The sequence below is a fragment of the Nicotiana sylvestris genome, chromosome 2 (assembly GCF_000393655.2).
Source record: "Nicotiana sylvestris chromosome 2, ASM39365v2, whole genome shotgun sequence".
Taxonomy (NCBI): Eukaryota; Viridiplantae; Streptophyta; class Magnoliopsida; order Solanales; family Solanaceae; genus Nicotiana; species Nicotiana sylvestris.
This window is the reverse complement of record NC_091058.1, coordinates 44,622,272-44,694,360: the sequence shown is the minus strand read 5'-3', so window position 1 is coordinate 44,694,360 and position 72,089 is coordinate 44,622,272. Positions and strand designations below refer to the sequence as shown.

The 72,089-nt window shown below is 37.6% G+C and overlaps 4 protein-coding genes across 5 annotated transcripts; 1 reads left to right on the top strand and 3 right to left on the bottom strand.

The window, feature by feature from the left end:
* Positions 1-20,526: 20,526 nt before the first annotated feature.
* Positions 20,527-22,302, bottom strand: LOC104247399 (uncharacterized). Its single transcript, XM_070165723.1, has 3 exons — positions 22,185-22,302; positions 21,258-22,082; positions 20,527-21,020 (listed from the first exon to the last, which is right to left on the bottom strand). Exons 1-3 carry the CDS (start codon positions 22,300-22,302, stop codon positions 20,527-20,529), a joined length of 1,437 nt encoding a protein of 478 aa, XP_070021824.1.
* Positions 22,303-31,999: 9,697 nt separating this feature from the next.
* LOC104247391 (ras-related protein RABA1d) lies at positions 32,000-37,062 on the top strand. The gene is made up of 2 exons (XM_009803404.2): positions 32,000-32,407; positions 36,253-37,062. The coding sequence occupies exons 1-2, from the start codon at positions 32,187-32,189 to the stop codon at positions 36,683-36,685; spliced, it is 654 nt and encodes a 217-aa protein (XP_009801706.1). The 5' UTR covers positions 32,000-32,186; the 3' UTR covers positions 36,686-37,062.
* A 5,154-nt stretch (positions 37,063-42,216) lies between these two features.
* Positions 42,217-43,953, bottom strand: LOC104211178 (probable WRKY transcription factor 65). 2 transcript variants are annotated; one of them, XM_009760189.2, is made up of 3 exons: positions 43,653-43,953; positions 43,314-43,460; positions 42,217-43,190 (listed from the first exon to the last, which is right to left on the bottom strand). In XM_009760189.2, the coding sequence occupies exons 1-3, from the start codon at positions 43,793-43,795 to the stop codon at positions 42,569-42,571; spliced, it is 912 nt and encodes a 303-aa protein (XP_009758491.1). In that variant the 5' UTR covers positions 43,796-43,953; the 3' UTR covers positions 42,217-42,568. The 2 variants fall into 2 exon arrangements, with proteins under 2 accessions (XP_009758491.1, XP_009758490.1); XM_009760188.2 differs by having other exon boundaries at positions 43,314-43,463; positions 43,653-43,950.
* Positions 43,954-54,086: 10,133 nt separating this feature from the next.
* Positions 54,087-54,700, bottom strand: LOC138884864 (uncharacterized). Its single transcript, XM_070165721.1, has 2 exons — positions 54,451-54,700; positions 54,087-54,361 (listed from the first exon to the last, which is right to left on the bottom strand). The coding sequence occupies exons 1-2, from the start codon at positions 54,698-54,700 to the stop codon at positions 54,087-54,089; spliced, it is 525 nt and encodes a 174-aa protein (XP_070021822.1).
* Between the last annotated feature and the right edge of the window lie 17,389 nt (positions 54,701-72,089).

Sequence of the window (72,089 nt, the reverse complement as noted above, 5' to 3'; positions counted from 1 at the left end):
GGGAATCAGGTTAATGTAGTTCGGGAAGTGTTGGTAGCTGGGACTACCATGTGACTGCAATTTTGCTGTTACTGCTGCTGCATGTTGTTACCACTGCTTACCGATCTCCTTATTACACCGTGCTTAAAAGAAAAATCAAGAAGCTAGGCTAGACAACGGATTACAAGATCCCATCTATCTTCCATTTGTTCTTGATGCCTTGCTTTCTCGTCGGCTTGTATCTATTCCAGTGCTTCTTTTCTTTCGAGAACTGACGGGGATAATACTGGCCTTTTGCTTCTCTGAATACCAATTCTCACTGTCTGGCTCTGTCCGCTAGGGATATGGCTTCCTTCATTAAGCTTTTGCTATGCTGGGAATAATTTGATGTTCAAAAGCCGCTCTTCTCGAGATTTGTCTTATCTTCCTTTTGGCTCATGCACTTGAATTTGGCTGGGATCTCTTGTCGCAACCTTCTGTTTTCTGGTGAGTTGCAGGTTTCAAGACCTGAAAATGCGAAGACTGAAAAATATTCCTCTCGTTATACAGGTGGGCGCCTATTTATTTAAGACATAAAAGTATTCCTCTCATTATACAGGTGGACGCCTATTTAACTAAGACATAAAGGTATTCCTCTCATTATACAGGTGGGCACCTATTTAACTAAGACATGAAAATATTCCTCTCATTATACAGGTGGGCACCTATTTATCTAAAGCATAAAAATATTCCTCTCATTATATAGGTGGGCGCCTATTTAACTAAAGCATAAAAGTATTCCTCTCATTATACAGGTGAGCGCCTATCTATCTAAAGCATAAAAATATTCCTCTCATTATACAGGTGAGCGCCTATTTAACTAAACCATAAAAGTATTCCTCTCATTATACAGGTGGGTGCCTATCTATCTAAAGCATAAAAGTATTCCTCTCATTATACAGGTGGGCGCCTATTTAACTAAAGCATAAAAGTATTCCTCTCATTATACAGGTGGGCGCCTATTTAACTAAGACATGAAACTATTCCTCTCATTATACAGGTGGGCGCCTATTTATCTAAAGCATGAAAATATTCCTCTCATTATACAGGTGGGCGCCTATTTAACTAAGACATGAAAATATTCCTCTCATTATACAGGTGGGCACCTATCTATCTAAAGCATAAAAATATTCCTCTCATTATACAGGTGGACGCCTATTTATCTAAAGCATAAAAATATTCCTCTCATTATACAGGTGGGCGCCTATTTCTAAAGCATAAAAGTATTCCTCTCATTATACAGGTGGGCGCCTATTTAACTAAAGATAAAAGTATTCCTCTCATTATACAGGTGGGTGCCTATTTAACTAAGACATAAAGGTATTCCTCTCATTATACAGGTGGGCGCCTATTTAACTAAGACATGAAAATATTCCTCTCCTTATACAGGTGGGCGCCTATTTAACTAAGACATGAAAATATTCCTCTCATTATACAGGTGGGCGTCTATCTAACTAAGACATGAAAAGTATTCCTCTCGTTATACAGGTGGACGCCTATTTAACTAAGACATAAAGGTATTCCTCTCATTATACAGGTGGACGCCTATTTAACTAAGACATGAAAATATTTCTCTCATTATACAGGTGGGCGCCTATTTAACTAAGACATGAAAATATTCCTCTCATTATACAGGTGGACGCCTATTTAACTAAGACATGAAAATATTCCTCTCGTTATACAGGTGGGCGCCTATCTAACTAAGACATGAAAAGTATTCCTCTCGTTATACTGGTGGGCGTCTATTTATCTAAGACATAAAAATATTCCTCTCATTATACAGGTGGACGCCTATTTAACTAAGACATAAAGGTATTCCTCTCATTATACATGTGGGCACCTATTTAACTAAGATATGAAAATATGTGAATTCGTTTCCTCGTTCCTCCGAGGAAATTTTTGACAACGACAGAAAATTTCCTGCCCCGGTTTTGGTGACCTTCTTTGTGGCGTGTCTTTCTGCCATCATCAATCTTTATTTTCCTGTAGAAATCAAAGAAAATTTTGTTAGTTTTAACATGGTGAGTGATCGTGTCACTCCTGTTGGGGGATGATTTTTCCTTTCCCCTTCCCTTGCTCTGTGCTCCCAAAACTTGTTGGGGATAAAGTTTCTTGCTGGGGATGATATGTCTACTAGGGACGGTGTTTCTGCTGGGGATGGTTTTCCATTTATCCCTTCCCCGCTCTTTTGTTTCAAAACATGCTGTGGGAGTCCTCTTCAACTCCAAAACTACTCCCTTAAAAGTTTATTTTCTCCCAGCACTGCAGGGCATAAAATGTTATCACCCAGGGATAACGTTATTGAGGATAGGACGGTTGGGGTTATCTTGCTGCGGATTAATTCTCTCTTCCTCTTTCCTGTGGTGTCTGACCACCTTGGACCTTGGTCCGTGATCTATCGAAGTTCTGTTGGGGATCTTCTTGGAACTTGGTCCATAAGTCCCTCAACTGTCGTTTTCCGCTTTTCTTCATGTCCCCCTTAACTTTCTAGGCCAGTTTGTCATGTGGTTTTGCAACAAACGCCTTTTGTCTTATTGTCTTGGCTTTGGCCTGTCCCATTTGCATTTTGCTTTGCACCATTTTGGCCCCCGGTAGTAAACTCTGAAAAATCCTTCTCAAAACAAATTTCTGGAAAAAATCTTTTTGGACAAAGAAATGAAAAAGATAGAAAAAGAGAAAAATCTTTCTGAAAAAATGTCAGGGGAGAAGAAAAGGAAAGAACTTATCTGGACGGTATGACTGGTCCCAATGATCATGTCGTGCATTACGGATTAATCGACCCAGTCTATTTGTATCAATCAATCTTCCTGATGGCCTCACTTGCTGGGGATAAATAGGTGCCCACTTCTTCGCAAATGCGGATCCTTTTTGCCAATCTATCTTGTCACCATATAGTGCCCTTCGAGGGGTTTTCACTAATAAGACTCTCTCCTTTATCTCAGCTCCCGTCGCCTTATGGTGCATGTAAAGGTTTTCACCGATAAGACTCTCTCGTTTTATTTCTCTCATCTTTCGTCGCCTTATGGTTCCTGTGAAAGTTTTCACCGATAAGACTCTCTCATTTTATTTTTTCAGCGGGGGATTGGAGTGTTGCCGATATGACTCTCTCTTCTAGAGATTCTTTTCGACTATCAATTCATTTCCAGTTTATGATCCTCTTTTTGCTGGGGATCAGTGCATTATTCTCGGCTTTCATTTGCCTGACTTGGCACCTCTCGGATATTGATCGGGAGGTCCTTTTGGACATCGATGTTGGTTTTGGCGAGGGGATAAAAGAAAGGCTATCAAAAATTCAAAATAACTTTGATGGGTGAACCACTACAACCCTTGGAATCAAACCCTTTTTTGAAACTTTAAAACATAACTTCTGCCCCAGTTTTCTTGCTTGGGGGATTTTATTTTCGTTACACTATGTTGAACTATGCATACTATACACACTACGGTGCACTATGACTGAGCCGTGAGGCGCCTACGTATCCTCTTGGAGGAATCAGGTCAAACGTAGTTCCTACGGTTCCTTTGTGTTTCTTATGACCTTTATCTTGTTTTCATTTTTCCTTTCTTTTTTTTCATATATTTTTTCCATTAGTGATTCCAAAAGAGGGGTATGAAAGAATAAATAAGGCTCGAAGGGGAAGCGAAGGTTAAAAGTGTTTGGATAGAAGAAATAATTGCCTCCGTCATTTCATTATCCAATAAGTACTAAGTACAAACAAACGAACCAATAACTATCATAATCAAAGAAATTACGCATAGTATCTTTTGACTGCATCAGAATTGATAGCCATGTCGACGCATCTTCCTTCGATATTTGTTAGACATAAAGTGTTGTTGGACAACACTCTGGTCACGACATAAGGCCCTTGCCAATTTGGGGCGAACTTGCCTTTTGCTTCGATCTGATGCGGGAGGATCCGTTTCAATACTTGCTGCCCTACTTCAAATTTTCTGGGGCGCACCTTCTTATTGTATGCCCTTGCCATTCTCTTCTGATACAACTGGCCATGACACACTGCTGCCAATATTTTTTCATCTATTAAGTTCAACTGCTCCAGTTGAGTTTTGACCCATTCATCGTCATCAATCCCGGCTTCAGCGATAATTCGGAGGGACGGAATTTCGACCTCTGTCGGTATTACTGCTTCAGTTCCTTATACCAATAAATAAGGAGTTGCACCTACGGAAGTCCGGACTGTAGTGCGATAACCCAACAAAGCAAAGGGTAATTTCTCATGCCATTGTCTAGATCCTTCTACCATCTTCCTCAGTATCTTCTTGATGTTCTTATTGGCTGCTTCAACTTCTCCATTCGCCTTGGGACGATATGGGGTGGAATTGCGGTGTGTAATCTTAAACTGTTGGCATACCTCACTCATCAAATTGTTGTTAAGATTTGCACCATTATCCGTGATGATCACTTTTGGGACCCCAAATCTGTAGATGATATGGGAGTGAACAAAATCCACCACTGCCTTCTTGGTTACCGACTTGAAAGTTTTAGCTTCCACCCACTTGGTGAAGTAATCGATGGTCACCAGGATGAACCTATAGCCGTTGGTCGCTGCCGGCTCAATATGCCCAATGACATCCATGACCCATGCGACAAATGGCCATGGCACTGACATTGTATGCAATTCTGTCGGCGGAGAATGAATCAGATCTCCGTGTATCTAACATTGATGGCATTTCCTCACGAAATTGATACAATCATACTCCATAGTGAGCCAATAGTACCCTGCTCGAAGAATCTTCTTTGCCAATACGTATCCGCTCATATGTGGCCCATAAACTCCAGCTTGCACCTCTGCCATAACTGTCGTGGCTTGACCGGCGTCTATACATCTTAGCAATCACAAGTCTGGGGTTCTGCTGTACAACACTCCTCCACTGAGGAAGAAACCATTTGACAAACGCCGAATGGCTCTTTTTTGGTCTCCGGTGGCCGACTCCGGATATATCCCCATCTTGAGGTACTCCTTTATGTCATAAAACCATGGCTCGCCATCCACTTCCTCCTCTACCACGTTGCAATAAGCATGCTGATCACGAACCTGAATGTGCAATGAGTCAACATACATTTTTGTCGGGGTGGTGTAACATTGATGCTAAGGTGGCCAATGCATCGGCAACCTCATTATGAACTCTTGGGATGTGTCTGAATTCCACTTATCGAAATTGCTTGCTCAGATCGTGCAAACATTGTCGATATGGTATGAGTTTCAAATCCCGTGTTTCCCACTCACCCTGAATCTGATGCACCAGGAGGTCCGAGTCTCCCAAGACCAGAACGTCCTAGACATCCATGTCTGCAGCTAGTCGCAGACCCAAAATGCATGCTTCATACTCGGCCATGTTGTTGGTACAATAGAAACGTAGCTGAGTTGTAACAGGATAGTGACGTCCTGTTTCAGAAATGAGTACCGCTCCTATCCCAACCCCTTTAGCGTTTGCGGCTCCATCAAAGAAAAGCTTCCAGCTTGGTTCCTCGGGTAATTCCAGCTCACCTGTATGCATTACTTCCTCGTCTGGAAAATACGTCCTCAAAGGCTCGTATTCTTCATCAACGGGATTCTCATCCAAGTGGTCGGCCAGCGCTTGGGCTTTCATGGTCGTCCTCGTCACATAGACGATGTCAAACTCTGTGAGCAAAATTTGCCATTTTGCTAACCTCCCTGTAGGCATAGGTTTCTGAAAATGCACTTTAATGGATCCAAACGGGAAATGAGATAAGTAGTATATGAGGACAAATAGTGCTTCAACTTCTGAGCCACCCAAGTTAGGGCGCGACATGTCCTCTCGAGTTGAGTGTACATGACCTCATATACTGTAAACTTCTTGCTAAGATAATAAATGGCCTGCTCCTTCCTTCCTGTAATGCCGTGTTGGCCCAACACGCAACCAAATGAATTCTACAGGACTATCAGATAAAGAATTAATGGTCTCCCCGGCTCAGGTGGGACCAACACAGGTGGATTTGACAAATACCCTTTGATCTGGTCGAAGGCTTCTTGACACTCCGTCGTCCAGTCTACCGCAGCATCTTTCTTCAGCAGCCGAAATATGGGTTCACAAGTCGCCATGAGTTGAGTGATGAACCTGCTGATATAATTTAGTCTTCCCAACAGACTCATTACCTCCGTTTTATTCTTTGGAGGTGGCAAATCTTGGATGGATTTGATCTTGGATGGGTTCAATACCCCGTCGACTGACGATGAATCCTAACAGCTTTCCTGATGGAACCCCGAAGGCGCATTTGGCCGGGTTGAGCTTAATATCATACCTTTGCAGTCTTTGAAAGAACTTCCTTAGGTCTGCTACATGGTCTTCCTAACGCCAAGACTTTATGATCACATCATTTACGTACACTTCAATTTCTTTGTGTATCATGTCATGAAACACAATAGTCATTGTTCGCATGTACGTTGCCCCAACATTCTTCAATCCAAATGGCATTACCCGGAAGCAGTAAGTTCCCCATGGCGTAATGAAAGCCGTCTTTTCCGCATCTTCTTCGTCCATTAAGATCTGATGATATCCTGCATAGCAGTCCACAAAGAATCCGATCTCGCTCCCAATACAATTATCGATCAAGATATGGATGTTGGGCAATGGAAAATTATCCTTAGGACTTGCCTTGTTGAGATTGCGGTAGTCGACACATACCCTGATTTTCCCATCCTTCTTCGGCACTGGTACCATATTGGCCAACCAATCGGGATATCGAGTGACCCGAATAAATTTTGCCTGCAGCTGCTTGGTCACTTCTTCTTTGATCTTCACACTCATGTCCGTTTTAAACTTCCTCAGTTTTTGCTTGACCGGAGGGTATGCCGGGTCAGTGGGCAATTTGTGAACCACTAGATCAGTGCTTAATCCCGGCATATCATCATATGACCACGCAAAAACATCTTTGAACTCAATGAGGGCTTTGATTAATTCTTCCCTGATGTTTGGCTCAATGTGGATACTGATTTTGGTTTCTCTGACGTTATCTGCATCCCCTAGATTTACAGCTTCGGTGTCATTCAGATTAGGCTTGGGTTTCTCTTCGAATTGGCACAATTCTCGGTTTATTTCTTCGAAGGCTTCATCCTCATCATATTCGGACTCATCATCATAACCGATCTCTTGTATAATTAAGTCGGAGTCAGATTGATTTATTAGACTAGGTCGAAGATCTGTTGTGCATGTCATGTCATTAGAACCAGTAAAAAGAGAACTGTTCAGAAAGAGAAAAGAACAAAACAAAATTAAAATGAGACAAGAAAAGAGAATTTTATTAAAAATGCAGGATAACAGGGTTCACACTTTACAAAATAAAATGAGATTTGGATTACACCCTGGAATAATCCGAAAAACAAGAAAGAAAAATCAAAGCCTACTACCAGGACTCCCCCCGGGTAGGAAGAGGAGTAACCGTCCAATTGTTGGTATTGGCCTTAGGCCCCACAAACTGTATTTCTGCTCTGCTGGAACCCTCTCCAACTTCTATTACATGGACATCAACGAACAGCCTTTCGAAGCTCCGATTCAAATCCCCGTCCATCCCAATCAATGGCCCGAGAATTTTCGGGACCGGTGATCCCTTGGCACCTGCTCTAATAAAGGATCTGGAGAGACGCGGAATTGGTTTGGGAAGAACCCGAACTCTCTTCTTCATTTTCCGCGCTCGCTTTACATCTGCCGTTGTAGGTTTGAACCCCAATCCAAAGGTCTTTAAATTCTTGGGTAAGGAGACAAGTTGAACAATCCCCTAAAGCTCAGCCCCTAAACATTTTCCTGGCACAAACCCATTACCCAGCATCTCTGAAACCATCATGAAGGTTGCGGAAGCTACCCTGGGGTGTGGAATGCTTTCACCCTCGGGAATCTTGTTTACTGACACTGCATCGAAAATCTGGTAAACCCAGGGACCTTTGTCATCATTGGTTTCTATGAAGGGAACAATGGCGCCTCCTATGGTGCACGCAGTGTCTTTCTCATGCAGCACGACGTCTTGTCTGTCCCATTCAAACTTGACCATTTGATGCAAGGTGGATGGCACCTCTTTGGCCGCGTGGATCCACGGTCGTCCCAACAACAGGTTATAAGATATCGCAGCATCCAATACCTGGAACTCCATAGTAAACTGGACCGGGCCGATGGTCAACTCGAGTATAATATCCCCCACGGTGTCTGTTCCACTTCCATCAAATCCTCGGACGCAAATATTGTTCTTGTGGATTCTACCATGGTCAACATTCAACTGGTTCAGGGTGGATAATGGACAAATATTGGCACTTGAGCCGTTATCCACCAATGCCCGAGTAACTGCCGAATCTTCACATTTGACAGTCAAGTAGAGAGCTTTATTATGTTCCATGCCCTCCACTGGCAGATCATCATCAGAGAACGTTACCCTGTTTACCTCAAAAATTTTGTTGGCAATCGTTTCAAGGTGGTTTACTGAAATTTCATTGGGCATATAAGCTTCATTCAGTATCTTCATCAGGGCCCGGCGATGTTCATCCGAATGGATCAATAGTGATAACAACGAGATCTGGGCCGGTGTTTTCTTCAATTGTTCGACAATGTAATAATCCTGCACTTTCATCTTTTTCAAGAATTCCTCCGCCTCTTCTTCTGACACGGGTTTCTTTGTTACGGCTGGGTTGGACCTTCTCAACTCCACTGGAGCAAAACACCGTCCCGATCGAGTCAGTCCCTGCGCCTCACAGCTATCCTCCTCCGCTTGCTTTCCCTTGTACATTACCACCGCCTTTTCATACTTCCAAGGCACGGCCTTGCTATCAATCACTGGCAATTGGACTACCGGCTTTATGATGGCCGGTTCCCTACAGACCCCTTTCACAACAACTACGGGTGTGGATGAATTTCCCGATACCACCAATTTGGCTGGCTTTGGTTCCTTTGTTGCGGTGGACGGATTCTTCCCTAATATCACCACTGACTTGACATCTTCCCCCTTCAATTGTACCCCTGCTTCCCCACCGATCGATTCTTCTTTCGGAGCGGCATGGATCATCATCACCGTCGGTGAGGGTTTCCTCGGCTCTTCTCCCTTGTACACCAACTCGATCATGTGAGCTTCGTGGTGTATTGGCAATGGGTTCTGGTTGATGTTGGGTGCCTCCGGCGTCTGGACCTCGATCTTGTTGGCGTCGATAAGATCTTGTATTGCATGCCTCAACCTCCAACATTTTTCGGTATTATGCCCTAGCATTCCTGAGCAGTACTCACAGCTTATCGATCGGTCCAAATCTTGGGGTGGGGGGTTTGGCCCCTAGGCTCGACAGGACTCACCAAACCTAGCTGCCTCAATTTGTGGAACAAGGCGGTATAGGTCTCTCCCAACTCAATAAAGGCTCTCTGTCTCTATAGCCTGTCATTTCTAGTAACTTGACTTCCTCGAAAACCTGCCCCTGGAGGGTTCCTGTATGCCCTTGGTGGAGGATAGGCATTTTGGGGTGGAGGGTATGTGTTCTGTAGAGGTGCATACGCGTTTTGAGGAGCCGGCGCGTGCCATTGCGGGCGAACCGGAGGCGGAGTATATGTTTGGGCTTGGTGCACGGAGAAGTGTGGTTCTTGAGGTGGATAGTAGTGTTGCGGCGGGCTGTACGGGTAATTTGGATTGCGGGGTCTGGGTTGGTTGTAGTATGGTTTGCCGGACCTGGACCAACTGCCTGCCTCAACCGTGGCGACTTCTTCTTTTTTCTTCCTTCCCAGCGCACCTCCCGTGCCGCTCTGAATAGCCTGGGTTGTTGCCTTGAGCGCTGAGTAATTCAGGATTTTATCGGACCTCAGTCCCTCCTCTATCATGACCCCTATCTTTACTACTTCATTGAAGGATTTTCCAACCGTCGTCACCAAGTGACCACAGTAAGTTGGATCCAGCGTTTACATGAAGTAGTCCACCATTTCTCCCTCTCTCATGGGAGGTTCAACCCTGGTTGCCTGTTCTCTCCAGCGGAAACCAAACTCGCGTAAGCTTTCCCCAGGCTTCTTTCCGGTCCTCAGTAATGTGAGACGGTCAGGGACTATCTCGAGATTGTATTGAAAGTGACCCGCTAAAGCCTGCGCTAGATCATCCCAAGTGTACCATCTGCTGGGATCTTGCCTGGTATACCATTCCAATGCCGATCCACTTAAGCTTTGACCAAAGTAAGCTATCAGTAGCTTATTTTTGCCGCCTGCTCCTCTCATTTTGCTACAAAAACCCCGCAAATGTGCCATTAGATCACTGTGCCCTTCGTATAAGTCAAACTTGGGCATCTTGAACCCTGCTGGGAGTTGGACGTCTGGGAAAGGGCATAGATCCTTGTAGGCCACGCTGACCTGGTTGCCCGATCCATGTATGCTCCTGAAGGATTGCTCCAGGCTTTTGAACTTCCTCATTACCTCATCCTGCTCTGGCACCTTAACCGGCTTTTCAATCTCCGCCGGGACCTCCAAGTGCGGATTATAGGTATGGGGTTCTGGTGCATTGAATGTGGGTTCAGGGGGATAGTACTGTGCATCGTGAGCCTGAAACAACGGCTCACTAGTTGATCTTTGCAGTGTGGCTGTTGTGGGTCCCATAAAAGTGGGAACCTTTGGTGGTGGGAAAGGTTGATGGGGTGGTGGAGCTTAGGAATCATAGGTGTTTCTCTCCTGATAATAGCGGTGATTCGAGAGGCTTGTTGAAGGGCCAGAGTGAGGGTATTCCGGCATATGCCCTAGTGGCTCAGGGCTCTTTTGTACTTTAGCCAAGGCTAACTGCATCGCATTCATCTACAATCCCATCCTCTCTATCTTCTCCATTGCCTCTTTCAGCAACTGGCTTACTGGCCTTTCTTCCTCGGCACTATTTTCTGAAGTAGTCATGATTATTGGTACAGGTCTCTTGGATCTGGTTTGATAAGGATGTGTTGCCAGAACGCTTTAACAACTAACTGTCTGGTATTTGGGAAAAACAACAAACTTGTTAGCGTTAGAGTTTAATAGATTTGGTAATAGCACGTTGGGGATGCAATGTTCCTAAGCAGTTAACCATTTCTAACATGTTTTTGCTTTAACCGCATGCGTCATCCCGGCTTGCTTTATTTGTGCCTTTAAAGTGTTTTGGGAAACCCCCGTTTTTCTCTCTATTATTCTTTTCTATCTTTCTTCCTTTTTCTCTCTTTTTCCTTTTCTTTCTTTCTTCTTTTTCTTTTTCTTTCTTTTTTAGTGGCGGTCGAATCTTATGTGGATTGCCTACGTATCACGTCCCCGCGTGAATCAGATCGGGCGTAGTTCTGCCACAAAGTAATGACACGAAATTCTGTTGGAATCATTCAATTCATCACCAAAATTTGCTCTTACAAACTACTTATTTTAAACAAAGAACAGAAATAGTACAGATTCCAAAATTCTTAACCTGACTCGATGAAAAGAAAAAAAACTACATATGGGAAGATAACGGACCCATAAAGTCAACAAACTAGACTCGAAATAGGGATACATTAAGGATTTCAACTTAGGTTCTCGCGAGGCATCGTTCGGCCTTTCCGCGGGCTTTGGTGTGAGACCCCTTTGTAAGCTTTTCAACTCATTCATGATCTGGTGAACGTAGCCCATGACGGAGGCTAGTAGGGTGTCATGAGGCATTTGCTCACATGCCAAGCATCTCATGTAAATGTAGTTTCCAATCTCGTCAATCCTACCTCGGATGTTGTCCTTTTCCCTGAATAATTGCTCTATTCGCCGGTTTTTCAGTCCAAGTGCTTGAGCATTGTCGGCGAGTCGATCCTGGAATCTCTCCATTTGTTTTTCCATTCTGTCCATCACATCATAACAGCACCTTCTGTCAGCTTGGGCATCTCGGGCTTTTTAAAGATCCGCTCCTGAAGAGTGGAGTTCGTTTTTCTTAATAGTCCGATACTTATTTCAGAATCCCTTATGACTTGTTGCAGATGCTTCCTCCGGGCCATTGTACCTTTTGCCCATCTGACCCGCATTCTCGCTATGCAAGCTTCAGATCTCTCCAAGTCCTCTCGGCTTTTGCTGACCTGACTCCTCAGCTCTGCTATCAACCTCTCATTGGACCGATTTTTCTGTTAGTCACCGACATTCTTTCTGTCTTGGCGGATTCGGGCTCTCAGGGCCTTTTTTCTTGAGTCAACTTACTTTTCTCCCCTGTATCAGCATCAATTTGCAAGATGCTTTGGTATTTAAGCCCCTCAATTTGTTGTTTTAGTTTGCCAATCTTGACCCGATATTCTTTCTCTTTGGCTAGCCAACCCCATTGTGCTTGCGACGATTCTACAAAGTCTTGGACATGAGCTCTCTTAGTTTTTATCTGGTGCTCAAGCTCTCTTCTGTACCATGTGAGGTATTTTTGCGACACTTCTCCCTTGGCCCGATCCTGTACACAAGTATCTACTTTCAGGGTTTGACATTCATTCCAGATTCTCCGAACGACTGCTTCAGGGAACTGCCCACCAGGCCCGATTTCGACCACCCGACTACTGAGATCCTCTTCCTTTGGGACTATTTGACATCGCCCCAACTGCCTCAATACTCTGTATAGCACATAGGGCTGGATACTTTGGAGACCCATCAACAACAAGTGAGATTCGACGGCTGACATGTGTATGATCTCATCTATGGGTAGCCACCCAAATGCCCATTCTATATGGTTTGCTGAGACGGAACGCAGTAGAGTGACCCATTCAGCGACCCCTTCTGGTAGGCTGAACCCGTCGACCCTTATGGAAAACTCTTTTATAGAAGTCTTTTGTGACGACCCATATTTCAGAAACTGAGGGCGATGACATAGGTGTTCTATCATCCACATTTGCAGTAGTATATTGCAACCCTCAAAGAAACCTCCTCCGGTTTTGCAAACAGTGAGAGCGCTGAAGATGTCTGCTATTATCATCGGTGCCAGAGTGCTGTTGTCTTGTTTGAGCAAAGTGATGACGACCCCAGTGATTTGTATGTTAATTTTCTCATCCTTTCTAGGGAATACCAGAAAATCCAGAAAGGCCACCATAAAAGCAATACACCTATGTCTTTCCCATTTCAGCCGGTTTTCCCCGCTGCAGATCTTACTTCGGGATTGTTGAACCCTCCTAGATGGCCGTACCTGGCGTATAGGAATGCCAAACTACAAAACCCTTCTGATAACTCTGGGTTGTGTACAGTTCTGCGGATCTTCACGGTGTCTAGGAATCTGTGTACGGTCACGGTCCTTGGTACAATAAGATACTGCTCTCTCATAGGGATTTTAGGACATCCGATGTACCCTGCCAGTTCCTCTAGCGTCGGTGTGAGCTCAAAGTCTGAGAAATGAAATACATTGTGTGCTGAGTCCCAGAATGAAATTAAAGCCCTTATAATGTCCCCTCGGGGATCGATGTCCAGTAATCCAACCAAGTTTCCTAAGTATATCTTGACTGTATCTCGCCCTGATTCTTCCAAGTCGTTCCACCACATGTGTAAGCCCAAAGGGACTCTGTTTATAATGGCCCCAGATGAACTCTTACTCGTGCTCATTCTGCACATTTATTAAGGTGATTTAGACAAAAGCAAAATCTTTATTTTGACTCAAAAACTATTTTTCCCATTTTCCTTAATTTTGAGAAAAGAAAGACTGATTTTCCAAATACGGCCTTTCAGCTCTTCAGGGATGAAGATTTTAAGGCTGTGGGGATTTAACCGGCCAAAAGGTAAGAAAAATGGCCAAAGGCGGTTGTTTGTGCAAAGACAGCCTTCCGGCGTCCCTTTTGGGAACATTCGGCTATTTTCGCAAAAAGTGGCATCATCTGACTCTTTTATGAAAATAGCAATATTTTGTCATTTTTCTTGATCGTTTTTTTTTTTTTTTTTGCAAAAATAGGAAGTTGGACCCGATAAGGGTTGCCTACGTATCTCACATCCGGTGAGAATCAAACCGACGTAGTTCGGCTAAGAAAAATTAATTAAATCACGAATCCAATTTTCTTTCTTCAAAAATCAAAATTTTGGCAATTTGGACATTGGTTTTTCTTAAATGAGCAACTCTCAATTTTTTTCAAAATTCCCGTTTTCACCCACCGGTCAACATGCAAATTCGAAGCAAATTAAATGCGCCAACAGACAAGATGCAGCAGGATGGTCTTTTTGTTCCCGGTTGCTTTTCCTAGACGGGCCCAACCCCTGTGTTGAGCCCCCCTAAGTCAAATGCAACATGATGCAAATAAACGTTTCCTACTAGGGATCCGGCATGAAGTCATGTTTTACTAAGTTTCAAAACTGGGTTTTGTTCTAGACCTGGCTTACCCGAGCGGACAACTCGAGTCGAGGAGGGGGTTACGTACCGGGGACACGCGGGATCGTCCGACTTTGTAACTTATCCGAGCCTCTTTCTACTTGGGTATGACACTAACAGAACAGGGAGTCTCAAACCAGTGAGCAGCATCCCCGAAGGTAAGAAGAGAAGGGTTCGGCACAGTTTATATATACAGTCAATAATATCAAAGCGGTAACACATATCATCGGCATATGAAGCACATACCTCATGATAATATCAAATAATAAACAAAGCCAAAAAAAATGACAATTATTCTAAGCTCGAATTTCTAACCCTGAACCAGTGGTTCAGGCTATTTATCCCCAGCAGAGTCGCCAGAGCTGTCACACCTCCTTTTTCCGTCCCCGTGAGGGGTGAAGGAGTTTTTCCAATTAAAGGACAATCGAAACGGAATTTGTTTATTTATTTCAGAGTCGCCACTTGGGAGATTCAGGGTGTCCCAAGTCACCAATTTAATCCCGAATCGAGGAAAAGAATGACTCTGTTTAACAGTTCGCGAACCAGAATTTCGGATAAGGAATTCTGTTAACCCGGGAGAAGGTATTAGCATTCCCGAGTTCCGTGGTTCTAGCACGGTCGCTCCACTGTCATATTCGGCTTGTTTATCTGATTTTATATAATTATGAGCTCATGTGCAAGTTTTAACTTTTAACCGCTTTTGTCATTATTATATATATATATTTTTTTTATGAAGAGTTGCAACATCATGAAAATACATCTCCAACCACGTCACATCAATGCACCCGTGGTTGTTGACATATTTCAACTCTGTTGAGATTTGGATTTGGGTCACATAAATGTGCACCCGAGTTTAAGAAAATTAAATTATTAAAGGCGCCCCTAAAGCGACTAGCGTATCATTTACTTTGGGTAGGGCCGTGAAATTTTGCTAAACGGCCCATCCCGAAGTCTAAGCAATTTCAAAGCAAATATTTACCAAGGGCCCCGCAATTTTATATTTTTATTCGGCGAGGCTCATCTCATCCTTATTTTTTAAAAGGAATTTGCAACGTTATGGACATGCATCTCGGACCACGTCACAATCAATGTACCCATGATTAGAGACACATTTCGACTCCGTTGAGATTTGGATTTGGGTTACATAAATGTGCACCCGAGTTTAAGAAGGTCAGATTTATTAAAATGCGCGCCTAAAGCGATTAGCGTATTATTATTTTGGGTAAAGCCGTGGAGTTCGCTGAATGGCCTATCCCGAGTTCTAAGTAATCAACACATACATTTTTGTGAGGGCCCCACAATCTGTGCATTTTATTTGGCGAGGCTCGTCTCATTTTTATTTAAAAGGTCGTCCTATAGTGGCTATGTTTTCTATTGAGTTTGTCTCTAATAATGAAAGAAGAAGAACGGTCCAACTTTATTTACATGCTTACAAGTTAGTTATAGTCGGGTTCCGAATATGATTTGCAAAATCCGAAACATGAACGCGTATATGGGCAGTCGCTTAGATATTACGGGCCCAGGCCCAGCGCACACTGTATGGACTGGACCTAGGCCATTCCTTTTCCGATAAGGGGCTGTTAGTTCACTACTCAGGCCCAACATTTATGAGGTTGAAATGGAAACTGGTGTTATTTTATTCTAACGGTATTGTTGCAAGCTATAGCGAGGAAGCCTACTAAATGGAGTGAGATTAACTAGCAATGGACAGTTTAACACTTAACATGCGTTAGAAGATATGCTAATCACAAACACAGCTAAAATTTCAGATATTGCTTACTACACTATCACTTCTTTTCTATCTACCAACATACATACATAAGGTGATACTAAGTTTCCATACGTGATGTCTAGTTATACATGATGACTACCCTCATTATCCTAATAGAAGATATGAACTATTATACATACAACTTTAATGTTCAATATACAGACTGAAACAGATTCGGAAAAAAAACTTCAGCTCTTCATTTTTTGCATTCATGTTTCAAATTTCAGCCTACATTGAACAGTGTATCAGTTGTGTACCTGGTATAGGAAATCAAAAGAAGAAGAGGAATGATCAGTGCAGCAGTAGCATACACAGCAACAGCAGCAACAAGAAAAACAGCAATCCGCAGCAACACAACCCAGCAGTCAGATTTTTTTAACACCAAGACAAAGAACCCAGTTTGCAGCCCAGCATTACCCCAAAACAAATACAGGCAAAGCAGAGAAGGAAATAGATGCAGAAAAGCAGTAGCCTCTGATTGTTATTTTCAAAATCCAGCACACTCTTAACTCTATATCACTCTGAAAACAGACTGTCCTCTAAAGGTTGAAAGACTAGCCTTGTTTTTGCTTTTCTTTTCTCTATTCAAACTTAAAAACTGTCCAGCCCCTCCCTAACTCTAAATCAGCCTATTTATAAGCCAGAAAATGGCAAGCCCCCAGGCTGCCTTGATCCCTTCAGCCTTTATTCTGCCCATACCCCTTAAACCCCCATGCCTAAATGTCTTTCTTGATGCCCACTATATTGTTCCCCATGCTTGTCTTATTTGTTTCAATCAAGAGTCATGGGTGTATTATAATATTCACTTAATTCCCATGCTTGTTGTTTTGTTCCCCATTGTCATTAAAATAAGTTTAACAAATGACCCCTAGGCAGACCCCAGCTTTAACAGCCTGTTAACATGCTACTAACTCCCAAAATTACCCCTTAACCCTTTGCATATTACTTGTTACCCTACCCCTTAATAGTTAGTATATAAACCCCTCTAAATTCAACTAATCATTGACTGCTAGCTAATCAGCTTAAGCCAAACACTGATTTCAGGTTGATTTGTTAAACTTCTACAGTTATGCCCAATTCTCAACCTAAGTTCAACCAATGACTCAAACTCAATCAAACAAAGGTGCCAATCAAACCCAAATGAGTTGGTCATATTGGGAGTCAATCCTGACCAACTCAGAGCCAACAAATGCAAAAGACAACAGCCAACAGGCTAAGCTCGAAGTAGTGATGAATAATGAACAGGCTTCTATGTAGATCATGAGGTTACTGAATGAATGAGTAGCCTAGTTCACAGACAAAACTGAACATATTCAACAGGTTCATTATAAGTTGGCATACAGATTTTGATGAGCTACTGTCCGGGCAAACATACTTGGAGGGTATTAATGAGCTACTGTCCTGTTTTTCCTCTAATTTCAAACAAAGTAATTGACGACACTTATTTAAACGACTATACAAGCTATAATATACAGCAGGAAATCATTAAAACACCAAAACAAACGAAACATTACCTCAGGATTCACAGAGTTCGACAGAAAATCAGAAACAGACCAAACTAAACATGAAAAACAAATAAAATTCATAGGAGAACAAAAGAAAAGGGAAAAATTACCTCAGGGATTTGAAATCAAAACTGACCCAGGCTCGAACTTGGAATCGGCCATTTTTGGGGTCGAATGGACTTTAATCGAAGTGTTCTCAACTGAGTATACCTCGGTTAAAGTCTATTAGACCCCGATCCTTTTGTTGATTTGGACAGACCCCTATAGATATGAGTTCTAGGGTTCTTGGGCTCGAATTATGGGTTCGAGCCTTTATGGTTAGATTCGAACAGAACCAAGGTCATTCAGGGGGTGAGGAAGGTCAGGAGGTGTTGTGGTATGAGTTTGGGGTCAGTGGGTGTAGATCTGATTTTTGCTCGAATCTTCGATTGAAGATTCGAGAAGCTGTAGGGTGATTCAAGGTAAATGGTTAACGGATTTGTGTTCAGGGTGGTTGGGTGCATCAGGGGTGTTATTTTGGTAGTCATCGGAGTCGTGGTTGCCGAGTTTACGGTAGGGGAATCCTAAGGCAGCTAGGGTTTGAGAGGGGGGTTTTGGGACGAAGATGAACAGTGGGCGAGGGGGGGTTTGGTTTGGGGCGTAGGGTGATGGATTGGGCCTTATATACGAGGTGAGTGGTTTAATCCTGGCCGCTGGATCAATCAAGATCGATGGCCAGGATTAGGGGAGTTAATTAACACGGCGTCGTTTGGTTAAGTAGGGGGTCGGTTCGAACCAGGCAACGGGTCGGGTTCAGGGAACGGGTAAGGGCGATGAGATCCTGGTCGTTGGATCAATTTAATCCAACGGCTCCAATTAAAAGGAACCGGTACGACGCCGTTTGAGGCGTCTCGAAGCTTGACCAAATTGGACCGGATGTGGGGTTGTTTTGGGCCTGGATTTGGGTCCACCTATGGTGGCCCAATCCCGATTTCCCTTATTTTTACCCATTTTCCTTCTTTCTTTTAATTATCAAACTTAAACCAAAATCCTAAACAAATTATAAAATCAAAAATAAAATTACACCCATATTATTTAACACCTATAATAATTAACACACAATATTAAAAAAAAATAACATCACACAATGACAAGAAATATACGTGCATATTTTTGTGATTTTCTTATAACCAAATTATGGTTAATTAATTCGTAAATGCACCACTAATTCCTAAATGCATGCAACATGTATTTTTGTATTTTTAACTATAGCAAGGCGAGCATTTACGGACAGAACAATTATCAAAACGTCACGCAAATTCTCAAAATTATACCCGAAGGTAACTTTTTTTATTTCTTTTTTCGATTTATTTTGGAGTAGTTTCCGTGAAGCAAAAATCACGTGCTCACAGCCAACAATACCTCTGAATTTCCGACACTAAATCTGATACCTGTATCTTCTAGTCTGTGAATATCTTTGGCCAAAAGTCTCTTTGCATGGGCTATATGTGCCAAACTCCCCATAGATTTTCTACTCAATGCATCAGCCACCACACTGGCTTTTCCAGGATGATATAAAATAGAACAATCATAGTCTTTAAGTAGTTCCATCCAACGATGCTGCCGAGGATTTAGATCTCTCTGCTGAAAGATATACTTCAGACCTTTATGGTCAGTATAAATCTCACAAGTTTCGCCGTATAGATAATGTCTCCAAATTTTTAGAGCAAATTACCACTACAGCCATCTCCAAATTATGTGTAGGATAGTTTTGCTCGTGCCTTTTCAATTGTCTCGAAGCATAAGCAATAACACGACCATTTTGCATGAGAACACATCCTAATCTCACCCTCGAGGCGTCACAGAATGCTGAAAATCCTCCAGAACCTGATGGTAAGGCTAATATTGGTGCAGTTGTTAGACACGTTTTGAGCTTCTGAAAGCTCTGCTCACATTCCTCCATCCACTGAAACTTGCATTTTTCTGTGTTAGCTTGGTCAACGGCGCTGCTATTCTGGAGAAATCCTGTACAAAATGCCTGTAATAGCCTGTTAAGCCTAAAAAGCTGCAAATCTCTGTAGGAGAAGTAGGTCTGGGCCATTTTTGCACAGTTTCGGTCTTCTTAGGATCTACCATAAGTCCATCTTTGAATACAACATGCCCCAAAATTGCTACCGAGTCTAGCCAAAATTCACACTTCGAGAACTTAACATAAAGTCGATGTTCTCGCAATGTCTACAACATAGTCCTGAGATGATTCTCGTGTTCTCTTTGGCTACGAGAATATATCAGTATGTCATCAATAAATACTATTACAAATCTATCCAGAAACGGCTTGAACACCCTATTTATTAAATCCATGAATGCAGCTAGAGCATTTGTTAGTCCGAAAGGCATCACAAGAAACTCATAGTGCCCATATCGAGTTCTGAAAGCAGTCTTAGAAATATCTTCATCTTTGATTCTAAGTTAACTATAACCAGAACGGAGGTCAATCTTTGAAAAGTGGGCAGCTCCTTGTAACTAAGCAAACATGTCATCTATACAAGGCAAGGGATATTTATTGCGTATTGTTATCTTGTTCAACTGCCTGTAGTCAATGCACAATCTCAGGGATCCGTCTTTCTTCTTTACGAACAGTACTAGTGCACCCCATGGTGATACACTAGGTCTAATAAAACCCTTATCTAACAAATCTTGTAACTGTTGCTTTAGCTCCCTCAACTCTGCTGGTGCCATTCGATATGGACTGTGTGTCAGGTAGCAAATCAATACCAAAATCTATTTCTCGTATTGGAGGCAATCCTGGTAAATCCTCAGGAAATACATCAAAAAATTCTCTCATTACTGTAAATTTTCTATACTAACTGCTTCCTTTCTTGTGTCATTTACAATAGCTAAGAGACCCAAGAAACCCTTCTTTAGAAGTCGTTGAGCCTTCATAAAAGATACAATTTTGCAAGTCTCTGGAACCTGACTCCCTCTTAGAATAAAACTGGGTTCATTTGGTATCTCAAACTTAATATCTTTGCATGACAATCGACTATAGCATAGCAAGAAGATAACCAATCCATTCCCATCAGTATGTCAAAGTCAATCATATCAAGTACAATAAGGTCAGCTAGAGTATCTCTACCCTCAACCCGAATCTGACAAGCACGATACACGTATTCAGCTAATAGAGACTCTCCAACAGGAGTAGCAACTAGAAAAGGATCATTCAATAGCTCGGGTTGTCTACTAAATCTCAAAGCAAAGTACGAGGACACATAAAAGTGAGTAAATCCCGGATCAATCAAAGCAAGTGCATCAAATGAACAGACAGAAAGAATACCTGTAACCACTACATTCGAGGCCTGATCATCCTGTCTAGTAAATGTAAAAACTCTCGCCTGACCTCTCCCAATATTTCCTTGTCCTTGATTCACAGTAGCACGGTTTCCAGTACCTCGACCTCTATTTCCTGCACCTTTAGCACCTGAAGTATTACGAGTAGTCTGAGTTGGTGCAGCTGACTAAATAAAAGCTTGGTTGAAATTTCTCAGAGGCTAAGGGCAATCCCTCAAGTGATGACCCAACTACCCACACCGAAAGCACTCTCCAGTTAGAACACGACATTGGCCCAAATGTGATCTACCACAAGTTTGGCAGACTGGAGTAGTGGCATATATCTGCCCAGAATTACGATGTCCAAAAGAAGATGGTCCCCTATTACCTTGTCTGTAATGTGGTCTGTATGTGGACTGTGAAGACATGTGTGTCCCTGTCTGAGAACCATGTTGTTGTTGTTGTTGTCCCTGATTTCCTGCTCTTCTATTTTCACTAAAACCACTACTGAAAGCCCCTCCTGTCTTAGCCTTCTTACGGAAATCACTAGCTGCACGCTCCTCACGTCCCTTGTTTTCAATCTTTCTAGCAAGATCGACTACATCAGAGTAGGATAAAGTCTTCATCTGCGGGGCTTCTACAATGTATAGACGACCAACCAATCCATCAACAAACCTCTGAACTCGAGCTTCTTCGGTAGGAACCAAGTGAGGAGCATATATAGCCAGCTTACAGAACTTAGTGTTATATGTTGACACATCCATATCTGGAGTCTGAACCAATCTCTTAAAGTCTCTAGCATATTGTTGCATCGGACTGTTTGGAAGAAAATGATTCTTGAACAACTTAGTGAACTCGTCCCATGTTAATGGTAGTGCTCCTGCTGGCCTTCCTAGCAATACCGTTTCATACCAGGCGTTGGCCATATCCTCTAGTTTGTATGATGCGAGCTCCACGACTCTCTCACTAGAACATCCAAGAGCACGTAATGCCTTAAGTGTCCCATCCAAGAAACTTTGAGGATCTGCTGAATTATCGGAACCTGTGAATTTTGGTGATTTCAATTTCAGAAACTCTTGTAGGGATACTTCCTTATTCCTGAAAGTCCGAGTCTGTGCAGGTGCTTTTGTCTGTAAAGTAGCCTGAGGAGCTGAACTCCCTCCCTTAGTAGGCACCAATGCCTCAAACACATTCAGTAACTTTGCCACTGCATCTGCAGGTAAGGCAACAATAGGTACAACAGTTGGCACTGGTGGTGGAGCATTCTAAACTCCTTGTTCTTGCACTTGATCTGGCATAACAGCTTGGGTTTGACCCATGTTCCCAACTTGAGGTTGAGGATCAGTCTGTCTTCTAGTTTGATGAACCCCAACTTGACTTCCACCCCAGGTAGCACCACGTCCAACAGATAAGGGTGTGCGTGTCCTAGCCATCTGCGAAAGAAATATTCCAAAGTCAATCTCAAGTTATCTCAACGCACGATCAAAGAATGAAAGAAAGAAAAACATTCCTAGATGTTTAGTAGCCTCAAGATCATAACTATGAGCGTCTACATACCCATGAACAAGACTCTACTAAACATTGCTCCATGCCTCGAGACTTAAAGCCTAAGCTCTAATACCAACTTTTTTCAGGACCCAATTTAGGATTGTGACCGGCGCTTAGGAGCAAGTGCTCCCAAGTAAGCCTCATCGGAAATTTTACAGAAAATCGGACAGAGTTTCCCCTATTTTTGGACCATCCCAAAAAATTTCCTGTCCTAAATCAACAACCAAACATCCTAATATCATACCAAACAATTGGCAACTTGTCAATTAACCAATACAAGTCTCCACCATAACTAAACCACCAACTAACCACTAGAAAATACTAATTTATCTCCAACTTTGATAAATGAGAACGATACTCAACATAAGACTATAATAACGAAAGAATACTCATGACACTAAAATAATGACCATGGAGCGACTCTATGAGTTCAATGAAAAGACCATAACAATAAATAAAATCTCTGCCCACGCGAATAAGTGCGAGGCTCACCGAAAAATATCAATTTGTGTGCTCTAACTAACGAAATCCTTGCCTGCGTCTACTGTTGTCTCAAAAAAAAAATTAGAATTCAATTACCTAACTTATTCTCCTCCTCCGTAAATTCGTTTGCTAGAAAAGAGCAAACCAACTTTGTGATTTTGCCTTCGATGCTTCTGTTTGTTTTTGCTTCTGCCGAGTTAAATAGCTTGCCCCCAATTCCTTTGTTTAATTAACGTAGGGCTTTGACCCTAATTTATCTCTTATTATATTATTTTTTGTTGCAAATTACTTAACTACCCTGTTTTTTTAATGAGGAGTATTACAAGTCCAGCTATACGCGCATGTATTCACATGTATTCACGCCATGTATTCATGAATATAGCAGCAAAAAGCACCTAAAATCAAGATAGTCTAGCTGTACGTGCATGTATTCACATGTATTCGCACTGTTGTATTCATGAATACGAATACAACAATAAAAAGTGCCCTAAAATCAGGGCAGTCCAGCTGTACGCGCATGTATTCACATGTATTCGCGCCATATATTCATGAATACAGTAAGGATAATCACCTTAAAAATAGTTATATCCAGCTCTCTAAGAGAGGGCAAAAACATAAATGGTGTATTTCATGCCTCAATGGTAGTATATACCATAAATACTTATTTTTACTATAAAATATAGAAGATAGCTATAGAAAATAATATTTAAAAATAATTTTTGTTTATAATAGATATGGTGTATATTTTTGCTATAGGAAGTAAAATTTCCTTTTATAATTTGACCTCGTTAAATTTCTTTTTGGAAAATGACCTTTAGTCAGAATTTTAAAGTACGCTTGTTAAATTTTTGAAACATCGAGAATCTTGATAATCATCATAACTTGCAAAATTATGGAAACCATCAGAATTTTGTGATGGTTACCATAACTTGCAAAGTTATAGCAACCTTTAGGATTCTAATGAATTACCATAACACTTGCCCAATAATTTCTAACCAACATGTTTCAAAATTCGAATTAAAAACTATTTTCGTACCAGAGCCAAAATTTAGGTCATTTATGTCATTTGCACTAGTCTCCAAGGAATTTTAATTGACAAAAAGAGCTTTATCCCTAGTTTTCTTGCAGAGACAAATCATTGTATGAAATCCCTTGCTCAACAACCAAGATATTAAAATCATTACAATCAATTATGAGGTGCCAGTGCGACAAGAATTGATGTGTGTAATAGTTAAGGAAGTGAAACCATATTTTCTCATATTAGTCATCTTTGGATTCCACAAAAATCTCGGCCATAAAGCTTTATCTTATATTCTTATTTGTATTTAGAGTTAAAAAATCATTATGTGCAATTATTAGGGATATATATATTTTTATTTGTCAGAGTCTTCCAATAACCTTAAGACATCATTGTCCAAAAGGTATCAATAAATTATATAAGTGATAAGGGTATTTTGAATAAATAAAAATTTTGTACCCTGTTAGCCTACATGTAGTAGACTAGCAAAATCCTTCTTTAAATTTTACCAAAATATATCACGGCATATTATACTAAATACAACGATGAATAAAAATACAAAATACAACGGTGAATAAAAATACAAAATACAACAGTGAAGGTCATGTAAAGTAAATCAATTGAAGTGAAAATAGCATGAGCAAACCAATATTTGGACTTGTAATTAAAAAATAGTCAGCGTTTGCAAAGTTATTGAAAAACAGTCATTATTTTACTGCAACACAAAAAGTTCCAGCATAATATACTGGAGATTGGTGCACCTGTATATAAACTTCCAGCATATTATGCTGGAACTCCAACACACGAAAAGTTCCAACATAATATACTGGAAGTTGGAGCACATGTGTATGAACTTCCAGCATATTATGTTGGACCAGTATATTATACTGGAACTCCACTATATTATGTTGGAAGTCCAGTATATTATACTGGAATAATATCTGGATTTTGAGCAGTGTTTTTAGTTCAGATTTATCTTTACATGAAAAATGACTAAATTTCGATTACTTTTGAAACTGTGACTATTTTTCAATTACCACTTGTAAATCTGGCTATTTTTGAATTTCTCCCGCAATGGAAAGGATAAAAGTCGGCCTACTCCTATTCGATTGGTCTCGATTAAATAAGAGAAACTTTCATAAACCACTATGTTTTAGTGGTTATTAGTTAGTTGTAGCTATCATTTACTATATTACTTCCTATAGCTATGTTTTCATATTTTTTTTAGAGTGTATTCGATGTATTTAAGCTACTGTATTCATGAATACAGTAGCATTTCTAGACGTGAAGCATGGGATTACAGCTAGATAAATTTTTGTATTCGACTGTATTCACGGCATGAAACAAGGGATTACAGCTAGACAGATTATTGTATTCGACTGTATTCACGATATGTATTTGTGAATACAGTAACGTAAAATAGCGCAATTCATAATCTATTCAGCTGTTTTTAAACGGAAAGTGAATCAATTAACATAATAGACTCCTAATATAACTCAACAAACTCAATTATAACACATAAAATTTGTATTTCCAGTTATAAAAAAAGATTCTCAATCGAAAATATGCTGAATATTTTTTCCAGCCGATAAATACAACAAAAATAGAGCAATTTGAATACATATATACATCTGAATACATAAATTATATTAATTAAAAAAATATATGAATACATTCATGGAATACAACGAGACAGTGAATACAATGAAATATATGGAATACAACGACATACATTGAAATACACTGGGGAAAAAAATAATGAATACAATGAAATATATGAAAATACAACGAGATACATTGAAATATATTAACAGACTCTTCAAGTTGCTCAGCCCCAAACTCCCTCGTCTTTTTTCAAGAACAACCCTAATGTCGTCTCGTCAAGAGGGATGCGATTCTGACTCGATACTCTCAAAATTTGGCGCAAAGATCAGTTGGAATGGAAACAATCTCAATCCCATTAACAAAAGCATAAGAGTTTGGTGAAGGAGAAAAAGTTATATTGAGTATTTGACTTTCATCAACATTGATGACATATTCTTTTGGAATTGCTTTACTAGACTCATCATCGTCATTAGCAGAGACAGTGAGGAAAGCGCTGAAGTTACTCAAGAGAGCATAATGATTAGCAGTCACTGAGAAAATAGATTCAGATTTGTTGAATTCAGAAGTCGGATAAAAATAGAGACGGAGGAATTTAGTGCCCGGGGAAACAATGAAATTGTAGGTGAATTAAGATTGGAAAATACGGGCACTCATATAATAAACTCTAGTGAACAACCCTAATGAGAGACAAAGGGTGGAGAAAAATCCGAAAGAATAACAGAGAAAAATAATACAAAGAGTATTTTATGGCTTAAGGGTAGGAGGTAACCATAAATAGATATTTGGCTATAAAAATCAAAAGGTAGCTATGGAATATAATTTTTTAAAAAGGTATTTATTTAAAATAAATAAGGTATCAACATTTATTATAGGAGGTGAAAATTCCATTAAATAAAGGAAAATTACACATTAGGCCGCTCGGTATTTTACAAATCAAGCCCTATTGATATTGGAATTGAGCATTCCTGCAATGAAGCCTGCCAAAATTGAACTTAAAGCCCATTCTGAGAGCCCAAATATGTCGATTTGGCAAGTTTGTAACGTAAAAATTGCACGGGCGTCCTATTTAGTCGCCCCCATTTAATCTATACCCATTTTTTATGTGCAAATAATTTTAAAATATAAACCTTTCAGATAAAAATTATATATAATCAGTAGATATTAATTAAGAAGCTGGACATAAAACCATTTCAAATCTCGTAGTGGATAGCCTTTTTAAAAAAAAATATTTGTAATAACCCAACCCCTTGATTTTACTACTTGTATTTTATTTTTCGGTCAATATTAAAAAATACTAAACATGTCATGTTGTGATCTGTCTTGTTTGAGTACATTAAATCTTATTATTTTAATAAAGTTCTTACTATCAATTTATTTTTCACCTCAGATTCACACAGATCTTCTTCTACACTTTTACACATTTTTTTCCTTTTGGTCGTTGTTTATAATTATTGTATAATTCCTTACTTAATATTGTTATACTGTCACGTGTTCTTTTATTAGCTTACCATCGACTTAACGTCTTGCTTATTACCCTTTTAATAATTATCGATAAATATTTTTATTTTTATTTTTGAAACTTAATGTATTTTTATGTTTTTATCCTCTTACTTGGAACTCTTTTGTCATTTCAATCAAGCAATAATATTTTAAAGTACTATTTAATTTATTTATTTTTAAATTAATTCAAATATGAGCTTCCTCGTACAATCTCTATTTTTGTCTTTATATATTCTCTTCCCTGCTATAAAATTCTAATTGGCTTTTTTCACATTTATATTTTACCTGCAATTGAAATAATATCATATTTTCTCTACGTAATGCTTCTAAAATATAAAATTATAAAATAGAAGAAAACAGATCATGTGGTTAGTAAATAATTATAGGAATTCTTATTTTTGAAAAGCTTTCATAATTTATTTATAATAAAAATAAAAATAAGAGGCAATCTTAACTGATATTTATCATAAATTAAATTTGATCAAATCTAATTTCTCTTAATTCTTATTAGATTTGTCTAAATCTATTTAGATTATGTCTGAAAAGTGCCAAGTGGCATTTTCTCAATACTCCACTTGGCTTACTATCATGCTCTAAATTCAAATTATTACAATTTATTAATAACATTTTTAAATATTCTATATATACTATATTTTATTTTTAAACTAATTTTTTATATAAATATTATTACATTATCTCTAACTTATTGTTAATATTTAATATTTAATATTTTTTAAATTTTAATTATTAGACTTGATGTGACCGTATCCACGCTATAACCTTTTTATCATAATAGATATAAAAAAACAAAGCTTTCTCAACTCAAATTTAAATAAGGTTTATCCTTATTTTTTCTCTGTGATGAAGTTTTTGATTTTCTCTATTTGTTTATTTTATTTTTGTTATTATATACTAAATACTTAATAGTATTAGTGTGGCTCTTTATTAGCTTGTTTGTATTTAATATCCACCTTTGCCATACGCATTTTAATATATACAGATAATAGTTAAAAATTATTTTAGTAGTAACTTTGACTCTATTGCTCATATTCTAAACTATGATTTTTCTTATCGTAATTTAATTTTTTTTTTAAATCTCAAATTCAAATAAGTCTATCCTTCTATTTATATTGGAACATATTTTCAAACAATTATCTTATGTTTTCAAACTTAAACTAACTGCATTGAATTCAAATATTAATTATAAAAAAATATTTTTGTATTTGTGTGAAAACATTATATCTAATTATTGTAACGTTATTTTCACTATCATTTCATTTCTCTGTGTAATGTTTCTAAAATATAAAAATTATAAAATATAAGAAAATGGATCATGTGATTAGTGAATAAATTGCAAGAATCCTTATTTTTGAAAAGCTTTCAGAATGTACTTACTGTAAATATAAGAGGCAATATTAATTGATATTGACCATAACTAAAGCAATATTATTAATTTTATTTTTTAAGCACTTAAGTTTAATTGGATGAAAATCCAATTAATTAATAAATGTACATGCAGACAAATTCCATAAAAATTCATCCAATGTACATGCAAACAGATTCCATAAAATAAGCTCCTTTCTTTTTATGGTCTAAAGTTACCATTTCGAAATTTCAATGAAAAGATTTAGATTATCAATTCAAAATCTTTATATAGATTCTCATTAATTTTTTCTCAATTTTTTATCCTAAAAGTGCCAAGTGGCATTTCATCAATACGCCACTTGGCTTAACCATATGCTTCACTACTCTCCTTTTAATATAATACTAGTATCAGTACCCGCGCGATGCGCGAACAAATCATTTCAAATTGCGGTGTACGTTGTTTAAATCATGTACAAATAACCTTAAAATATAAACCTCTCAGATAAAAATTATATAACATGAGAATTTAATTATGAAACATGATATGAAATTATTGTTCAAATCTCGTAGTGAACAACCAATCTTTTTAATATATAATTGTAGCAACCTAACCCCTTGATTTTGGTACTTGTATTTCATTCCGTTACCGATATTAAAGAATGCTAAACATGCCATATTGTGATCCATCTTGTTCGAGCACATTAGATCATATTATCTTATCAAAATTCTTATTATCACTTTATTCTTATTATACTATCATATAATTATTTATTAGCTTATAATTAAATTAATGTCTTGCTTTTTATCCTTCTAATAGTATTTAATAAAAATAAATATTTTATTCTTGAAATTTGGTATATTTTTATGCTTTTATCCTCTTATTCATAATATTTTAATCATTTAAATTTATCAGTAATATTTTTAAATATAATTTTATTATTTTATTTATCTATTTTTAAATTAATTTAAAGTATAAGTATCCTCACACTACCTCTATTTTGTTTTATGTACATTCTCTTCCCTACTACAAATATTAATTAGCTTTTTTATTAATGTTTTACCTAGAGCCAAAATAATGGCATATTTTGTTTTAAATTGTAACTTTTAATTAGTCTAAAATATTAATACATAAGTTATTTGATTTTAATTTTCCAAATGTATTGAGTTCTCTTATAATTAATTTTGTATTAGATGCAGTTAAGTTTTCTTTCTTTTTTAGCTATAAGATACAATTTAATTTTTAATTTTCATTAGTAAGATTACCAATAATAGACATTTATTTTGTATTTTTAAAATTTATTTAATCATAGAAAAAAATTTCTTAATTGTTTGAATACATTATTTTTAAATATTGTAGTAATATTTTTACTGTCATTTTAGTTCTTTACATAATATTTTAAAAAATAAAAAAATAATCTCATCTCAAATTCAAATAATTCTTATCATTCTATTTTCTAAAATGGACCGCATTTTTAAAAAATTATGCTATGCATTCAAACTCAAACTAATACACTCGATTCAGATATTAATCATAGAAAATATTTTCTTAATTATGTGAACATATTATATCTTTGTATAATATTTTCGCTGTCATTTTATTTCTTTACATAATTTTCTTTCTTTTTTAGTTTTAAGATGCAAATTTAATTTTTGTAAAATTACCTATATTAGAAATTTATTTTGTAATTGAATTTTTTTATTTTTTATTATTGTTTTATTTTTCATAATTAAGACTTCAATTTCGTGGTATTATCCATAATTTTAGCATTCGCGTCATAGTTTTTAGAACTTTCTAATCTCAAATTCAAATAGTCTTTTCTTTTAATTTCTAATAATTTTACATAATTTTGCTATTTTTTAATCTAATATATAGTCTTATTACATTTTATGTGACTTTTCATTAACTTGTAAATTTATTTAATATCATTATCAACTATTTTTCTTTAATAATATAAGATAAATATATATAATTTTTTTAATTATGAAATAAATATTTATTTTATTTTAAAAACATTGCTCGAAAAAATTAAATTATTTAAAATTGAATAATATTTTTAAGTATTGTATATTTATTTTATTTTATTTTCTAAACTTATGATTTATAAATGTCCTTACATTATCTCTAATTTATTTTTATTGTTCATTTTTTTTTAGTTATTGATTTTAACTGTTAGACTTGAGTTATGTGGACTTAATTATGACTTTTCTTAGTATAATATAAAAACCTTTCTCATCTCAAATTTAAATAAGTTTTACCCTTTTTTCTATGATAAAAAATCTGAATTTTTATTTTTTCCCTATTTATTCTTTATTTTTTTACTTTATATTATTCGATACCTAATATTATTACATTATCATGTGAATTTTTATTAGCCTGTTTGAATTTAATATCTATTTTTACGACACTCATTATAATATAATATAGATAAAAATTTAAAAACTTTCTCATCTCAAATTCAAATAATTTTTATCATTCTATTTTCTTAATTAAACCATATTTTCAAAAAATTATGTTATGCTTTCAAATTTAAACTAACTGAACTTAATTCAAATATAATCATAGAAAAATATTTTCTTATTTGTTCGAACATATTATATCTAAATGTTGTATTAATATTTACGTATAAAATATTCGTTTGCACGATTTATCAATATTAATATGAATTTATTATTCTTGTTATTAAAATATATTTTGTTGATTATTTAATTTTTCTCTTACCTTATAAATAATTTGTATATTTTATGTAAGATCTTATGTTGTTGCTTGAAATTATTTAATTTTTAAACTCAATAAATTCTTAATATCTTAAGTAAATTTTAGTTTTATTTTATATTTTAACTTACTCCAAAGTATAAATAGTTATAGGTTATCTCAATTTACGTCTTTATATATTTTTAGTTTTTTCTATTATAGTTTTTAATTATTTTTTCACCTCCATATTTCTAACTAATATAGAAAAAAATCTATGAGTAGATCAATATATAAATATAAATATAAATATAGATATAGATACAAATATACATATAAATTTAATTATAAATATATAGATTAGATTTGTCTAAGATCTATTTAGATTATGTATAAGATTCATTAAACTACTTCCATTAATTATGTTTCTATATATAATTTCTAATTATTAATATTGTCCTAAAATTGCCAAGTGGCTTCATTTTAGCTTACCACTTGGCTTAACCACAATGCATACTACTCTCCTTTTAATATAATATAGATAGATAAATATAATTTTTTTATTCTAAAAGTGCCAAGTGACATTTTATCAATATGCCACTTGACTTAATGTCATGCTTCACCACTCTCCTTTTAATATAAATATAGATATAGATTACTTGTATCAATTAAATGTTGAAAATTTTAAACGACAAAAATTCACCTTTTTTAGTTTCAATTTTCAAACATGTTTAATACACTACATAAGAAGTGGGAATCATAATCACACCAATCTAATCAAAAGACAAAACTACCTCCATATCTTAGCTAAATTACCTGAAATAGCCAACCACATGACCTACATCCCTACAGTCTAAAGGGGCTCTTCTGTCTTTTCAAAGTTCCCCCTTTCGAAAAAGTTCCCTTTTCCTATATTTGCTCTGTGGATTTGGAATCCAGAGCTTAATAGACATACGTCTCCCCAGTTTCCTTCTCCACCAAAAGGGTCAAAAATTTACACTGCTAATTGGAAAAAGAAAAGGGTAAGGAAAAAAAAAGGAGAAAAGATTTATTGTGCAGGATACTAAAGTTTACAGTGGTTTGAGGCATTCACATTTTGAGAGTAAGTAATGGGTGGGTACAGAACTGAAGATGACTATGACTACCTATTCAAGGTGGTATTGATAGGTGATTCAGGTGTGGGGAAGTCCAACTTGCTTTCAAGATTCACAAGGAATGAGTTTAGCCTTGAGTCCAAGTCTACCATTGGTGTTGAGTTTGCTACCAAAAGCTTAACTGTTGACACTAAAGTCATCAAGGCTCAAATTTGGGACACTGCTGGCCAAGAAAGGTACCATTGTGATTCTTTTATTCTTGATCTGAGTATCTTTTTTAATGTCTTGCATCGAATTCTTCTCTGATCTGGTGTATTTTGGGAATTTCTAGTGTGTGTGTATTTCGATTTGGGAAAGACATGTGTTTTATGTTCAAGAATTGTAAATCCCTGATCTGAATTTTACTTTATGTTCAAGAATTGCAAAGCCCTGATCTGAATTTTGTTGGAAGTTGTGTGACATTAGCTTTTAGTGATTGGTTTGGGCAATGTGAGTATGATATGCTATCTCTGTGTTGTACTTTACTGGTTTAAATGTAGGGATTTCAAATAGATCTGGTGTATATTGGATTTTTTGATCTGGAGTGGTGGGGTGTTTTGATATTTTGATGTTTGCTTTAGATTGGAGGTAGATTTTCCCTAGATGTATTGGATGTACTGCCACATCTTGCTTTCTTAGTTTTACACTCAATTGACTTCCTTTCTAAGGTAAAATTTCCGTGTGTGTACACACAATTGTTGGACCACCGTGACTATTGCCCAAAAAGGAAGCGTCAAATTCATCACCTTTATGATAAATTCTTCTATGCTATACTTTGCAAATGTTTCAGACTTTTTTGCTTTAAATTTTGTCTTCATTCTGTGAGCTCATTCATATATAGCTGGCGTCAAGTTAAATGCAGTGCAGTGCCCACTATTGCATTGCAATCATAGGATGTTTGTGACTGATGTCTTCATGGATCATGTCCAAGATACAACAACTTTTTTGAAAGGTAGTAATAGCTGATTAGTGCCTTTTTATTAGAAGAATTTTTAGTAACAATCTCACCAGGCATGTACCACGATTAATTAGCCATGTGCAGCTGCATTCTGATGCTTTGGTATAGGCATGGAAGATTGCGTCATGCTATTAGTTTTGGTATAAATGGTAGTTTCTGTATTGGTAATGGCAAAAAGGTTGAATTTAAGTAGACCAGTTTCCAAGCCATGTTCAACGGTAGTGTTCTATGGGAAGATGAAAGTGTTAGTCTCTCAGTCCCATTTTATATGACACCATTAATCTTGCACGATCAAACATTTTTGTTACTAAGACTTTCTCAAACTTTCCCTACAGTTTTAATTTTAAAAAGCTGTCCGTAATAGATGGCTGAATGAACATGTTTATTATCATGCTAAATGTATCCTTTGAATCAACTTCTCTAAAGTTTTCTTCATTAGATCCTTCTAAAAAGGTTTTTTTTTCCTTAGAAAAGAAAAAGCATAGAATCAAGACAATCAAATTAATCATTCTTTTATGCGGGTCTTTTGACCTCCGACAACTTTCCACTCTCTAACTCAACAACTCATTTAGAAATTTACTGATACCTCTGATTACAGATGGTGTGAAAAGGCACAGCGGGATAGCTTTACATGCTACTTTCATCTTGGTCGATCCTCCTCATCTACCGCCTTGCATAGTGCACGTATTTGTTGACTCCTACATCAACAAATACGTGCCCTATGATTCCAAATTTCCTTTTCGTCAACATAAAATATTCGCTAACAATAATCATTGACATAAAGAGGAATTAGAGGGCTAAAAACAATTATCACAAATGTTGTGACAGATGGATAACAAAAAAAGAATTAGAGGGCTGAAACAGATAAAAGGGCTGAAACAGAGTGATTGATTCAAAGGATTGTCTCCAAAAATTATTTCTTTCTGATATCAGTTTGACATAGAGTTTTCTACTTTAGCTGGGGGTGGGGTGGATGGGGTTACCTTGCTAGATATTGTGGTGGCATCACAGATTTGGTGGTTCAAGTGTCATATTCAGGATAAGGACATCGTGATGCTATTCTAATTTTTTTGCGTGTGTTTGGATGATGAGCCTATTGTCTGACTATCTTGTTTGTTTTCCCCTTTTCTTTCGTTTGGTAATGGATAACCTGATAGTTACAATCACAAATAATATGAAGGAGAAAGTGATATGTTTTTTTAAAATTTTATCTATTCTGATTTCCTCCTTGTGATAAGGGAGGGTGGGGGAATGGAGGGGGTGGTTGGAACGGAATGCTGATACAAATTAGATTACGCAGTGCGTTTAGTAAGATGAATCTCCGTTGTTTTAAGGACTTCTACTAATTCTAGTCTTAGATCTGTCCATTATTGTTGAAGATTTCTAGCTTATTAGAAAATGAAATAGATGTCTGGGTTAGTTATTTGTTTATTGCAGAACTCAACTAGTTGCAATTTACCTGGCATCAAGAGGGACATATTATTCCCTGTAATTATGCTTGAGGTTGAATGTGTCAGTTACTATCAGGATGAAGCTCATATGAAATCGAATATAGAAATGGTGATTTGATTGTTGGCCTAGATTTATATAATTGGGGTGGAGTTGATAGAAATAGAATATAGAAATGGTTATTTGATTATTTGCTCATAATTGATATTCTGTTAATCTCACTTTGCCAATTCCTGATTTCACACTTTTAATTGGACATTTCGGTTGCTACTCTAGCCTCTAATTTATTCACATATTATGTGTTTTCATTTTTCACTTCCCCAACATTGTTGTAAGCTTATCCAGTTCTTAGTTTACTAGAGGCATGGTTGGTTGACTGATTGTTAGTTATACTCTTCTACCAGTCAAGAAATAGCACATGTGGATGCCATGACCAGTAGTTTGACCTAACCTAAAATGAGAAAAGGGAGCTTTGTTAAGTATTTCCCGCTTTTTCCCCTCATCTTTCCATTGACAGCCTAGCGAGTCTCAATAGCTAAATCCCATGATACTGAGAACCACCTTCCAGCTTTAGCCGCTATCAGTATTGTAACCTAAGATGCAAGAACTATCTACTATCTAGTACCGACTTTTATGTATGTAAATGATCCAGGTAACATAAGTTGTTGGTCTCTTGTGCACTCTTAACAACTTTTAATTGTTTGAATTCTTTGAACCATTCAGATCTTAAATATATGTGATGCTTTCTCTATCAAACTAACCTTCCCATCACTAATGTGATAGCCTTCTTCCAGTATTGCTAGTTTAACGTATAAGATGACATCTTAAATTCCATGTTCAGTCTAGTCTAATAAAATCCTATACAATGGATGAAAGGAGTATTATGTTTAATTTTTTTTTCCATTCATTATTCGTGTTGCATGAGCTTAAACTTTCCTCTCTCTCTCTCTCTCTCTCTAATATAATAGGAAACGTTAAATTCTTTCACATCGAGCGATTCCTTTTTTCCCATCTAGTCATGAGATTTCAGCCTATTTTTGTTTGTCATATGGCTAAAAGTCGTCATTAGAGATGGACATGTACTCTGCTGAATAGTCAATAATACTCTGTTTTAGAGCCATTTTAGAATGTAAATCCATTGAATAAGCCACTAAAGCTTGCATCAGAGTTGGCTGCTTACATCACACCCCCTTTTGTGAGTACGGGATACTTCGTGCACCGGGTTGCCCTTTTTCTTTTAGATGTAAAGCAGTCCATCAGGTTCCAATTTTCTTTTCTTTTTTTCTTTTGGTAAGGAGGGTGGCGAGAAGGGGGAAGAGATGCAATTTTTTTGTCTATTACAGTGGATATATTAGAGGATTGGAAACTATATAAGATTGTGGTCAACTTATTTTCTGATGCCTCAAGAAAGGACTAGGAAATAAATATTGGCACTAGAATTATCATGTTGTCCCTACCTTTTCATTAAAAATAAAAAGTATCATTTCAGCTATAGCTGCATATTGTGATGCCCACACCAATTCGCATAATTACATCTTTACTGATAAGCTATTCCTTGTTAGTAAATCAGAATAAGTTAAATTGTCTTCTACACTTGTTTACTCTTCATAACGGCTGTATTACTTTGTTCTGTAGGTACCGTGCCATCACCAGTGCCTACTACAGAGGTGCTGTAGGTGCTTTGCTTGTGTATGATGTCACTCGACATTCCACATTTGAGAATGTTGAGAGGTGGCTTAAGGAGTTGAGAGATCATACAGATCCCAACATCGTTGTCATGCTCGTCGGAAACAAATCTGATCTGCGACATCTGGTAGCAGTGTCGACTGAGGACGGAAAGTCTTTTGCGGAAAAGGAGTCCCTCTACTTCATGGAAACTTCTGCCCTCGAATCTACCAATGTAGATAATGCATTTGCTGAAGTTCTCACTGAAATCTATCACGTTGTTAGCAGAAAGGCGATAGAGAATGGTGAGAATGGAAATGCAAACGTCCCTTCCCAAGGAGAAAAGATTGATATAGGTAAAGAAGTATCTGATGTCAAGAAAACTGGTTGCTGTTCAACCTAGAGGTAATCTGTGCTGCTGTGTCCGGTTCTAGGTAAACTGATAGTGTAAAATTTTCAAGACTACCTTCGGTGCGGTTATGTTTCGATCACAAGAGCTGCCTTTTTATTGGTTTCATTTGGTTGGTACTAAGGAATGTCAATGTTAGAGAACCTTGTCTAGTGGAACACTTGTGTAGACCTGTTATGGCTTTAACTTACTGAATCATTTTTTTCTGTCTTTTTCAATTACTTAAATTCTAGATATCTTGTATTTGCTATGCTCTTGGTACTCAGAGTACTTGTGATGAAGAGCAGTTTTAAAACTAGGGGTGGATTTTGTAGGAGATGGGCATATGGTAACTATCTTGACTATTTTAATAGTACTTATTTCATAACAAATTTACAGATACGTATTATACATGGATCTTGAGCTGAGGATCTATCGGAAACCTCTCTACCTCCTCGAAGTAGAGGTAAGGTCTGCGTACACACTACCCTCTTCAGACCCCACTTGTGGGATTTTACTGGGTCGTTGTCGTTGTTGTTGTTGTAGTATTATACACTGATCATTATTTTCTTAATTATGGGTATACTTTCAAAATTTAACTAACTTACATGCCAAATACTTCTATTATTTGGGGTAGAATTCACTTTACCCTTTGGATGAGTAACATCATAATCTTTCAACCTTGTAAAGGGAAACGTTCTTAACAAAATATCTTTCTTTGATTCATGGATTCCTTTTGGTGAGTCAAATGCAGGTATGCCAATTGATTTATAGCTTGTTTGGCCAAGCCGGAGAAATCAACTTATTTTGAGAAGTGCTTTTGAAAAAAGTACTTTTGGAGAGAATTAGTTTGTGTTTGACTAATCAGTCTGAAAAACACTTTTGAGAAATAATTTGTGTTTGACCAAGCTTTTTAGAAAGTGCTTTTAAGTGTCAAATTACGAATAAGAACATAAATAAATTTACTTAATAATTAATATTATAAGTAAATAAATAATATCAAAATTTTGTTATTACATGCAATAATTTAAAAAAATATTTTATTTAAGTAAAATATGAAAATAAAATTAAAAAGTACTTAATTCTTTTAATATAAGTTAAATATATTAAAATTCCTTCAACAAATATAAAAGCATTCACCCCTAAAGTCACTATATATTAGAAAGTTTCCTAAAAATAAGAAGAAATATTTATAAATTAATATCCTAAGTATTAGGTTTAAGGGTTATTTTGGTATATACTATATTTTGTTAAGGGTATTTTAGGTAAGAAGAAAAGTCAAAACTGCTTCTGCTTTTGAAAAGAAGCTATTTTTTTCTGCTTATCTGAAACTGCTTCTGCTTCTTTCCAAAAACACTTTTTTCCCAAATAAGCTTGGCCAAACACCTCAAATTAGGAAAAAAAGTGCTTTTGAAAAAAAAAAGCATTTTTTTTGTCTTGAGAAGCTTGGCCAAACATGCTATTAAGCTATTAATCTGACTCAAAAATTTTAAAATTATAAATTCTTTTTATTGCATCTAGCGATGGGTATCAATTGTTATTTGTTACATAAGCGAAATCCTCGCAGAAAGGGCCTTTGAAAAACAATTTATTAGTTTAGAAATTCGAAGGCAACTTATTGCTTGTCGCAATCAGATTAGACATAAGACCTTAATCAAACTTTGGGAGGAGGTCTCTATGAACAATCTGTGCATATAGTGTCAATGTCATTTTTAGCTGAATCCAACTCCAATTTCTTATAGCCTGTTTTGTCAAAAGTGCTTTTTGTTTTTGTTGCCAAAAGTGTTTTCTTTTTTGGGCAAAAAATAAGTTAATTTTAGAAGTTTGGTCAAATATGCTAGTATTATTTAGGAAAAAAGAAAAAGAAATGAAGAGAAGGATAAATTGGACAACAAAAATCAACTTCTACTTTTGAAGCATAGAAAGATGACAAGTTGCAGAATATACCTACTAGCTAGTACTAGACACTACCTATATTCTAATAGGAGAATAAATCAACATATAATTGTCGAGAGCTTATTTATATAGCAAACAATTTTTTTGATTAATAATTGGAGACTTATGGATTGGTATTTTGATCTTAGCATTCCAGGGCAACTTTAAATCTATACACTAATGATGTCAACACGTAATTTGGCCGACTTTTTAATGTTTTATCCTTCATTTGTCTTTAGTTACGATACAAATTTTTAACGTAGTGCATCCAAAAATAGCTGACAAATATATAATATATGTAAATAATCCATATACTTTTTGATTTTTTTTGTAGTGATTACTAAAAATAATTGGTCCAAAATACTTGTCACTTTAGAAAATCAAAATAAAATTAGTTATTTTTTCCTACCTTTATCCATACTCTAATAAATGTAGAGAAATTAAGAATAGAATTAAATTGAGATCAAAAAACAAATAAGGACAATTTAGTTAAATTATCGTTGTATTTAATATTTTCTTAAGGGACATGCAAAAGGAAAACATAACTAGTATTTCCTCCGGTCCACTTTAAATGATTTTTTGGCTTTTTTCACACATATTAAGGAATTCACCTTTTAGCATTAATTAACAATAAAATTGACCATATTAACCTTAATTTGCTCATTGGAAATATAAAAAACTACTCCTATGCTCTTTACTACAAGGACAACTTTGGAAAGAAAAAGTTAATTCTTTCTTGATATTTGAAAAAATTAATATTGTGGACCACAAAAAAAAAATACCAAAAAATCACTCAAAGTTGAATGGAGGGAGTAATATGGACCAGAGGGAGTATATAATATGTGTATACCATGCCGTATGTAATTACTAGTTTATACTAATCCATGTAAAGATCCTTTTTCAATTTTTTGAATATGGTTTTTGTGTTGACGGTTGATAAAGTTTAAAATCATTCAAATTATGGTAGGGCCTTTTACCAAATTTGATTCAACAAAAGCTTTATATGACTGCCAAAACAAAAGGAGATCAAGTGCAGATCGACTTTTAGCAAGCTTTCACTCAGGTCATACATTTAAATAAATTTATACTTGGCATTTTCGAGAAAGTTAATTTATCATAAACAAGAGATAAGATAGCAGAAGCAACAGATGAAGATTCTTAATCTCATCAATGACGTTAATACTACATATCTTCATGTGACGCCATGACTTGCACGTGCAGTATGTGGGGACACGTATCACTCAAAAAGTTCATTAAAAGCTTTTTTTTTTTTTTTGGTGAAAGTTCATTAAAAGCTCTAAGACAACTTGATAACATATTTAAAGAGAAAATATAAAACCCCTAATCGCTACCCAATGCCAATAAATTACCAATTTTAAAATCATAATTATTTACAAATAATGTAAGGGCAATTTGGGTCCCTCATTTAAGCCTCTTCACCTACTCAATATTTTATTTGTTTTAATCATGATTAACTAACCCTTAATTAATAACTCCTGTATTAGCTAAGCTAAGATACGACAATTTGATTCGAAATCATGTGCAACTACCATTAATATACAAGGAACTTGATGATCATAATCATATGTAACCAATCAAAATTATTGTGGGACAACCCCTATTCAGCCGTGTACAGCTATCATTGCTTAAAAGGTCAAAACTTTGGTTCATTTTGACTTTTGGAGCAGTCAGCTAGTAAAGTTTGTAATTATGAGTCACATCAAATTTATGAAAAAAATATTAATTCGTCCAAATTTGCAAGTTTACATATAAAATTAAATGCATATATGGACTTTGGATTTTTTTTTGATTTCTCACCCGGTATTCGATATCCACATTGGGACCCTACTAATCCGGATTCGCGCCGGGAAGCCCCACATTGGGGAGTAAAACACTCCCTAACAAAGGCAACTCCATACCCAGGGCTTGAACTCGAGACCTCTGGTTAAGGATGAAGACTTTGGGAATTGAGATGTGCTACACTTTGCTTGCATAAAAGGAACTAACAAAAGGGGCTTACTTTTTTTTTTTTTTTTTTTTTTAACATGCGCCAAAAATTATTTATATTTGATGACCGAAAAAGTGTATAAATTTTGTAACTTTTATATATGACATACAATATATATATACAAAAACTAGGACAAAAAATATATTCCCTCCGTTTTAAATTAGATGAGGTACTTTCCTTTTTAGTCTGTTCTAAAATAAATGATATATTTCTAAATTTGGAAATAATTCAACTTTAAACTCTTCATTTTACCAATTTTACCTTTAATGAAAAGATTTTATTACCACACATATGTCATGGCCCCACAAGCTTTTATCCCTTAAGCTTTTAAGACCATAAGTTCAAAAGTCTTTTTTTTTCTTAAACTATGTGTCAAGGGTAAAAACTTACCCGCACCGAGTGTTTACACCAAACCAATAAATATATGATATGTGTCTTGCATATTGACTTCAATCATTTAACCATAGTAAATTACATGCATTCTCATCTAATTAAATTAATTAACCATAGTGAATTAATATAGTTTGGTGTAAACACCCGATGTGGATAAGTATTTACCGTCAAACTATCTTATTTAAATTGAAATGGAGGGAGTATATATATTTTCGGACATTATTTTGCAAGCGGCTATACCGTGCCATCTTCCCAAAAAAGAAACTACTACTATAATAATAGGGTTATTCAATGTGTTTGTCTTTTTGTTCTTTTGCAACTAGTGTTTGGGCAAGCTCTACCCAAATTTTTTGCCAGCTTTCTCATTTAACTAGGATATATTAAACATACTTTGTTCACTATTATATAAATCACATGTTTACCTCTATTTTCTATTGCATAACCACAATTACATAACAAGTTAATGACTACCGGCTTGTAAGGCTTAAGCAAAGGTTTTGTCACATGATGCCATGTTGGTTTAATAGGATCTGACTAGAAGATATTCTTTTGACATTCACTTTAGTAGCAAACACTATAATAAATGTATTATCCGAAATTAACAGACTATAGTATGTTACTTCTTTAGATATAAGAACTTAGAATTTTGCCAATTACTCTATTATTCTATGATTATGAAAACATACAACGAACTATTAAAATCTAGGCTGTTTTCCAGTTTGACATAATACCACATCTAATGGTTGACATATATAAACTAACAACTGAGGAAAAATCTACCCTTAATTTTTGCTGGGAGCTAGGTTAAGATATTTATCACCAAAATTTACAGTTTAATGGAATTAGTGGAAGTATCTCCCACATAGCAGGTAGTATGAGTTTAATTATTCTTCGTTTCCTTTTGTTGATCTCTAATGTAATACTCCATCCGATCCACTTTAAATAATTTTGGGACGGTTTTTTTACATATTAAGAAGTTCATATTTTAGCATTGATTAATAATATAATTGACCATATTAACCTTAATTATTTATTGAAAATACAAAAAATACTCCTAGACTCTTTACTCCAAGAGCAACTTTGAAAAAAAGAATTTAATTCTTTCTTGATATTTGAAAAAATCAAATATTGTACATAAAAAAAAGGCCGGGAGGTAGTATAGTGAAAATATAAAAGAAAAGAAGAAATAAAAAGGGAAAAAGGTAGATCGTGATTGGCAAAATTCCCAAGACAAACAATAGCATATCTCTTCCTTCTCACTTAAAGTAAAGTAAAGAGGCATCGAAGAGGAATTTAGCCGTTGAAAATGAAACGGCCGGCAATGATGCTAATTACAATAAGATTGAGACAAAGCCCTCTCTATTGGAGAACTTTTATTTTACTATACTACAAAACCTACACTGAAATCTAAGAAAAAGTTAAAGAAATATTAAAAAGCAATAAAACCAAATTGCTTTGGTATCTTATGGCGCACGACGCGCAATTCCTAATGAATTAAAAGAGTTAAAAATATTTTCCTCAAGTAAAGACAAATGTAGAGAAGTGACACGTGTCGAACGATCTCAGCCCGTGGTCCCACACCAAGGTGTCAAGCTCAAGCTATGTCGCCGGCGTTCCTCGTCCCTTTCCATCATTCCACGGCCAAACACCCTTGAATATTCCGGCAACTCTCCGAGATCGGCGAAAAGTGAATCATCTTCTTCTCTCAATGTTGTTAAAGTTGATGACATGTCAATATCAGTAACGTCGACTTCGGTTAAAATAGGACTTTCTAGCATGGTAGTAGAAGAACACTCAAAATCCGAAAACCATCCAAATTCGTTGCAACTAATTAGTGAAGATTCACCGAGATTGGTAAATTTTTCATCCGAATTGGGCTCCGATTGACTTGCGAAATTGCTCGTGTCTTTTTCGCGCTCAATGTCTGAAACTACAATATTGGTAGTTGTTATTATTGTTGTTGCTGCTGCTAGTGATGCTAATGTTTTCGTCTTCGTCTTTGCATTATTGGTACATGATGTAGTGGTAGTTGTACGTTGATTGTGTTGATTATTCCTAGAAGCCGGCCAAGGGTGGTTATGTTCACAAGAATACGTCACAACTAACATGTTAGGGTCTGCACGGCTCCTTTCAACTTGTTTTCTTGCTGGACATCCCTTTGAACTACTGCATCTATAATATCCCCTGTAATTATCATAATCATTCAATCAATTTCAGATATTTCATACAATTCAGTCCTAAAAGTTTATCAAATTACGACAAATTCCCAAAAATAATTAAAAAGGAAAATTCAATTCACTAACTAACCTAGGATAGGGAGAGCCTTTGATGGGTTTTTGTCCATATTTCCTCCATGCCCAAGAATCAGATGGCGGCATGCTTATTTCACCCTTCATCTTTGATCCTTCAACTTCTTTAATTGGCACTGATACCACTCTCTTTTGTATGGATCTTCTGCTGCAATTCAAAGAAATTAAATATATATGTTGTGAGCACCATATATTTCTCATGCACGCACATGACTTAAATATCAAAACATTCCCTCAAATCTCTTAAGCTGAAGTAAAATTTTCCACCAAAAACAAATGAAGAACTTCTTTATTGAACATGTCGGAAAAGAAAAGTAAGAAGGTATATGAGACTGACCTTCTTTTAGGGGAGGAAGTAGAAGTCATCATCTTGTTATCGTTGAACATGTCGGAACGCGGCGAATCGAGGCTGTTTTCCGGCGAATTCTCGGAATCTTCTTGCTCATGAGATAAAAAAATGTTATTGAATCTTCCATCCATGGCTATATCGAATTGAAGTACTTTTTCTTTTTGTCTCTTTTGGTCCTAAGTTTTGTAATTTATATATATAGAAGCTGTTGATATTTATGGAAGATAAGAGAGAGATTTCATGGGAACAAGAAAATGGAGGAAGAGAAGCGAATAGTATAAAAAGGGAGAGATGGGGTAGAGGTAATTAATTGTTTATAGAGGACGTGCAAGCAAATGTGAAACTAATCCAAAGGCCAATTATAATATTACAATTTGAAAACGACCTTAACGTTTGTTTTATCGTTATTCTAATCCTATTTATTTATTTATGGGCGCCATCAATTTTGGACTATATGGCTAGCTAATGGCTAGATGTCTAAATTTTCATAACTTAGTCCTCATACCATGTGTTTATTTTTCATTTAAAATGACATGTAAACTTTGTTGATTAAGCATCGACACCAAACAACGAAAAAACCCTGTTGATATTAGCAGGGACACCAAGGAAAAGAAAAGGGGGACGAGAAAGTCTACTTAAGCTTAGAATTGCACCAATTATATGTACATTTTGATACCTTTATCAAAGCCTCATTGGGTTCACATGCATGTTCCGAAAAGCATAATGCGAAGTACTTTTAAAAAAATGGATTAAGCATCTGGTATGCGGTATCTATATTGGTCAGATTAATAGGTTTACGTCGTGTAAGATTCATTAAGAAGAAGTATTTTTTTAGCTATCGGTAGTTCATCTATTCTCCGAAATTATTGATTAAGAATAAATAAATCTTATCATTCCACCACATTCTTTAAATAAATCTCACATGCCATCTTGGATGGTGCAAAATCAGACAATTTTGAGGATCTTTTTTCTCTTGAAAATGAAACTAAGGAAATTAATCTATTAATTGGATAGTTTTTCTTGATTATCAGGAGTGCCCAAGCCTAGTTTCAGCTCAATTCTAGCATACAATGTCACAGTAATGATTTTGAGTTTAAAAGAGTGGTCCATATAGGATTAGTTCAACAACAAATTTCGATGCATTGAAGAAGAAAGCAAGATAAGATCAAATGCATTTCTTAATTAATCTAATTATTCATTCTTAATTATTACTTAAGATGGTTAGTACTATTTATATTGATTAGATTATTTAATTTGTCTGTATCCATGTCAACGTCATGTTTTTTGGATAGCATAAACTATTTGCAATAAACTAAAATATTCATAAACGCTATCCTTGATATTTGCAGCTATGAAAAAAATATTAAGTTATTGTTAGAACTCAGAGAATGCTTGAGATGAAGAACCCTAGTAATGGAGGAAGCATGAGCAGAGAATGAGCTGAGGAAGAAGAAGAAAAAAATGAGAAAAATTTGTTCTGTATTTCACAATATAACAGTATATTGTATTTTATACATGTATACATAATTAACTTCCACTAACAGATTAGTGGTCCCTACACTATTTCTACTAACTGAGTATGACAGCTGTACACTAACTATCTAACTAACAACTTCCTCCTTCTTGCTATGTTACTGCATCTGTTTCTACACTCCCTCTCAAGCTAGGTGGTGTAAAGATATTCAGCAATCCTAGCTTGGACACTAAGTACTCATGTTGAGCTCTAGGCAGTCCTTTAGTAAGCACATCTGCCAACTGTTCTTTGGTTCCCACATACTCTATCTAGATTAGTCCTTGCTGAATCTTTTGTCTTATGAAGTGGCGATCAATCTCTAAGTGTTTGGTCCTTTCATGAAAGACAGGATTAACAGCTATTTGTATGACTGCTTTACTATCAGTGAAGATAGTAGCTGACAATTCAAACACCACTCCAATGTCCTTGAGTAATCCAAATATCCACACTAGTTCAACCACTGTTGTTTCAATATTTCTGTACTCTGACCCTGCAGAGCTTCTAGAGATAGTGCTTTGCTTATTTGATTTCCATGACTCAGTGAGTCCCCGTACTTTATACAAAATCCAGACACATACTTCCAAGTCAATGGGCATGCTGCCCAATCAGCATCACAGAAGACTGATATAACACTTTTCTTCTGACTAGATAGAAGTACACCTTGCCCAGGGTGATTCTTAAAATACTTGACCACCCTGAGTGCTGCCTCTATATGAGATTTCTTAGGCTTTTGCATAAACTGGCTATGAGTTTGAACACTAAATGCAATGTCTGGTCTTGTTACTGTCAGATATAGGAGTTTGCCCAGTAGCCTTTGATAGCTAGTTATATCTGGTAATAGTGCATCATCCAAGGTGTTGGCTGTGCCTATGTGTTCATCATACTGTGGAGTAGTGAGTTTCACATTTGCTTCAAGGGGTGTAGCAGCAGGCTTTGCAGCACCTAAGCCAAGTTCAGACACAAGTTCTAATGCATATTTTCTTTGATGCATTAGAATGCCCTGTGATGATCTTGCAAACTCTAACCCAAGGAAGTATTTCAGCTCTCCTAGGTCCTTCACCTTAAAGATCTTTTGGAGTGTAGCCTTGGTTTCTTCTACTAGTCTCAAATTAGGTCCTGTGATGAGCATATCATCCACATAGACTAATATAACCACAATGCAGCTGCCAATGCCTTGTACAAACAAGGAGTGATCATGTTGACTCTGTATGAAACGAAAGCTAATAAGTGCCTCTAATAACTTTGTATTCCACTGCCTGGGTGCTTGTTTGAGACCATACAAGGATTTCAAGAGTCTGCAAGCTGGCCTACTCTCCCCCTGACTCTGAAAGCCCTGAGGAAGAGTCATATAGATTTCATCAAGCAAATCTCCTTGTAGGAAAGCATTGTACACATCCATTTGGTGGATATGCCAATGCTCAGAAGTTGCAACAGAAAGTATGGTCCTAACTGTGACTATCTTAACAACTAGACTGAAGGTCTTTTGATGATCAATACCTTCCTGCTGGCTGAACCCCTTGGCCACCAATCTGGCTTTAAACCTTTCAACCTCCCATGTAGCCTTGTATTACACATTAAAGATCCATTTTCAATCAATATTCACCTTGCCTGGAGGAAGTGAGACAACCTCCCAAGGCTGTATTTTTGATTTCATAGCCTTCACCCACCTTGGGTCTTGAACAACCTCATCATAAGAAGAGGTTCCACAGTGGATGAGAAGGCTGCAATATAGGACTGATAAGAAGGAGACAAAGAGTTATAAGAGACATATTTGGCTATGGAATATGGTGTAGTAGTGGTAGAAGGCTGAGTGACAAAGTCCTTAAGCCATAATGGAGGATGTTTGGTTCTAAGTGACCTTCTCAGTGTGGGGCAAGGCTCAGGATCAATAGACAAAGGTTCAGGACCACTAGAAGAAGAAGTAGATGGATTTATGTGAGAAAAGGAACATATATCTGTGTACACCTCTTCACAGGTAGGAGGTGAAGGAAGAGAATTGAATATAGGAGGAGAGACATGCAAAGAGTCTTTGAATGGAAAAACATTCTCCTAGAAGACAACATCTCTATTGACAAAGAATTATTGTGTAGAAATATCTAAAAGAATATAGCCTTTTTGAGTGTCTGAGAACCCCATGAGAACAACAGGCTTGGCCCTAGGCATAAGTTTGTCTGTCTCCTGAACTTGCTTAACAAAGCACAAACAGCGTAGAGTCCTAAGGTGTCCTAGCTGAGGCCTCCTCTTGTACAACTACTCATAAGGTGAACACCCATTCAACACTGAAGATGGTAGTTTGTTAATCAAGTATGCTGCAGTGATAACACAATGACCCCAAAACTTGATGGGAATGTAAGCTTGAAACCTCAGAGCTCTGGTGACTTCTAGGAGATGTCTGTGCTTTCTCTCAACTACCCCATTTTGCTGTAGAGTGTATGCACAGGTGGTTTGATGGAGAATACCAAGCTTATTAAAGACAGTTTTACACATTGAATTTAGGAACTCAGAGCCATTGTCAGATCTCACCATTTTTACTATTTTATTGAACTGTGTGTGAACAAAGGCAAGGAACTGTGGTAGTACAACAGACACATCAGATTTCAGTTTCAGTAAGAAAAACTCAAGTCATTCTAGTGAAGTTATTAACTACTGTGAGAAAGTATCTATAACCATCAAAGGTTGCAGTTTTATAAGGTCCCCAAAAATCTACATGAATTGGATCAAATACACTAGTACTATTGATACTACTGTGAGGAAATGGTGTCCTGGTTAGTTTAGCACAAGGACACACACAACAATTATTGATGGCATTAGTAATACTAGCTAGTTTAACAGGGAATAGTTTCTTCAGAATAATAATGGACACATGACCAAGTCTCCTATGCCATAAGACTATATCATTGGGATTGATTGAGAGATCAACCTTTGAGGTAACAGCTGCCAAGGACACAACAGTCAACCTCTTGTTTCCATGTTGTTGTAGAAAGCACAAACCATCTCTTTCTCTACCAATCTCCTTCACCCTGCCATTGAAGAGCTCCTGAAACACACAAAAATCAGGTTAGAAAGAGGCAAAACACCTTAGATCCCTTGTCATTTTTGACACTGACAGCAGGTTATACTTGAACTTTGGTACATAAAATACTTCTTTTAGTGTGTTGTTGTTTGATGTCTGACTATCTCCAACATGAGTTACTTGGGTGACATCCCCATTTGGCAAAAGAACCTTTCTAGGGATAGGGGGAGCAATTACAATGGCCTTATCTAACAGATTGACATTAGACACTATGTGATTAGTTTCCCCTATATCAATGATCCATTCTTGTGGACTATTGAAAGCTAGTAAAGCAATACTAGTACCTGCTGCATTAGCTTGAGAGGTAGGTGAAAGACTATTGTTGTTTGTTGAGGTAGGACTGACTGTATTACTGTTCAAAATTTGCATAATCTGGTCATATTGTTCCTTGGTGAAGGGAAAGGCACTACCTCCTCCATGTTGTAGTTGTTGTTCCACATTTGCAGTATGACTGCTGTGTTGCAAGGGTTGAACAGATCTTGGCTGCATAGTAGTAATCTGAAAGCCAGGGTTTTGCTGTCCAGAAGGCTGTGTGTAGGGACTTAGTTCAGGTGGTGCATTCTAGTTGCCAGATGTTAAACCATACTCAGCTACTGCATTATAAGCACCAGCTCCCCCTTTTTTCTTAAACTTGTAGTCAGCTGGATAACCAACTATTTAGTTCAGGTGGTGCATTTTAGTTTACAGAAGTCACAGTATAGATTGAAATTCTTTTTGTGTTTTGGTCTATTATCAGACTTAAAGCTGTATAGTGTTGTAGATTCATAGTGACCACCAGTGGCATTAGGTGCAACACCTAAGATACCTGCTGATCCTGTGACATTTCTTTGACTCTTCTCACTCATTAACATAGCATAAACTTGATTCACAGAGGGAACATGTTTCATAATAAGGATTTGACTACGAGCTTGTAAATATTAGTCATTTAATCCCATAAGAAATTGATATAGCTTCTGTTTGTGCAGGTGTTCAATAAATTTCTTAGTTTTAGGGCAGTCACAACCAGGATGAGGAACTAGATCTTCAGTTTCGTCCCATAGATCCTTGAGTTTAGAATAGTATACAGATATAGAGGAGATACCTTGAGTTAGGGTTGCAATTTCCTTTTGTAGGTTATAACATCTAGTGTCATTCACCTTGTCAAAACGCTCTTGCAGATCCATCCACACTGTTTGTTCATTGGTTGCATATGCAATTCCGCTGATCAAAGTCGGTGCGACAACATTCATCAGCCACGATAAGACAATTGCACTGCATCTCTCCCACTGGTACCAGTATTTTTCTCAAAATTTTTCCTTCATCCACATTCCGTCAACATTCCGAGCTTATTTTGACCTAGAAGAGCAATTTTCAAAGATCGATACCATAGAGAGAAATTGTCTGTCCTTGTTAGTTGAAAGGAAATCAGAGAAATTCCACTTGTATAAGTGAATGCCAGATACAGAGGATGAGTGATTGGAAGTGAGATTCTTTCTTCAAATTCATCCTCCGATGAGGTTTGAGAGGTCTCAGTTATAGTTGCAGGTGTTTCTTGCTCAGAATTGTCATTCGCCATTGTTGACGATGACTTAAAGCTTCAGATTTGAGATATGAAGAAGAGACTTAAGATAGGACGAGAATTACAGATTTGGATTGATTTGTGAGCTTCAATTCATAGCTCGTGCTATGATACCATGTTAGAACTTAGAGAATGCTTGAGATGAAGAACCCTAGTAATGGAGGAAGCATGAGCAGAGAATGAGCTGAGGAAGAAGAAGAAAAAAATGAGAGAATTTTTTTCTGTATTTCTCAATATAACAGTACATTGTATTTTATACATATATACATAATTAACTTCCACTAACAGATTAGTGGTCCCTACAATATTTCTACTAACTGAGTATGACAACTGTACACTAACTATCTAACTAACAACTTCCTCATTCTTGCTATGCTACTGCATCTGTTTCTACACTCCCTCTCAAGCTAGGTGGTGTAAAGATATTCAGCAATCCTAGCTTGGGCACTAAGTACTCATGTTGAGCTCTAGGCAGTCCATTAGTCAGCACATCTACCAACTGTTCTTTGGTTCTCACATACTCTATCTATATTAGTCCTTGCTGAATCTTTTGTCTTATGATGTGGCGATCAATCTCTAAATGTTTGGTCCTTTCATGAAAGACACAATTAGCAGCTATTTGTATGGCTGCTTTACTATCAGTGAAGATAGTAGCTGGCAATTCAAACACCACTCCAATGCCCTTGAGTAATCCAAATATCCACACTAGTTCAACCACTGTTGTTTCAATACTTCTGTACTCTGACTCTGCAGAGCTTCTAGAGATAGTGCTTTTCTTCTTTGATTTCCATGATTCAGTGAGTCCCCGTACTTTATAAAAAATCCAGACACAGACTTCCTAGTCAATGGGCATGCTGCCCAATCAGCATCACAGAAGACTGATATAACACTTCTCTTCTGACTAGATAGAAGTACACCTTGCCCAGGGTGATTCTTAAAATACTTGACCACCCTGAGTGCTGCCTCTATATGAGATTTCTTAGGCTTTTGCATAAACTGGCTAAGAGTTTGAACACTAAATGCAATGTCTGGTCTTGTTACTGTCAGATATGGGAGTTTGCCTAGTAGCCTTTGATAGCTAGTTATATCTGGTAATAGTGCATCATCCAAGGTGTTGGTTGTGCCTATGTGTTCATCATACTGTGGAGTAGTGAGTTTCACATTTGCTTCAAGGGGTGTAGCAGCAGGCTTTGCAACACCTAAGCCAAGTTCAGACACAAATTCTAATCCATATTTTCTTTGATGCATTAGAATACCATGTGATGATCTTGCAAACTCTATCCCAAGGAAGTATTTCAGCTCTCCTAGGTCCTTCACCTTAAAGATCTTCTGGAGTGTAGCCTTGGTTTTTTTTACTAGTCTCAAATCAGGTCATGTGATGAGCATATCATCCACATAGACTAATATAACCACAATGCAGCTGCCAATGCCTTGTACAAACAAGGAGTGATCATGTTGACTCTGTATGAAATGAAAGCTAATAAGTGCCTCTAATAACTTGGTATTCCACTGCCTGGGTGCTTGTTTGAGACCATACAAGGATTTCAAGAGTCTGCAAGCTGGCCTACTCTCCCCCTGACTCTAAAAGCCCTGAGGAAGAGTCATATAGATTTCATCAAGCAAATCTCCTTATAGGAAAGCATTGCACACATCCATTTGGTGGATATGCCAATGCTCAGAAGTTGCAACAGAAAGTATGGTCCTAAATGTGACTATCTTAACAACTAGACTAAAGGTCTTTTGATGATCAATACCTTCCTGCTGGCTGAACCCCTTGGCCACCAATCTAGCTTTAAACCTTTCAACCTCCCATGTAGCCTTGTATTTCACTTTAAAGATCCATTTTCAATCAATAGGCACCTTGCCTGGAGGAAGTGAGACAACCTCCCAAGGCTGTATTTTTGATTTCATAGCCTTCACCCACCTTGGGTCTTGAACAACCTCATCATAAGAAGAGGTTCCACAATGGATGAGAAGGCTGCAATATAGGACTGATAAGAAGGAGACAGAGAGTCATAAGAGACATAGTTGGTTATGGAATATGGTGTAGTAGTGGTAGAAGGCTGAGTGACAAAGTCCTTAAGCCATAATGGAGGATGTTTGGTTCTAAGTAATCTTCTCAGTGTGGGACAAGGCTCAGGAGCAATAGACAAAGGTTCAGAACCACTAGAAGAAGAAGTAGAGGGATTTATGTGAGGAGAGGGACATATATCTGTGTACACCTCTTCACAGCTAGGAGGTGAAGGAAGAGAATTGAATATAGGAGGAGAGATATGCAAAGAGTCTTTGAATGGAAAAACATTCTCCTAGAAGACAACATCTCTATTGACAAAGAATTATTGTGTAGAAATATCTAAAAGAATATAGCCTTTTTGAGTGTCTGAGAACCCCATGAGAACAACAGGCTTGGCCCTAGGCATAAGTTTGTCTGTCTCCTGAACTTGCTTAACAAAGCACAAACAACGTAGAGTCCTAAGGTGTCCTAGCTGAGGCCTCCTCTTGTACAACTACTCATAAGGTGAACACCCATTCAACACTGAAGATGGTAGTTTGTTAATCAAGTATGCTGCAGTGATAACACAATGACCCCAAAACTTGATGGGAATGTAAGCTTGAAACCTCAGAGCTCTGGTGACTTCTAGGAGATGTCTGTGCTTTCTCTCAGCTACCCCATTCTGCTGTAGAGTGTATGCACAGGTGGTTTGATGGAGAATACCAAGCTTATTAAAGAGTGTTTTACACATTGAATTTAGGAACTCAGAGCCATTGTCAGATCTCACCATTTTTACTATTTTATTGAACTGTGTGTGAACAAAGGCAAGGAATTGTAGTAGTACAACAGACACATCAGATTTCGGTTTCAGTAAGAAAAACTCAAGTCATTCTAGTGAAGTCATTAACTACTGTGAGAAAGTATCTATTACCATAAAAGGTTACAGTTTTATAAGGTCCCCAAACATCTACATGAATTGGATCAAATACACTAGTACTCTTGATACTACTGTGAGGAAATATTGTCCTGGTTAGTTTAGCACAAGGACACACACAACAATTATTGATGGCATTAGTAATACTAGCTAGTTTAATAGGGAATAGTTTCTCAATAACAATGGACACATGACCAAGTCTCCTATGCCATAAGACTATATCATTGGGATTTATTGAGAGATCAGCCTTTGAGGTAACAACTTCCAAGGACACAACAGTCAACATCTTATTTCCATGTTGTTGTAGAAAGCACAAACCATCTCTTTCTCTACCAATCTCCTTCACCCTGCCATTGAAGAGCTCCTGAAACACACAAAAATCAGGTTAGAAAGAGGCAAAACACCTTAGATCCCTTGTCATTTTTGACACTAACAACAGGTTATACTTGAACTTTGGTACATAAAATATTTCTTTTAGTGTGTTGTTGTTTGATATCTGACTATCTTCAACATGAGTTACTTGAGTTACATCTTCATTTGGCAAGAGAACCTTTCTAGGGATAGGAGGAGCAATTACAGTGGCCTTATCTAACAGATTGACATTAGATACCATGTGATTAGTTTCCCCTATATCAATGATCCATTCTTGTGGACTATTGAAATCTAGTAAAGCAATATTAGTACCTATTGCATTAGCTTGAGAGGTAGGTGAAGGACTGTTGTTGTTTGCTGAGGTAGGACTGACTGTATTGCTGTTCAAAATTTGCATAATCTGGTCATATTGTTCCTTGGTGAAGGGAAAGGCACTACCTCCTCCATGTTGTGGTTGTTGTTCCATATTTGCAGTGTGACTGCTATGTTGCAAGGGTTGAACAGATCTTGGCTGCATAGTAGTCATCTCAAAGCTAGGGTTTTGCTGTCCACAAGGCTGTGTGTAGGGACTTAGTTCAGGTGGTGCATTGTAGTTGCCAGATGTTAAACCATACTCAGCTACTGCATTATAAGCACCAGCTCCCCCTTTCTTCTTAAACTTGTAGTCAGCTGGATAACCAACTATTTTGTAGCAATTCTCATTACTATGACCTTTTAGTTTACAGAAGTCACAGTATAGATTGAAATTCTTTCTGTGTTTTGGTCTATTATCAGACTTAAAGCTGTATAGTGTTGTAGATTCATAGTGACCACCAGTGGCATTAGGTGCAGCACCTAAGATACCTGCTGATCCTGCTACATTTCTTTGACTCTCCTCACTCATTAACATAGCATAAGCTTGATTCACAGAGGGAACATGTTTCATCATAAGTATTTGACTACGAGCTTGTAAATATGAGTCATTTAATCCCATAAGAAACTAATATAGCTTCTGTTTGTGTAGGTGTTCAATAAATTTCTTAGTTTTAGGGCAGTCACAACCAGGATGAGGAACTAGATCTTCAGTTTCGTCCCATAGATCCTTGAGTTTAGAATAGTATACAGATATAGAGGAGATACCTTGAGTTAGGGTTGCAATTTCCTTGTGTAGGTTATAACATCTAGTGTCATTCATCTTGTCAAAATGCTCTTGCAGATCCATCCACACGGTTTGTGCATTGGTTGCATATGCAATTCCGCTGATCAAAGTCGGTGCTACAACATTCATCAGCCACGATAAGAAAATTGCATTGCATCTATCCCACTGATACCAGTATTTTTCTCGAAATTTTTCCTTCTTCCACCTTCCGTCAACATTCCGAGCTTATTTCGACCTAGAAGAGCAATTTTCAAAGATCGATACCATAGAGAGAAATTGTCTGTCCTTGTTAGTTGAAAGGAGATCAGAGAAATTCCACTTGTATAAGTGGATGCCAGATACAGAGGATGAGTGATTGGAACTGAGATTCCTTCTTCAAATTCATCCTCCGATGAGGTTTGCGAGGTTTCAGTTATAGTTGTAGGTATTTCCTGCTCAGAATTGTCATTCGCCATTGTTGACGACGACTTAAAGCTTCAGATTTGAGATACGAAGAAGAGACTTAAGATAGGACGAGAATTACAGATTTGGATCGATTTATGAGCTTCAATTCATAGCTCGTGCTATGATACCATTTTAGAACTCAGAGAATGCTTGAGATGAAGAACCCTAGTAATGGAGGAAGCATGAGCAGAGAATGAGCTGAGGAAGAAGAAGAAGAAAATGGGAGAAATTTGTTCTGCATTTCTCAATGTAATAGTACATTGTATTTTATACATGTATACATAATTAACTTCCACTAACAAATTAGTGGTCCCTACACTATTTCTACTAACTGAGTATGATAGCTGTACACTAACTATCTAACTAACAACTTCTGTCACAACCCGGATTTCCCACCCTCGGGAGTCGTGATGGCGTCTACTAATGTGAGCTAGGCAAGCCAATTATTAGACAAATTACCCTTTTACCAATTTTTATTCTTTTTAACATTATATAAAACAATAACGTGTAAACAACAAAAATTTAGAATAAGCGGAAGAAAACAATAAAATATCTGAACATGCGTCTATTACAATAGCTTAAACCTTAATCACCCAGAACTGGTGTCACAGTACCACAGACGGTCTAAGACTGCTAAATACAAGGTGTGAAATAAAAGAAACACTGTTTCTGAAGCAAAGAGATGCAACATGAAATAAAGGATAGAGGAGACGTCAGGGCCTGCAGACGCCTGCAGTTCTACCTTGGATCTCCGCGTGGATTGAAGGTAGCCTCCAAACTACGGTCCAAGAGCTGCTCTGGGATCTGCACATAGTGCAGAGTGTAGTATCAGCACAATCCACCTCATGTATTGGTAAGTGTCTAGCCTAACCTCGGCGAAGTAGTGACGAGGCTAGGACCAGACTACCAAATAAACATGTGCAGTTATATAATATACAACGGAGAGTGAAGCAGGAATAAACAAGTAAAGATGGGAGGGGGAAAGCATGCTTCGGGGAATAACAGGTAAAAACAGAATATCAAGAGAATTATAAAGGAACCAAAATCCAACTACTAACAAGGATAAGGAAAACAAAGGCAGAATTCACTTTCATTTCACATCTTGTTGCAGGTGTGCAACCCGCTCCCATTTCATATATCTCGTGGCAGGCGTACCACCCGCTTCCATTTCATTTATCTCGTGGCAGGCATGCCACCCTCTCCCATTTCATTTATCTCGTGGCAGGCGTGCCACCCGCTCCCATTTCATTTATCTCGTGGCAGGCGTGTCACCCGCTCCCATTTTATTTATCTCGTGGTAGGCGTGCCACCCGCTCCCATTTACAAATCAACAACAATCACAAAGAATCCCGATAAGGGAACAAGATCAATATAACCATATCCCGGCAAGGGAACAAGAGTAATATAACAACATCCCGGCAAGGGAACAATAATATTTCAATAACATCCCTGCAAGGGAATAATAATATTTCAATAACATGTGAAGTGCAATAATTTACAACGGAGTCATAACAATTACAATACAAGACTCACGGGCATGCTTGACACCGACATATAGATACTCGTCACCATGCCTATATGTCGTACTCCACAATTAACACGTAGCAAATAAGACACAACTCCTAATCCCTCAAGCTAAGGTTAGACCAGACACTTACCTCGATGCCACGAACACAATTCAAGTTTCAATTATAGCTTTACCCCTTGATTCCACCACCAATTCGCTCGTATCTAGTCACAAGTTACTTAATTACATCAATAAACGCTAAATGAATCAACCCCAATGCATGAAAATGAGTTTTTCAAAGTTTTACCCAAAAAGTCAAAAATTGCCCCACATGGTCAAAACCCGAGGTTCGAACCAAAACCCAATTACTCATTCCCCCACGAACCCAAATATATAATTTATTTTGGAATCTGACCTCAATTTGAGGTCTAACTCCTCAAATTTCAATATTCTATGGTTTTTCCCAAAGTTCCCAATTCCACCATGAAAACCCCAGATTCTAGGATGAAATCTTGTAAAAAGAAGTTAAGAAGTAAAGAAAATGAGTTAGAAATCACTTACCAATGTTTTGGAGAAGAAAGGTTGTTTGAAAAATCGTCTCTTATGTTTTTGGGGTTTTGAAAAATGAAAAATAACTGAAAATCCCGTTTTAATATACCCCTCTCAGACCCCCTGTGCGGACCACACAAAATCGAGTGCGGTCGCACAACTCTCCATGTGGACTGCAATGACATGCTTTAGTATTTTGGCCATAACTTTCTTTACAGATATATTGTGATTTCCTTACCTTTATGGAAACTAGACATGAAGGGCTACAACTTTCGTTTTTGAATCATCTCAAAATTCCAAGTAGATCAAAAGATATAGGCTTCCGAAGTCGGACCAGTGAACCTGTGCGGACCGCACAAAATCGAGTGTGGCCGCACATCCCCACCGTGGACAGCACCAAAACCAATGCGGTTAGCACTGGCGGGTTCAGAGATTTACACTTCTCTAAACCTGCAACATCCATGTTTTAAGCCTAAGACATCCCGGAACCTACCCGAAACTCACTCGAGCCTTCGGAACTCCAAACCAAGTGTGCATACTAACTCAAAGACATCATATGGACCTACTCGTGCGATCACATCATCAACATAACATGTAAAATCATGAATTAAACCTCAACACTCAACATTTTCATCAAGAACTCTCAAAGTTCATAACTCTTCAACTGGAAGTCCAACTCACGTCAAATAAACTCCGTTTTCACCAAATTTCACAGTTATCTTTCAAATACTATAACAAGTTTGCATCGGGCTTCGGAACCAAAATACGGGCCCGATAACAATGGTTTCAAGCATTAATTCTTTTCTTCATTTCTTAGATAATTCAGTAAAATAATTTCTTTCAAAAATTGATTTCTAAGGCTTGGGACCTCGGAATTCATTTCCGGGCATACGCCCAAGTCCCATATTTTATTGCGGACCTCGTGGGATCGTCGGAACACGGATCCGGGTCCGTTTGCTTAAAATATTGACCAAAGTCAACTATAATCAAAATTTTAACTCTAGAAACTTCTATTTGTCATATTTTCGCATAGAAGGCTTTCCGGATATAGGTCCGGACCATGCACGTAAATTAAGATGAGAAAAAGAAGGTTTTTAGTCCTTAGAACACTAAATTCACTTGCAACACAAGTGATGACCATCACAACTTACTCCTTGCTATGTTACTGCATCTGTTTCTACAGTTATTACCATTTTGCAGTTTATAACTGTAAATCCAATTTCACATAAGGAGTATAAACTGAGGACAAAATTAAACCTTTCTTTGAATTAACAAAAAGGATTTATTTTTTTCTAATAAAATGTTTATTATTTGCATAGATCTATAACTTATATATATCGTAAAAGCTGGCATCAGACAATTGACATCAAATTGAGGTTTCATTAATTAAACTGCAGGCACCAAAAAACCTGTAATATTAAGAATCACATGGTTGCTTGAGCAGTGAGAATCAAAATTTAATGCGTAATCATGGAACCGAATCAAGAATCATTTTCGGGTTTATTATTGTCTGCCTATTTTCCACATGACAAATTCACTTCGTTGCCTTAATTTATTGTCTGTTCTTGAGTAAAAATAATATTGGCTTACAGATTATGCTGGAACAGTGACGTAGTAGATCCAAAAATATTAGAATTGTTTAGGTAAATTACAACTCATATGGAAGAAAAATGAAAATCTCGTTTCAAGAATTAAAAAGATAGACTGACAGTATTAAACTTTTCTATATCGTAATTTATGAAAATATCAGAAATCAAACATTGCCATCAGATGGTAAGTAGCATTAATTAATTAAACTAACATGATGAAGTATGATTATGTAAAGCATCTTGAGTGAATCAAAGTGCTTATAATATTAATTATTGCAGACAAAGAGTTACGTAACAATGCCCTATTGGATGACTTTATTTAATGCTTCTCTTCTTCTGACTTTCTTCATCCTAGCAGCATGTTGCATCCATTCTTTAATTTGGCAGTTGGTTGAAAGAGTACACCATATAAAAGAATACTACTAAATAGATCTATTATTTAAACGATGTGAAACTTCCTCTTGGTTTCCTTCTATCACTGAAATCTTCTTCCCCAGCTTTACACTTCTCTTTTTCTTTATTTCGAATTTTGACTTGTTAAGGCATCCTACATTATATTAGTCAAACTTTAATGACATACATAGTTTATTGTAGCAGCGATGTATTATTGGCCAAGCTTTTCCTTATCACACATTAATTTGTTCAGAAGCTTGCTTTGTCTAACTTTTGGGTGCACAAAGGGAGGTTTTAAGACTTTATTTCTTGGTGTCCAATAAGGGGGAGACAATGTCAACGATAAAACCATATAAGGTAAGAATATGGTGTCACATTAGGGAAAATATTTTTCATAGCGGGAATGGATATAGTAGTTTACGTTGTTAGTGTTCTTGTTATCTTTTTGAAGTGATCTAGAGGGAGTTGACTGCAAACTCCAAACTTTTCGTTGTTATATGCCTATTTACAGTTAAGTGAAGTACAAAATTTCAGTGACGTGAGAGTATATATAAACAAACTTACAATATTTTTTGTGGGTTCAAATGAATCTATTAGAATTAATATGGACAAATAAAATAAGATTACTCTAACTTTGAATTCACTAATTCTAGATCTTAGATTTAGAACTAAAGGTACTTAGATATCACAATTGGTTGCCATACTTCTAGCCATGAAATATAGCTCTTCGTACCTTCTTGCTTGGATGGACTATTTAACTCTTGTTTACTTATGAACTGAACAAACTTCAAATTATTTATAATTTTATATTACCAAAGATAATTCAGTTAGCTAGAATGTTAAACATCAAGACCAAATTGACAAAAAGAAAGAGATCACATGTGAATCTTTAGGGATGGATATAGTTAAAAATTCTCGTAGTTGGATAACTTGGTTGTGCATTTGATTCCTTCTTCGTGAGGGTTTTTTCTTGGTTGTGCATTTGAGTCCTTCTTCGTGAGAGTTTTCTCTCTCTACAACTTAGAGCTTTTTCCCCTCCGTGTGGGGTTTATTCCTTGCCCTAATTTATCAAATATACAAAAATTACTTCAATTTCACCTCCTAATTATACTCTCAAACAGATTTCAACAAATAACCCTATCAAAATCGCTACTTTCGTCCTCTATGTTTCCCAATTTTGGCACACTCCGTTCTCTCATTAAATTTCCTCTCTCTAGATTTCCGAGCCGCCGACCGGTCCCCTTCTCATTTCCGGCCAGGTACTTATCTCCATCAGCTTTTCTTGTAAGCAAGCTCATGGGCTTAAAACTTGCGACTATCGCCGTTGATTTTGGCATCTGGGTTGTGTTTGTCTACTTTGTTTTGAGTTAATTCTAAGTCATGGGGATTTGCTAATTGGGCTCGGTAGGTTACAAAAAAGGAAGAACAACAGAGAGCAAAGAAAAGGGAAGCAAAATCACAAAGTTCATATCATCATCATCATCATCAGGAATTTACAGTGCAAAGATGGCGGGAGAAATTACACAACGCCTTCATAAATTTATTTTAACGGAGGAAGAAAAGGAGGCTGTGGCAATAGAGTTTCCAGATATTCAGGCAAGCATGAAGAATGTGAAGTAAGTCTTCTTGGTAAGGTAATCTCTGACAAAAAGGTGAATTTTCATGGAATTAGGAATGCTATGACTCTGGCTTGGGGGTAACCCTAGAGGATTACAAATTAAAGAAATCACATGGAATTTTTTCTAGTTCATCTTTAAGGACAAGACAGGTTTAGAGAAAATTAAACTTGGTACTCCATGGTTATATGATAGATACCTTCTCAACATTCATCCTTGGGAACCAGGATTGGAGAGTGACTCTCCAATTTTTAATGAGAGTAATATGTGGGTTCAAGTTTGGAACATTCCTTAACACTGGATGTCAAAGGATGTTGGTCGAAAAATAGGGCATGCGTTAGGCGGTATCCTAGATATTCTCATTCCTGAAAATGGGAGTAAAGAGGGTCAGTATATGAGGCTTAAAATCAAGATTAATATTACTAAGCCACTGCTTAGAGGGAAATGGATCAAGCTAGGCTCTGAAACTATATGGGTTGAATTGAGATATAAAAATCTACCTTATGTTTGTTACTATTGTGGTGTGCTAGGGAATAATGATAAAACCTGTATACAGAGGGAACAAGATGTACGATCAAGAAATCTTAGAAGCGATCAGTTCAGGACATGGTTACGAGCAGAGAACAATGCATCTTTCTCGGGAAGTCAAAAGTGTCAAGATTTTAATAATGATAGAGTGGGGAATACAATGATGAGATATCGTAACTATAAATTAGTTCAGGAGAAAAGAGCTACAGGAACCAGGGAAGATTTGCAACATCTGGAAGACGACGGAGACTCGATGGATATGCAGGATGGTATAAAGAAAGAGAATGTCCAGGTGTAGGAAAATGGATTACATGGGAAGGAAGTTCTGGATTTGCAAGCAAAGGACGATGCTAATTTGAATGCCAAAGAGGAAGTGCACCACGAAATCTCTAACCTTACGAACCGATTGGCCAAGGCATGAACATCAACTACAAGAAGTCTCTCCCCAACTGGAATATATGCCAAACTCCCCATATTCACCGCCTTTCGGCTCAAAGCATCGGCCACCACATTGGCCTTCCCCGGATGGTACAAGATAGTAATATCATAATCCTTTAGCAACTCCAACCACCTCTGCTACCTCAAATTGAGATCCTTCTGCTTGAACAAGTGCTGGAGGCTACGATGATTAGTAAACACCTTGCAAGACACACAATACAAATAATGCCTCCAAATCTTCAACGCGTGCACAATGGCAGCCAACTCCAAATCATGAACGGGGTAGTTCTTCTCGTGAGGCTTCAACTGACGAGAAGCATAAGCAATAACTCTGCCCTCCTACATCAATACATACCCAATACCAACTCTCGAAGCATCATAATACACGGTATATGGACCTGAAATTGATGGCAAAACTAACACTGGAGTTGTGGTCAAGACTGTCTTGATCTTCTGAAAGCTCTCCTTACACTCATATGACCATACAAATGAAGCACCCTTCTGAGTCAACTTGATCAAGGGTGATGCGATAGATGAAAATCCCCGAACAAACCGGCGATAATAACCCGCTAAACCAAGAAAGCTGTGAATCTTTGTAGCTGAGGACGATCTGGGTCAACTCTGAACCACCTCTATCTTCTTCGGATCAACCTGAATACCCTCGTTGGATACCACGTGTCCCAAGAAAGCCACTGAACTGAGCCAAAACTCACACTTGGAGAACTTTGCATAGAGCTTCTCCTCCCTTAATCTCTGCAACACAACTCTCAAATGCTCCGCGTGCTCCTCCTGACTATGCGAATACACCAGAATATCATCAATGAAGACTATAACAAACGAGTCGAGATAAGGCCGGAACACGTTGTTCATCAAATGCATGAATGCTGTTGGGGCATTGGTCAGCCGAAAAGACATCATCAAGAACTCATAATGACCATATCGAGTTCTGAAAGCTGTCTTAAGAATATCCGAGTCCCTGATCTTAGACTGGTGATAACCCGAACGGAGATCAATCTTGGAGAACACTCTCACTCTCTGAATCTGGTCGAATAAATAATCAATAAGAGGAAAATGATACTTGTTCTTAACTGTTACTTTGTTCAACTACCTATAATCAATACACATCCTCATAGTGCCATCCTTCTTCTTCACAAATAGAACCGGCGCACCCCAAGGTGACACACTAGGCCGAATGAACTCCTTATCAAGGAGTTCCTGAAGCTGCTCTTTTAACTCCTTCAACTCCGCTGGTGCCATATGATATGGCGATATAGAAATGGGCTGAATGCCCGGCACCAGGTCAATACCAAAATCAATATCCCTGTCTGGTGGCATGCCCGACAGGTCTGCAGGAAACATATCGGGAAACTCCCTCACAACTGGAACAGAATCAATATTGGGAGTCTCTGCACCGACATTCCTCACAAAGGCTAGATACGAAAGACAACCCTTCCCAACCATACGCTGGGCCTTCAAGAATGAGATTACCCTACTGGGAACATAATCAGTCAAACCTCGCCACTCAATCCGTGGCACACCCGACATAGAAAATTTCATTGTTTTAGCATGACAGTCCAGAATAGAACGACACGGAGATAGCCAATCCATGCCCAAAAATAACATCGAAATCCACCATACATAATAGTAAAAGATCCATTCGGGTCTCCAGATCCCCAATAGTCACCACACACGACCGGTACACATGGTCTACAATAACAGTATCGCCCACCAGAGTAGATACATGAACAGGTGAAACAAGAGACTCACGAGGCATATCCAAATAACGAGCAAAATATGATGACACATAAGAAAAAGTGGAATCGAGATCAAATAATACAGAAGCATCTCTGTGGTAGACTGAGACAATACCTGTAATAATAGCATCAGAAGCAATAGGTCTAGCTGAAAGTGCATAAAAACGGGCCTAACCGCTACCTGATCGACCTCCCCCTCTAGGGTGACCCCTAGCTGACTAACCTCCACCCCTAGCTGGGTGGGTGGATGGTGGTGAATTAACTGGTGTTGAAGCCGATGTCTGACTCCTCTACTAAGATGAACTCGCAAGACGACGAGGACATTGCCTCCATATATGACCCATCTCTCCACGCTCATAGAAACTCCCGGGTGTCGGAGACGGGGACTGAAGGGAACCCCTAGCACTGAAATGACTAGCAGATACTCCTGGCATAGAAGAGCCCTGAACTGATAGAGCACGAGATGAACTCTGAGCAGCACTAAGTGATGACTGGCCCTGATGAGAACCATGACCCGATAATGCCCCATGATAACCTAGGCAAGCTGGCTGAGCATGCCTGAATGGACGACCTCTGTCGTGCTGAAACTGGCCTCTCAAAGGGGCACCACCATAACTACCAGATCCTCGAGGCCTTTTGGCCTCCCTCTCATCTCGCTCCTGGCGACGAACTAACTCAATCTCACGAGTAATGTAAACAGCCTCCTCAAAGGTAGCACCATACACCCTCTCCTTGGTCATGAGAATATAAAGCTGATAAGTGAGGCCATCCAAAAACCTCCTAATCCTTTCTCTATCTATCTGAACCAACCAAATAGCATGACGAGCTAACCCGAAGAACCTCATCTCATACTGCATCACAGTAATCTCTCCCTGACACAACCACTCGAACTGCCTGTGCATCTCCTCTCTACGAGACTACGGCACATACTTTTCCAAAAAGAGGATGGAGAACTGCTGTCAGGTAAGGGGTGTTGAACCAACAAGCCTACGCCTCTCATAAGCCTCCCACCAAGTGAAAGCAGCTCCAGAAAATTGAAAAGTAGTGAAAGCGACCTCGCTGGTCTCCAAAATACTCATTGTGCGAAGAATCCGCTGACACTTGTCCAAGAAACCCTGGGCATCCTCGCTCTCTGCACCACTGAAAGTCGGAGGCTGAAGTCTACCAAACCTCTCCAACCTAAGCTGCTCGTCCTCTAGAATGGTAGGAGCTACATAGTCCTGAGCAGCTACAACCGGCTGGGCTGGATGTGCCCCCGGTGTCTGAAGTCCCTGCACGACCTGCACAGGTGTGCAAGCGGCGGGAGTCTGAGTGCCTCCCCCGGCCTGAGAAGTAGCTGCGGCTGTAGTAACTGAGATCGCCTGAGCTAAGCCAGTGAAAACTGATAGAATCTGAGCCAAGGCCTCCTAAAGACCTGGAATAACAATAGGCACAGCTGGTGCCTGAGCTGGTATTGCTGGAGCGTCCACAACTGGGACCTGATCCTAGACTGGGGAAGCTGGTAGATCTGTAGGTGTTGCCCTAGCTGCTGTGCGGGCTACACCCTTGCCCCTACCGTGACCACGATCGCGTCCTCGGCCCCTAGTGGCCACAGTTGGTAGTACTGGTGGTCGTCCATCTTGACCGGTAGCGCGTGTCGTTACCATCTGTGAGAGAATAGAATAACAGAAGTTTAGTACTCGCATCAACAAATTCGCACGACAAGAATTTCAAGATAATGAAGTTTTTCCTAAAGGTTCTGCAGACTCTCGAGGATAAATATAGACGTCTCCGTACCGATCCGCGAGACTCTACTAAACCTGCTTATGACTCGTGAGACCTATGTAACCTAGGCTCTGATATCAATTTGTCACGACCCTAAACCCAGACCCGATCGTGATGGAGCCTCTCGCGAAGACAAGGCCAGCCGACACACTCCCAATTCATTTTAAGCATCAGGGTGTCACTAGTCATGAATATCTATCATAAAAACTACAAGTCTGAAAGAGTCTACACAACTATTACATAACTAAAATAGGAGAAAATAAGATAGAGGGAGAAGCACTGGGCTGCGAACGCCGAGCAAATACCTAGTGAATCTCCGAAGTTTGTTGGAAGCTCTCAGCCCTCGCAAGCAGGACCTAAAGTGCTTGAATTTGCACACGGGGCGCAGGGAGTAAAGTGAGTATTCCAACTCAGTGAGTAATAATAATAAATGAAGACTGAGCGATAAGAAATCACGTAAAAACACATCAACATACTATAAAGAAGCAGTATAAAACCAGTAAAAGCAATGAAACAATGAAAACATATAAAAACACTTAGTTCAGAAGAAGCTTCATTAAAATACCTTTTTTATAGTTAAACAATTAAATGAGAAGCAGCTATAACAGATAAACACATAAAAATTCGCCCTTCGGGCATAATGTCAACAGAATCCGCCCCTCGGGCCATATCATGAAACAACACCAGCCCCTCGGGCTATATCTCATATCACAATGGGTACCCGCTCTCAATGGGGGTGTAAAGACTTCGGGAAGGGCCCCTTACGGCCCAAGCGCAATATCAATCTATCTCGTGGCAAAATCAGTAGGCTCTCGGCCTCAAATCAACAAGCCACCTCGTGGCGTACAATCTTAGGCCCTCGGCCTCATAATCATGAATTAGCTCAATAACCTCACAACACAGGCTCTCGGCCTTACTCAGTCAGAATCTCATAAGCCACTCGGGCAACATTAAAACATGATGCTCAGCCCAAATTATCATTTAAAATATCATTTAATGTATTAAAATAGAGTAAACATGGCTGAGTTATGAAAGCAGCAGGATATAGCATGACTAAGCACAAGTATAAAGTCAAAACAGTGAGAAAATATCAGTAAAAATCCCCTAAGAGTTCAAATAGTTGGCGCGAGGCCTAAACATGGCATTCAACCCAAAACATGATGATAACAAATAGTTTTCAATCAAAGACGCGGTAAAACAGTCATTCACGATGGACTAAGTCACAATCCCCAATGGTGCACGACCCACCCTCATTATCTAGCGTGTGCGTCACCTCAATATAGCACAACGATGTGTAATCCGGGGTTTCATACCCTTAGGACAACATTTACAATCATTACTCACCTCTATCCGCTCCAATCTCTAGCTCGCGATGCCCTTGCCTCTCGAATCAGCCTCCGGATGCCCCAAATCTAACCAAAATCAGTGCAAAACCATCAAAATATGCTAAGTGAACAAAGCCCTCTCGAAAGAAATCAAATTACAACACAAATTCCGAAATTAGACAAACCCGACCCCCGGGACCACGTCTCGAATTTCGATAAAAATTACATCAATAGACTCCTTATCACTCCCCGAGTTCATTCATATCAAAATCATCAAAATCCAACCACAAACGACCCCTCAAATCCCAAATTCTAGGTCTCCAATTACAAGCCCTAGTTCTTCAATATTAGGCTTAAATTCCATGATTAATTAGGTAGAATTCACATTAGAATCGAGTATTAAGTCCATAAATCTTACCTCCAAGTGTTTCCCCTTGAATACTTCTTCAAAAAGCTCCAAAATCGCTCAACAATGGTGGAAGTTAGCCCTAAAATCGCGGACAAATGGCTATTTAAACATTCTGCCCAGGCATCCAATCCTTCTTCGCGAACGTGGTCAAAGCCTCACGTTCGCGAAGCACAAACTCAAGTTGACCAAATTTTCCTCCTTCGTGAACGCATCCTACCTCTCGCAAACGCGATGCCTCCAGACTCCAAACTTCGCGAACGCGGCTCCCCTTCTCGCGAATGTGATGCACAAGACCCCAGCCCTTTGCGAATGCGGAACTTCCCTCGTGAGCGCGAAGGCTAAAACTCCAGCCTGACCTGCTAACCCTTCGCGAATGCAAGGTCCCACTCGCGAACGCGAAGGTCAATTTTCTGCAACACTCAATAGCAGTTTTCTGCAATCTCCAACAACTTGAAATGGTCCGATTGACCACCCGAAACTCACTCAAGGCCCCCGGTACCTCAACCAAACATGCCAACATATCCCATAACATTATTCAAACTTGATCCAACCTTCGGAACGCTCAAAACAATATCAAAACACCAAATTCGCATCGGATTCAAGCCTAAGAATTCCAAATTCTTCTAAATTCCGCTTTCGATCAAAAAGTCTACCAAACCACGTCCGAATGACCTGAAATTTTGTACACACATCCCAAATGACACAAGGGAACTTCTACAACTCTTGGAATTCCATTCCGACCCTTATATCAAAATCTCACCTATCAATCGGAAAACGCCAAAATTCCAATTTCCCCAATTCAAGTCTAAATCTACTCCGGACCTCCAAAACACATTCCGATCACGCTCCTAAGTCCCAAATCACCTCCCTAAGCTATACAAACCGTCGGAACTCACATCCAAATCCTATAACACATAAATTAACATCTGGTTAACTTTTTCAACTTAAGCTTCCTCAAAAGAGACTAAGCTCCTCAAAGCTTCTGAAAACCTTTCCGAACCCGAGCCAACCAATCTGATCACATATAGAACCGATAAAAAAAAGCAACAAGAAGTAGAAATGAGGGAAACAAAGTGGTAACTCATGAGACGACTGGACGGTTCGTCACAATTTACTACTTCTAATCCTTCCTCCTTATCTCATGTTTTTCAGTCTATTCCAACTTCTATTGATGAAAATATGAATTTGGGCCTGATTAGTGAAGTAACTAATGGAGAAATAAAAGATGTTGTTTTATCTGTGCATCCTAGTAAGTCCCCTGGTGTTGATGGTATGACTTCACTATTTTTCCAGCAGTTTTGGCCGTTAATTTCTCATGATGTCTATTGGCAGTAAGGTATTTTTTTGAGACAGGTCAACTTTTACCCATCTGGAATCAAAATTTGATAACGTTGGTACCAAAAATAAAAATACCTACTACCGTAAATCAATTTAGACCTATTAGCTTATGCTCTACTTTATATAAGATCATTACAAAAATTCTGGTGAAACGTATGAAACCTTTGATGCCTTTACTTATCTCTATGAATCAAGCTACCTTTGTTGGAGAAATACAAATTGTGGATAATGTCGTATTAGCACATGAATTTATGGGGATGCTGAAAAACAAACGAAAAGACAAAGATAAGTTAATGACTTTAAAGTTAGATATGTTTAAAGCATATGATCATGTGGAGTGGCCTTATATCCAGCAAATGATGTTACAAATGGGTTTTTACCAAATTTTTGTAAATTGGGTTATGACTTGTGTTATGAGTGCTTCTTTTTCTTTTAACTTTAACGGAGAGGTTAAGGGTTGTGTAAAGCCATCTAGAGGATTAAGGCAGGGTGATCCTCTATCACCTTACTTACTCCTGATATGTGTCGAAAGATTATCTGATCTATTACACTCAGCTGAACAACAAAGAAAGTTAAAAGGGTTCAAATTAGGGAGAAGTAGTCCTTCTGTTTCCCATTTATTTTTTGCAGACGACTCATTTATATTTTCTAGAGCTGATATGAATAGTATTGCTACGGTTAATAAAATTTTGGACATATATGCCAGATGCTCCGGACAAATTATTAATTTTGAGAAATCTACAATCTTTTTTAGTAAGAATACTATGGAGGAGGAAAAGGTTATAATATGCTCTTCTTTGAATAATATACGAATATGTGAAAGGGTGATGTATTTAGGATTGCCTGCTATTGTGGGAAGATCTAAAAAGAAATGTTGGCTTTCATAAAGGATAGAATTTTATCTAAAATAAAGGGTTGGAAAGGAAAGTTTTTAAGTCAAGCAGGGAAGGAAGTTTTATTAAAGTCTGTTTTAGCTGCTATTCCCTCATATGGTATGTCTTGTTTCCAAATACCTGATGGGCTATGTAAGGAAATCACTAGTTTATTTTCAAACTTTTGGTGGGGGTACGAATGATGATAAAAGAAAGATGCATTTTGAAAAGTGGGAAAAACTATGTGAACCAAATTTAAAGGTGGGGTTAGGCTTTCGGGATCTCAAGGCTTTTAATATGGCTCTTTTAGCCAAACTAGCATGGCGAATTCTGACTGAACCGGATTTATTAGTTTCTCAAGTCCTTAAAGGTAAATATTTTCCTAAGGAATCTTTCTTGCAGGCACCGACCAATAGATATACATTTTGGTTATGGAAAAGTATTTTATGGGGGCGAGATCTATTAAGTAGAGGTGTTAGATGAAATATTTCAAATGGTAAATCTGTAAGAGTATGGAGAGATCCATGGCTGCCACGAGATAACTCCTTTTACCCCTTAAGTATGATGAGTGGTACTGTGACAAATATGAAAGTATCAGAACTGATTGATGATAGTACTAACACATGTAATATGCAGATTTTGCATAAGTTATTTAGTGAAGATGATGTCGAATCTATTTTAACTATTCCAGTTTCTTCCGTAGGGGGAAATGATCGACTGGTTTGGCATTTTACTAATTCAGGTAATATGAAGTGAAGTCTGGGTATTATTTGGCGAAATTGCTCCTCACAAATGATAGAAGTTTGGCTAATCGTGCGGAAAGTAGTTCTCATGTGCTCCCAAAATCCTTTTGGAACCATTTTTGGTCTTTAAATATTAAAAACAAGCTCAAACATTTCTTAAAGAAGTATATCTTAAATACATTATCTGTTAAAAATATTATTAAAAAAGAATTCACTCTATTTGTGGGATGAAACCTGAAACTTTAGAGCACATGCTCTTTAAATGTCCTAGATCAATTCATGTGTGGAAAATGAGTCCGATTCGTTGGCCAAATTTGCATCTGATCTCTGATTTTGCTACATGGTGGTATAAATTAGTGTTAGACACTAAAAGATTCTTGGAAACTAATACCTTATTGCAACTAACAGTATCTATCTTATGGATGATTTGGAAGGCTAGGGATGAGTATATTTTTAATTCGGTGATCTGGAATGAAAATGAGATTTTATCTAAAGCATTATTTGAGTTAAATGAATTTACAGTTGCAAAGGAACATGTTAACACTATGAGCGATGCTTCTACTAATCCACAATTACTAACTCTTTCTTCAGAAAAAGTGTTGCTTTATGTGGATGCAGGTCTGGATCCAAAGACTCGCAAAGAGAGTATTGGAATGGTAGCCTTAAAAATGGTGACGTGCTTTATGCCTATGGTAGTCCAATTCCTTTTGTTGGAAAAGCCATAATAGCCGAAGCGTGGGCAATAAGAAAAGCAATTCAACCGGCGGTGAAGTATGGCTGGAAGAATATAGATATCTTATCTGTTTCCTTAACAATGGTTTAAATGCTTAATGGAAGCAGAGGTCCTTCATGGGAGGCTAATACACTTTGCGAAGATATTTGGGCACTTCAGTAACATCTGAGTGATGTATCTTTTAAATATTTAAATAGAGGGTTCAATATTTGTAGTCATAAGTTAGCCAAATTTCTTCCGCGCTACTTAGTGAAGTCTCTTGGTTTGACAACTTTCATGTTTGGATTGTCATCGAGGCTTCATCTGGTTTTGTACCATTGACTGTTGGGTTTTATTAATGCATGCTTTGTTTCCCCGGAAAAAAATAAAATAAAGGTGTTAAAAAACTTGTCACCAATCATTATGCCGATCATTACATCGTTATAATTGTCAAAGGCAAAGTCAAAGATGATAAAATCGAGTAATGAGGAAAAATAGGACAAGATCTTTTAGGAGTAAGTAAAGAACAATAACGTGATCCGTTAATTCGAGTATTAACTTCAGTGCTAGTAATTGCCTAGTAATGTAAGTCAAATTCTTTAAAAAAAGGCTAAGAATTTCACATTATTTTTAACTTTTAATCTTGATTTAATATGTATGGGTGAATAGGGGCTTAGGGCCAACTCACCTTGTGAACGTGCTCACCTACCCTCATGTAGGTGGATGATTCAAATCCTATAAGTGACCTTCCTATTTTCTTTCCTCCTTCCCCTTTCCTTCAATTTGATAGTTTGATAATAAATTAAAGAATGTTATGAAATATAACTCAAAGTAACAATATGAAACAAGGAAATAAAAACAATTTAGTAAAACATGAACAAGAAATGGAGATAGAGAAAAGGAAGAGATTTCCTCTTCAATTGTGTGTATTTTTCTATCTATTACAAGGCTTTTATATATGCATGAAAAGTGAAGAAAATATGACATGGAATATGTCATTGAATATGTCATTAAGCATTTGACATGAAGATCATAGAGGAAGAGTAGACATCCACCATAATATGATATTTATCATAACACTCCCCCTTGGATGTCCATAAATAATGTGCCTCGTTAGAACCTTATTAGGAAAAAACCCTATGGAAAAAAATCATAATGAAGGAAAAAGAGTACACATATTTAGAAATATGCCTTTTGGTTGTCTCGTTAAAAACCTTGCAAGGAAAACCCCGTGGGAAAAAAACTTGTAAGGGAAAAAGAGTACACAACGTATAACTCTCCCTGATGAGAGCATCAGTTCACATCCTTCAACCTTCGCATCCCAATCTTGTACACCAGTTTCTTGAAGGTTGATGTCAGTAGAGATTTGGTGAACAAATCAACTATATTATCACTTGAACGAATTTGTTGCACATTGATATCACCATTCTTTTGAAGATCATGTGTAAAAATTAAATTTGGTGAAATGTTCTTTGTCTTATCTCTTTTTATGAATCATCCCTTCAATTGGGCTATGCATGCTGCATTGTCTTCATACAAAATTATGGGTAGTTTGTCACACTTCAAACCATATTTGTCTCGGATAAGATATATTATAGACCTCAACCAAATACATTCTCGACTTGCTTCATGAATAACAATTATTTTAGCATGATTAGAAGAAGTAGCCACGATTGATTGTTTAGTCGATCGCCAAGATATGACAGTGCCTCCACATGTAAACACATAGCATGTTTGAGATCAAGCCTTGTGTGTGTCAGATAAATACTCTACATCGGCATAACCAACAAGATCGGGATTGCAATCATTGTCATAAAATAAGCCCACATTGGTTGTCCCTTTTAGATAACATAATTTATGTTT

What these genes read in the sequence shown, in the direction of transcription:
- LOC104247399 (XM_070165723.1), bottom strand. Translation starts at nt 22,302, where the DNA reads ATGGCTAGGACACGCACACCCTTATCTGTTGGACGTGGTGCTACCTGG. An exon ending in ACCTCAAGTTGGGAACATGG is followed by an intron (nt 22,083 to 22,184) that starts GTCAAACCCAAG and finishes CCTTACCTGCAG; the next exon opens with ATGCAGTGGCAAAGTTACTG. An exon ending in CAGACCACATTACAGACAAG is followed by an intron (nt 21,021 to 21,257) that starts GTAATAGGGGAC and finishes GTAATACTTCAG; the next exon opens with GTGCTAAAGGTGCAGGAAAT.
- LOC104247391 (XM_009803404.2), top strand. Translation starts at nt 32,187, where the DNA reads ATGGGTGGGTACAGAACTGAAGATGACTATGACTACCTATTCAAGGTG. An exon ending in GACACTGCTGGCCAAGAAAG is followed by an intron (nt 32,408 to 36,252) that starts GTACCATTGTGA and finishes TTTGTTCTGTAG; the next exon opens with GTACCGTGCCATCACCAGTG.
- LOC104211178 (XM_009760188.2), bottom strand. Translation starts at nt 43,795, where the DNA reads ATGGATGGAAGATTCAATAACATTTTTTTATCTCATGAGCAAGAAGAT. An exon ending in ACTTCCTCCCCTAAAAGAAG is followed by an intron (nt 43,464 to 43,652) that starts GTCAGTCTCATA and finishes TTTGAATTGCAG; the next exon opens with CAGAAGATCCATACAAAAGA. An exon ending in AAAGGCTCTCCCTATCCTAG is followed by an intron (nt 43,191 to 43,313) that starts GTTAGTTAGTGA and finishes TGATAATTACAG; the next exon opens with GGGATATTATAGATGCAGTA.
- LOC138884864 (XM_070165721.1), bottom strand. Translation starts at nt 54,700, where the DNA reads ATGGCGAATGACAATTCTGAGCAGGAAATACCTACAACTATAACTGAA. An exon ending in GCTCGGAATGTTGACGGAAG is followed by an intron (nt 54,362 to 54,450) that starts GTGGAAGAAGGA and finishes TGAATGTTGTAG; the next exon opens with CACCGACTTTGATCAGCGGA.